This window comes from Lagopus leucura, unplaced genomic scaffold (assembly GCF_019238085.1).
Source record: "Lagopus leucura isolate 7727_CA_CO unplaced genomic scaffold, USGS_WTPT01 Super-Scaffold_100002, whole genome shotgun sequence".
In the NCBI taxonomy this organism is placed as follows: domain Eukaryota; kingdom Metazoa; phylum Chordata; class Aves; order Galliformes; family Phasianidae; genus Lagopus; species Lagopus leucura.
In genome coordinates, this window is record NW_024962263.1 from 14,833,033 (window position 1) to 14,905,121 (window position 72,089).

Consider the following 72,089-nt stretch of genomic DNA (forward strand, 5'->3'; position numbering starts at 1 on the left):
TACCCCATGGCATTCTTAGCTGTATCAAAATCTATCCCTCAGCCATCCAAAACAGTAACAGAACATATGGGAAAACAGGGAAAGCTAAAGGGTAGAAAGATTTTCCCTTCCATTGGTTTTCTTCCCTCTTAACTGTTTCTTCTCCCTTAAAAATTTGTTTGCAAAACTGTATTGTATTATACTTGGGTGAGAAATTTCACCAGTAAAAATATCTACTGAACAAGTTAGAAATACATGACAACAAAACAGAGTTTAAGAAACAAGAAGAAAGAAACAAAAACCGACCCTATGGCCCTTAACTCAATTCTTGCAACCAGAATCTGAAGCAATTATACTATCATGATAGTAATATTGTCATTAGTAGTGAGAAAACTGTTTTAAGTATCAGCAAACATACACTACACATGTATGAGTGCAAGAGCCTTAAGAAATTAATGATATTAGTGACCTAATCTGCAACTCAATTAAAAAGTACTCTCTCACTAGCAAAGGGATACTCACATTCAATATAGTCAGTATTTAGATACAAACATTAAGCATTCAAACTTAATGGAAAAGAAAAAATGTTTCTATCACAGATGGTGTAATCCAAATGCAAGGAATGTAGGACATGGCAAGTGCGCTGTTCATGTCTTGCACCCAAGAATATCAACACCTCCCTAAAAAGCATACATGTATTCTTATGAGGCCTTCAGACAATAAGATTGAGAGGAAAGCATGAAGAAGGAAAAAGTAGTAGAATAAAATGCCATCTCGTAATTGCTAGTAATGTACAGAATACATTCAAATATGGAAGGAATTAGAAAAGCAGTATGCCCCTAGAATTTTATAAGACATCACTGAAAGTTTATTGCATATTTTTTCTATTAATAATTGTTAACGTGTTCATTCCTCTTATATTATTATTGCACAGACAGAAAAAGAGGGGAAAAGAAAAAGACCGTAGAAGAAAGTCACAGACTTTAAAAGTATAAGAGGAAAATAATCTGACAGACTATGATCACAGCAGGAAAAAAAAAAAAAAAGCAAAAACAAAAAAGTAAAAAAAAATAGATGTATGAAATCTAGCTCTGGTTACAGTTAAGGGCTATAACTCTACTGAGAGCACCTGAGCAGCCTGTCCTCCAAAGTCTGTGAAGCAGTCTACACAGATCTTCAGAGACTTCAGCATTAGGAAATTTCCCTGGGAGGATTGGTACCTCTCAGCACATGAAGGCCCCTTGAAGGAAAATGTAGGGTTTGAAAAAAGACAGAGGAAGATGTTTGAATACATTGCTTTATAGGCAAGGAACATCCAGAGCCTCCTGATAGATCTACATACATAAACTTTTCACAGAAGCATCAAGAGAAAAAATTTTAAACTGTTACTCGTTTGAGGAAAACTTATCTGAGGCTCATTTTGAAGACTTTTCAAAGTATCTCACTCCAGTAGATTTCACAATACAGACATGTAAGCTTTGTCTTTTCTATCCTCCTAGCAGTCACTTATTTGAAAAGACACTTAGGTGAGTTTCTCTCCTCCCCAGTCCTTTCTGACTGTTCCAATTCTCAAAAACATTCTGACTCTAGTCATTCCAGTGAACTTATAAAAGCATCATGGAGAAGAGTGCTATGTTGTCAGATTGAGCTTGATGCCTTAAATAGGAAGGAAAATAACTCAGTCTCTCAGATGGATGGCATTGCTCCTCCCAGATCTGATCACCTCATGGGTTGTGGGAGACAGTGCTAAGTTAAAATGGTTAATAATACAGAATTTTCTCTGAAACATAAGCAGTCTCAGGCAAACTCCACTTCCTGATGATCTCAATAAACTTTCCTGACAAACCTGGAAAGCCACTAGGACACATGCCCCTTTCTATTTAAGATATCAAGATATTAGGCATTCAACCATAGACATTTTTAACAAGCACTGAGGACTTGTGCTGCATTCATAGTCAGATTCTGTAAGCCAGGATTAATAATGTGACATATCTTTAGGAATAGTTAAGTTTATATTTGAGTATTCCTCTTCATAGAATTCTTATGACCCCCTAATTACTCACTTGAATGGATATTAATAATTTCTGTATTGCCACATTCCTATATAGTACTGTGTTCGAACTTGTTAAGAAGTACTACGTTAGCTCTTGATGCAGGACTGTACAATTACTCCAGCTCTTAGGAAGAAGAATTTGACTAAAAAGGATCTAGAGGCTGTAGTGCATTACAGATCAAATATTTGGAAATTCTAGGATTAAAATGATAAGTAATTAACTTGTGATCCAGGAACAAAAAAGAAATACATGTAAAAAAAATGTGGCTTACTTGCATCCTCCCATGTTGTTGAAGAAGAAACAGTAAGGAATATGTGCAGAGACTCTTGTCTCCTATGTGTCCTATGCCCACATTAATACTGCTTTGCACCAGAAACATTGTATGTATTGCAATGTGTGGATGTACTGCCTCAGATCTCTGTTGCTTGAAGATTTCTACCCACAAATGCTCATCAGCCTTTGGTTGAGAACTGGCTGACTGGCAGAGCACAGAGGGTCGTTGTTGGTGGTGCAGAGTCCGGTTGGAGGCCTGTAACTAGCGGTGTTCCTCAGGGGTCTGTGCTGGGTCCAGTCTTGTTCAACATCTTCATCAATGACCTTGATGAGGGGATAATGGCCACCCTCACCAAGTTTGCCGATGATACGAAGTTGGGAGGATTGGCTGACACGCCTGAAGGCTGTGTTGCCATTCAGCAAGACCTGGATAGGCTGGAGAGCTGGACAGAAAAAAACCGGATGAGGTTTAACAAAAGCAAGTGTAGAGTCTTGCATCTGGGGAGGAATAATTCCATGCACCAGTACAGGTTGGGGGATGACCTGCTGGAGGGGAGCTCTGCGGAAAGGGACCTGGGTGTACTGGTGGATGACAGGTTGGCCATGAGCCAGCAGTGTGCCCTTGTGGCCAAAAAGGCCAATGGCTTACTGGGGTGCATTAAAAAGAGCGTGGCCAGCAGGTCAAAGGAGGTGATCCTCCCCCTCTACTCTGCCCTGGTAAGACCTCATCTGGAGTACTGCATCCAGTTCTGGGCTCCCCAGTACAAAAAAGACAGGGATCTCTTGGAAAGAGTCCAGCGGAGGGCCACGAAGATGGTGAAGGGCCTGGAGCATCTCCCCTATGAGGAAAGGCTGAGTGAACTGGGTCTGTTCAGCCTTGAGAAAAGGAGACTGAGAGGGGACCTGATCCAGGTCTGTAAATATCTAAGGTGTGGGGGGCAGAATGGCGAGGCCGGACTCTTTTCAGTGGTAAGTGGAGACAGGACAAGGGGAAATGGCCAGAAACTGGACCATAGGAAGTTCCGCACAAACATGCGCAAGAACTTCTTTACAGTGAGGGTGACGGTGCACTGGAACAGGCTGCCCAGGGAGGTGGTGGAGTCTCCTTCTCTGGAGATGTTCAAGACCTGCCTGGATGCCTACCTGTGCTACCTGGTGTAGGGAACCTGCTTTGGCAGGGGGGTTGGACTCGATGATCTCAGGAGGTCCCTTCCAACCCCTACAATTCTGTGATTCTGTGTGATTCAAACTTTGTTAGAAACATTTGTGAGCTTGCCTTGGACAAGTCCTGAAGCACAGTAACAACAGCCCTCAAGACATTGCAGCAGTTCACTTTTAGCAAACTCAGCCTAGATGCTGCTGCTTTCTTTTAACTTTTTCTTCTCTGCAACACCTGAAGCTTTGCTATTTTCTTCATTCTTCCAGACTCTATTGTAAAGCTGCAGGATTGCAGCTTATCACCACGACTCTTTTTGACGAACCTGTCAAGCTCTGCGAAAGTCGAAGGAGCCTCTTCTTCTCCCTCGCACTCCTCCCACCAATCTGGATTCCCTTGACTCAACTATTCCTCCTTTAATGGAAAAACAGTTCTCCAAGAACAAATAGGTACAAGCCATCATACCACAATGTACGAAATACTGCAAATATTATCTATATCAGAGTTGAATCTTCAGGATCCCAAAGGAATATTGCCCATGAAATTTTAGTGACAGACTATCAAAAGAGTAAAAGGGAAAGAAGTAATAAGTGCCAAGTGGAAAGAGAGGGAGAAGGAGCAGTCTAATATCTTGCCTTATCCCCAGAGGTTGATGATGACTGTGAAAGAAGAGGACAGATGAATGACAGTAGTGTACTAAAAACCTGCTGGTCTCTCTCTGAGAACTATTTGCTTAGACACTGCTTCACTCTGGCAATTCTCACTTCTAATTAGCCAATGTTTCCAGCCCTCCTTATCTTTTCATTGCACTGGTTAGTAAGTGATTTTGGTCTTTTTCCTGGTTCTCACACTCAAAAGATGCCCCCATAAATCCGCTTCTCAGTCCTCATTCAAATTTCTCCATGAAAGCTTTTCTAATGTAAAGCTTATGAAAACACTAGCAATGACTAAACAGGTGGTGGCTGCGGCTCTCAATGGTTATGTGGACAAATACTCTCTTTATACTTCCTTATGTTTCTTCCTCTCTTTGTCTGGGCATTAGTTTAAAAGATCAGAAACTTTCTTGGCAAGCACAATCAAAACTTGTCCAAAGACAATTTGCACATTGCCTAGCACAGTGGGCCTACAATCTCCAGACAAGAAAGGCAAGGCATTTCATCAAGGCAAACAGCTATCATCCTCAGTACAACTGTATGCCAAAGCCTCTTTAGCCTCTCTTACTCAGGCTACACTAGGTGGATATATTCAGATATATTCTGGTTAACCTTCGCATGTCATCACTCTACCCTTTTTAAGCTACATCTTTGTAGTAATGTAGTGATTTTGTTTGTTTTTGTTTGCTTTTTTAATTGAAACAATTTAAAAAATTTTTTGATTGGTAGACCTGAATTGCTTACTAGTTGGCATACTATAATTAAGAGAAAAGATTTCTCCTCCCTTCCCAGACTGTGCTCTTTCTCCGGTTAGGTACTAAGTGAATACACCTCATAACAATCTTTTTTCCAACTTGGGATTACACACTAAGATTAGAAAAGAGTAGTAAGATTTACCTCAAATATTTAGCTGGAAAGATCAACTTCTATATCTTTCTATATCTTCTATAACTTCTATATCTTTTGCAGCAGACTTCTAATTGGCACTGTTTGATGGGCTCGTTGTCAGCTGAGGAACCAGGTCCTATTGTTTTATTTTGCTTTTCTTCCACAGTGGCATTAGCTGCATAGAACAAGGAGGGTGTTTAAACAAAATTTCAGCCCTGCAGACTTAAGTAGATTTTTCTTTGTTTAACTTAAACAAAAGACTTGTTCTGACTCTCACCCTTTTAAACTCTTTAGTGAATTTGAGGACATAGCAATTCCAAGCAATAAAGATTAATATATATATATATATATATATGTAAATGAAAACAATATCACAACATTAGATCTTTAAGTATTAAGTTAAAGTAATTAGTCTTCAACTCATAGTGACTATAATATCACCACGCAGCACTGCTACAATGGTTTAATTAAACCAAATACTCAGTAGATTTGAAGTCTTAATAAAGATGAAAAGGATCAAGGCCACGAAGTTTTTGAAATTCAAAGAAAAGAATAAAACAGAAGTGGACATTTGTTCAATTCTCAACAATGGTGCAAAAGAATTAAGTGACTGATTTTCTGCACCAGTAAATTGTGAATCATGAGTAGCTACTTTTTAAGAGATGAATGCAATTTATGACTTTACCTTGCTTCCACAAAAGGGATTCACCACACATGCTACCATATGATGAAATTTTTAATTAAAACATAACAAACCCAAAATCACCAATAGTAGCAGTAGAAGTGAAAGAAAAAATTTACAACTCTTGCTTCAGTTATTTCCTTGCTTCTTATGGTGCACTGTGTTGCCAACACTTTCCAGTTTTGCAAACCTCACTATTCTTACACTGGCTTTGCTGAGAAGAAATAAAAAAGCAAATCCTTAAAATAAACATTTCATCTCAATCTGGCTAGGGCATAAAGTAACTTGAGACTTCTTCTGTTAAGACAAGGGAAAACACTGGAAACAATGTCAAGCAAGTTGGAACTGGAAGTTTACTTTAAGTATATTGATCAAAAGAGTTATAGGAGCTAGAGGACACAGCCTATTACATTTTATAGTCTGTTTTGTTTGTTTGTTCTTTTAATAGCAACTGGATAAAAATCCCACTCACAAGCTCCCATATGTTCAGCTAGAAGAGAAAGATATGCATATATATCTTATTCTGAAAATGAGACTTCTGTTCTTCACATAATTTTTACCTTACCCAATTGTTTTGAGACCTTCCAGTCTACTGTGATATTTCTGTCACAGTCATACAGAACTGTATCTATGACCACAGAAAATAATATTCACAAGCATTTAAATGCCAAAAACTATAAATGTGACCTGATGTTAATTCCCAGACTACACACACTGAGAATTCTCTCCATGTGGTCAAGATTTTTCTATACTAACATCAGCTATTTGCAGCTTTTACTGGTACAATATAAGAAAACCTAACATTGTCCTGAAAAATTGTAGTAATAAAATTAAAATTCTGTTCTAAAACCTTAATTCTTATCAAATGGTCCGTTTCTATATACCGCAAATGCTAACATATATCACAATCATAATCATTCAATATACTTATCATTTTTACTCTTAAATAAACATGTATTCTTTATATTATTTAAATCAATAGTTGACTTCATGCATCATCACACTAAATATGACTATCGTTACCATAGAACCATAGAATAGTTTGGGTTGGAAGGGATTTTTAAGATCATCTAGTTCCAACTCCCTGCTATAGGCAGGGACATCTCCCGGTAGACTAGGTTGCTCAAAGCCCCATCCAGCCTAGGGAATATCTATCATTTCTTCACAAACCTTTATTACATTTGGAGGGAGATTCTATATCTTCAAGGTATTATAACAAAATGAGTTTCTATGCAGGTGTGAATCCCTATTCAGGTAGAATTAAGCTTTATTTCTAGAAAATATACAAGTGAATTGTATATTTTCTACATTCTTGTATGGGCCAGTAAGAAAAAAATTACAAAAGTTGAAATAGAAATGTCAGAAAATATCTGAATGAATTTCTCTGTGGAAAGGGGCACAAAAATAACTACACAGATTTCTTAAAGAGTGCAGTTCATCTCTTTACCAGCTAGACTTCACATCGAGTAATGTTTTTTGTGGGGGTTTTGATATGCTTTTTAAAAAAAAATATGTATATATACTTCGTCACATTTATGAACCCAGCTCAAAAAGCATTTCTTTACTATGCATCAATCTAAAGAATGACTTCTTGTTTGTAAACAAGATTTTAAAAACTCACTGTCTAACCTACACATGAGTTGGTCTTAGCCACTGAGATGTTACTCTTGAGGAAAATCTCTGGATGCTTTGGTTGCTCTAAGACCATGCATAGTAATAAGACTTGAGCTAACGACATTCATAGCTACACATTGTGCCATAAAAGGAATGCTCAGTGCAAAAAATGAACAGTGCAGATGCTCTGTGTTCCTCTTGTTGCCTAGGAAACTTTTTTTCAGTATGCTGTCTTTTTTTCCATCACAGAGGTTCATTCTTCACTTTTCTAGAACTTTTTACCTTTAGTCTATCTCTCCTTAATAGTTGTTTTAGAAGGGGGACAGCCTGAGGAATAGTGCATGTTATTACAACTTATTCAGAAAATACATTCGCGTCTATACTCTTTGTAGTACTCAGTAAAACAGTACTCATTACAATTGGTTGCTTCCCATATAGTTCAACGAATACTTGAATAATTCTGTCTTCCCAAAATCACAAGAATTATAAGTAAATAGGTATAGCAAAATTTCTTTTTGTTTTACATCAAATTCAAGGTGATCATTTGCATAACAGCGATAAGCAGCTGGGTACAATTCATAATTTTTAAGTAGTAAAAGAAGTCAGTACTGTGTAGAGAACAGTTCTGCATGCTGATGAATACTTCTTCAAAAGAATTATCACTTAGTTGGATGGCAAAGGCAATATATCAATTATCAAAAATATCTGTAATCTAATCTGCTGCTTTGCATTATTTAACACTTTTTGACACAATATATATCTTAAATCCCTTTTTTATTCTGTGTCCATTAATCAGCTGATGTAGAACACAAGTGCCAATAGTGTAGCAAAACACTGCTGAGATTAAGATTTAAATGAAAATCAGTGTTCCAGTTGGGTTAAAAATTAACCTCTCTGACTTGCTAAAAGATAAGACTGAAAATGCAGTCTATAGTGCTATTTCATTTAAAAAAAAAACAACAACAACAAACAAACAAAAATGTTTCTTTTTATTTTAAAGCTCATTTCAGAGAAAATAGTAATGGATTAAAAAAAAAGAAACAAATAAACAAATAAAGGGGAAAAAGTGCATGAAAAATGGTTTCAGTTTTACTGAAATTAGAACATCTCTAGGTAAAGCATCACTTGCATTAGCACTACCAAACAAACTACTCCTGCTGAAACTAACTTTGCATGCACAATTAATTATTCAGGCCTCGTTTTTTCTTTTTCAGAATCTTGTTTGGGTGCTAAATTGAAGAGCTTATTTGTCTGTCCTGGTTAACATATGGGGAATCATTATAAATCTGCACATTATATTATTAACCAAATACCTTATAAACCTCCATGACTGTCACTCTCATTTTGACATGTCTTACATGACACTTTTTCTTCCTCTTGAGTGTGGAAATATAAAGTCTTTTGTTAGATAAGAACTTTGTTTTCTATGGATGAAAATCTAGCAGTAAATCTAAGGTGCAGATGGCCCATCATGAAATTCTGCTGAAGTTTTCTCTGCAATACCTTTGGATGTAGAAGACATCAGTTAAAGAGTCTCTGGTTTACTTTGTATGATAAAATAGTGCTAAAGTTCTCTACAATTCCATTTGAGGCTTCTTCTGCTATCCTGTCCCCATATATTTTAAGTAAAAAAATAATAATCATATTCTCATCAGATTAAGATGTCATTTATCTTCAATTGAAGCAGCACTGGGACAATATTTACTGGCACAAATTGGAGTGTACGCTTATTTAGGAATACCCATTACTATCAAATATGATGAATCAGCTCATTTGCACTAATTTTAATACTGCTAAAATTCTCTCTCTTCTCATTTTCTTTTGATCACTTTGTGTCCAGGGACAAACAGCAATAGGAAATATATTCTACAAATGCATACTGCAAGCTGAAAAAGTTTAGACCCACTGGAGAGAATGCTAACATTAAACAGCTTTCTGTAAGGGTATATCATCAAGCTGTATCATGTTACCTCTAAGAGCAGTCTGTGGGATAAAGTCCAGTTTATTATACATGTGGATGAGGAAAATGCTATCAGACAATAGAAAACTTGCATGCTTTGTTACTTTTTATTCAGATGTAAAAATCTGATTTTAAAATCTTTATTTATTTATTTTTAAAATTTGAATTCTAGGCCTGCCTAAGGCATAACTTTGAAGCTACGCGAAATGTATAGAGAACTGCAGACATGCACAGGACAAAATTACCTCTGATCCCCAAACATAGCCTATCTCTTAATGCTGACAGCATCCCTCCGCTACAGTATTCCCTCCTTCCTCTATGTGAGCTGAGACTGAGGTAAACTGCCCTGAGCAGTAGCATTTCCAGATGGAATACAACTGTATCACCATGCTTAAGTCTGTGTTCACACCAGTCTGTGAGGGCTCCCAGTCTACTTGTTCTCTTTGCCCTCTCTCCCATCATTACTGAGAAGCTTCTATATTCAAATCTGACCGTAAATTGCAACACCAATGAAAATGCAAAGCACATGAAAGTAATTTGCAAATGAAGAGGAATCAATAAGACAAATGGCAAGGTTTGCTTTCATTCAGATATGCTTGCTAAATTTCACATTCCCATCCTGTTCACTTATACGCATTTTTCCTTTTTCAAGTCATCCATAAAAGACATTATTAGTAATATTAGAAAGGACAATCTCCATGCTTAGTCCTGATTCCTAAAGTTCTGTGTTTTCTACCCCATTTCTAACAAGTGAATATATTTTTAATTTCATTTGCTTAAAAATACATACATACATACATACATACATAAATACAGGAGGGGGAGAGGGGATTAAGAATGAATGGATATTTTAATTAGTCCAGTACATTCTGGAGCCTAAACAAAATGCACGTGGAGAATACTAGAGTTGTTAGTACCATTTTTTTAAATAAGTGAATAATGCTAAAGTTAATGCTAGAGAATTCAAGTTCTGGAAATATGAGAATTCTAATTTAACATGCCAAGATGAAGAATCTACTTCCTATTATTTCTTTATTAGAAAGACTCAGGTTATAATCTGCCAGGATCCTGAGGTGAGTATTCTCTGCAGAGTACTTTATAACAGGACTGAGCTTTCACCTTTGAAGAGATAGATTCCTATCAAAAACTACTGATGTCCATGACTCCTTACTTGCCCCAATCCAACTAGCACACAGAAAAAAAAGGCACTAACTCTTCCTATTATGCTTTTGGAAAACTTGCACACTTTGGCTTAAAGAGGAGATGATTTTGGTTTGCAATAACTCATCAACTTTGTTGTGGTTATCTATATAATCCTTTCATAAATTAAACTTATGAGGGGTTGGAAATGCACCACGTTCAAAAAAATACCATTTATTGGGAAGTTTTATGTGGTAAATTCCAGGAGGAAGTTCTTTGCTCTCTAAAAGCATGCAACCATAACAGGAAGCCTTTTCCAGCCATGAAGTAAAACCTCTGGAGTTAAAGAATGTTTTCTCCAAACTTAGCTTGTGCTGTGTGTCTCACAGAGTCTCAAAAAATCATAATATTAGGAGAGATTCTGTGATTCTGTATAAGGAAACATCATAATGTGTGCATAAATTACAAAGAAAATAGATTTGGAATTCTACTGACTAGATGTAATGACTGCCAAGAAAGATGGTCAAGAAAGGGCATAGTTAATATCCTGCAAGATTAAATAAGGTACTCATGGCTTTTGACTATGATTCTTAACCATAATATTTCATTAACATATATCTGTAGTTCTGTAAGGTTTTTTTTTTTTTTTTTTTTTGGAAATGTACATAGAGGTGTATTTATTGTTGGAACAGGAAATAATCATAATTCATAATAAAATAATGATAACATGAAATGAATTAATTTTGACTTAGTTCCATAACATTTCACAAGGAATCTCAAACTATTTTCACAGTTTGAGCACACTGGTACCAATTATTATTGAAAAAGCAGGTATGTGTTGTTAAACAGTGAAATTTTTAAAGAAGTAGTGCAAAAATAATCAGCTCCAGATGGAATTATTTCTATGCCTGAGCTGTTTCCCAGAGTCTATCCTTCAGATCTGAACTTGGATTTTTGTTGAGAACTGGGAGGGTGCTTTCCTTCCTACCTCCCCAATAGCAACTTCTAATGCCCCTTAGGTGAAGGCTGAAAAGTGTGCAATTTAAGCACACAAGTACAACCAAACTCAGACAATACATAATTTGCATAATATGAAAGAACAAAAACAATGAGTTTATACAGTACCCGTATTATAGATGTCCTTTGAGTCAGGATCATTTTCATTATATTTTTATTTTCCTTTCAGTTATTTTTTCCTTTCAGTTATTTTCAGTTTGTCATCACCATAAAATGTTCCATAAAGAAGCATATTAGCTGCATGAAGTGGAAACTTTAAAACCTATGGGTACAATTCTCATTTTAATAAGTACGACTGCATTGACAATACATTGCAGAATGCTGCTTCAGCCAGCTGTACATTTTGATTAATCGTGTTCTGGAGAAGAACACAAGCAAGCTGATTTCAGCCTAAGCTTTGAAGGCAACCAGGCATTTTTGATGACAATTGCCACCCTGGAGAAGTGTGAGTATTTAGCATTCCTCTATGATTCAAATTCAATACTTTACATTGCCTGCAAAGTACTGAACCCATACACTGAAGAGATCTTGATGAATTTCAGTGTAACAAACATTATCTGTGAAATTGACAAGCATTTTTATCAGCTGAGCTCTTTCACATTCACAACAGCTTTCCTAGCATCTGCTGTAAAAACAGCAGGAATACAAAATTCCAGTAAAAATCCTGGCAAATGATGAGATATCTGCTGAAACCCTTGTGGATTTATTCAATTAAAAGCAATAGTATGAGTTTCTGATTAAGGTCTGGGAGGACCAGAGAATTCTATTTCGGATAGGAAATAAAGAGCTTTAAAAACCTTATTTGGTTCAAGACGTAGAAGATTAGCATCTTTCTCACAGCACAAATAATTCTTGCTCTTAAATGAGCACAATGTACAAAAAGCAATAGCTGTTGCTTTTTTTTATTATTATTATTTTCAGATTGGGTTACCCTGTCTGTTCAGATAATGGGAAATATTTACAAAGTTCCAGTTCTTGTCTTAAAAGATAAACTGAAAACGTAGACCAGAACTGGAACTTCTTTGCCAGAGAAACCATAGAGTATAAAAGAAACAGATTTAAAAATTCACTCCACTGTTTTAATTTTGCACAAAACTTCAAAAAGAAGAGTGTACTTTTTTCAGTCTTCTGCTATATCTCATGCTCCAGAGAATAAGCTACATATTGCTGTTTATACAGCTCAACAGAGAGTGGCCTCCCCTATATTTCATAAAGTCATTAAGAGTGGAAAAGACCTCTAAGATATCTAGTCCAACTATCAACCTACCTCCACCATACCCAGTGACCACATCCCTCAGCACCACATCTACACGGTTCTTGGAACCTCCAGGAATGGTGACTCCACCATGTCCCTGAGCAGCCTGTGCCACTACCTCACCACTCTTTCTGAGAAGAAATTATTCTTAGTATCTAACCTGAACCTCCCCTGGTGCAACCTGAGGCCATTTCCTCTAGTCCTATTACTGTTATGGGGGAGAAGAAGCTGACCCCCACCTTGCCACAACCTCCTTTTTTAGGCAGTTGTTGAGAGTGATAAGGTTTTTCCTGAGCACCCTCTTCTCCAGAATAAACCATCCCATTCCTTCAGCTGCTCCTCATCAGACTTGTGCTCCAGACCCTTTACAGCTTTGTTGCACTTCTCTGTACATGCCTCGCGTAAAGTACATTTTGAACAAAACAGAACATTTGAGTTACAACAACTCAGGAAGAGTTTGAGATTTCGTTACTGCCTAGATGTAACTTGGGTTCCCAAACTCAAGTGCTTTCTCTGTGAGTATAAATCTAAGGATGATTATTTTAGGAACAGCTTCTGATAGAGAATATATGAGGGCTGCTCCAAAAGTAATGCTTTCTACTTTACTATATTGGCCCACAGTAACAGAGGTGGATGTTTGTGGGATGGCAGTAGATGTTAAGTCCTCCCACCAGGATCCCATTACTATGTGACAGATGGCAGCAGAGAGGCAGTCTGACAGAACGGCATCTGATATGGAAGAGTATATGAAGAAAAGGCTTGTCACTGATTTTCTCATTGTGGAAAAAATTGAACATTAACTTTCTGCTTCCTGACAAAATAGTGGATGCAAGCATATTGAGACTGTGAGTAGTGAGTTTCAGCAGCAGTGACAGTAGGTCACCTCCAATAGTGCAGATTTTTACGAGAGCAGCATGCAGCACTTGTTCATTGGGGCAAAAATGCATAGCTAATCACAGAATTAGAGGGGTTAGATGGGCCCTCTGGAGATCATCTATTCCAATCCTCTTCCAAAGGAGGTTCCCTAGAATATACATAGCAAAGGAAAGAGTATCACCAGAAAAAGAAGCTCTGCAACTTTGGGCCTACCTGTTTCAGTGTCCTGTCACTCTCACAGTAAAAAAGTCCTTCCTTGTATTAGTATGGAACTGTCTATGTTCCAGTTTCTGCCCCTTATTATATTGTTGCACGCCTCCAAAAAGACTTCATCTCCATTGGCTTGACTAATTGTGGAGACTATACTGCAAAACAGTGTTTTTCAGATGAGAATTTGCTCTACTGAATAGTGTTATTGTGCTCTTTTTATTTGTTATAGCTTCCATAGAAATAAAAAGGAGACATTAATTTTTGGAACAACTTATGTATAAAGGTTTTATGCAATACAGTAAGATCAACACTGCAGTAAGGAAAATTAACATTAATCCTTTGTTAGGTATGAAAATGAAACCCATTGTATATTGTATTTTATAAATTTTGATATTCACCATATCACTTGTAGCAGAGGGAAAGTCTTTGTTACTGCTTTTTTCCATTTTAAAGAAACCAGATCATTTGTTTCTAGTGAGAACATTAGAGATCTTAAATCTCGATGACCACTGCATTTTCATTGTCATTTTTAAGTGGTCAGTAGAACTGAACTATATTTCATGAGAAAAACATAGTGAAAGGGTCCTAGCTTCTTCCACCACTACTGTTCCTTTATCTTTCACCAAAGAAAATCACCTCTGTTATGCACTACTTCCCCTATACCTGAGCATTTTCATACCTAGCTTACACTCACCTATACAGATAGAAAGATAAGCACAAACACCTCACATAGGTTGCATGGTTCTGTCTTGTTCTGAGACATATCCATGGCACAAACTGCAGCGATTCATCCTGCTAGTTCAGATACATTAAAAATGAAATGTGGGTTGAGAGTGCCTGAGAAAACAAGGCCACATAAATATAACAGAGGAAGGCAGTGAGTATTTACCCAGCTTCCAGAAACTGCTTATCACAGTCCAGCAGTCTTTTGGGAGGCTAAGACTTTCCAAACAGGTCTGTACCCAAACCCCAGAACACAGATGTATGTTTTTTGTACTATTTAAGGGGAAAAAGACAAACAAATACAAATATAACTCAGATAATACATGGAATAAGAATGACATAATACATCATAAAATGCCTTGGGTTGGAAGGGACCTCAAGGATCATCACGCTCCAACCCCCCTGCCATACACAGGGCCACCACCCTCCACACTAACTACTAGACCAGGCTGCCCAGGGCTCCATCCAATCTGGCCTTGAAGAGATGGAGCACCCACAACATCTCTGGGCAGCCTGTTCCAGCACCTCACTACTCTCACAGTAAAGAATCTCCCCCTGATATCCAACCTAAATCTTCCCTTCCTCAACTTTAAACTATTTCTTCTTGCCCTGCCATTGTCAACCTTTGTAAAGAGTTGACTCCTCTCTTCCTGTTTGCAGGCTTCCTTTAGGTATTGGAAGGCTGCAATGAGGTCACCCCACAACCTTCTCTTCTCCAGGCTGAACAAGCCCAGCTCCCTCATCCTGTCTTCATAGGGGAGGTGCTCCAGCCCTCTGACCATCATACATGCTCATATAGCAGACAGTGTGAAAGAGAGATCAATTACTAACTAGATGTAGTACTAGAAGTTCTCAAGTAGTATGTATTTTATATTATTTTCTTAAGTGTCCAGGCTAGAAAAATCTGTAACCTGACTAATAAGCAGCAGCTCCCTTTTTTAAATGCATAAATCATCAATATGTAATATTATTTATTTAAATAATTTTCATTTACATATTATTTAAATAATATGTACATTTTGGGGAGTGAAACTAGGTGCATGACAGAAAAAGATTATTATGTATGTCCATTCCCTCAATACTGGATTGCTTCATGTTTTTCTATTTTAACTGTCTTGCTGTAAATCCACTCATGACATAGGGTCAGGTTTATAGAGAAATGGAGGGGCAGAACTGAGAGGAAAGCACTCACTAACTTCCTCACCTCCACCTTACAAACTATATGTACATCTTCAGCTACACCAATGCATGCCTCTCTCTGGTCTTTACTGCTGTTTGCCTGTGAATTGCCTATGGATCCTTTGGATGAAAGTGCATAAATGTTAAAGAGTGGTGAACATGAGAAAGGAAGCACAAAGTAAGAATCTTTAAAGTAATTCCAGACAAATTTATTATGAAATCTCACCAGCTCTCAGACATTGCCTTGATAGATGTAGCTATTTTCTAAGCGAATTTGTCTTAAATTTTGGCAACATCATTTAATCATCTATCTCCCAAATTTCTATTAAAGCTCTATGGACTTTGATAAGTTTTTCTGCTTTTTTTTTCTTCCTAATAACCTAGTTGCTTTGAGTTGCAGAAGGGGAAAAGGACACGTAAAGACAAGGGGGAGTGAGAACAGAATTACAAAACATAAAAAAGCACACACTTTGTTTTGATGGATAAAATAGTTTTCTATTCAGGGTTGCTACAGCTAGTATACTAGTAAAAAAAAGGAAGTGATCTAATTAGTGCTTGTTGCCATTGGTTTCATATTGAAACTCAGCATGAGAACAAAAAAGCCACAGAAGTTTCAGAAACAAATATTTTACAGATATAGCTAGAGAAAAAGTATTTAATTCCAGATTTTTGCAATTTTCCTTTACACAATATTGGTGGGAAGAAGATAAAAACAAAAACAAACTAACAACAAAACCAGCAAGTGATAAACGAATCAACTTGTATCTTATGCTTTCCTTGTTTCATAAAACTGAAATTCTGATAGGAAAAAATAGGACATTTATTTGCATTCAAACTTAAATAACATTGCTCTAGAAACAGAATAAAAATGTTTTGCTGTCTTACTACAAATCTAAGTTATAGGCATTAAATCAAGGTTGCAGCAGAGGCTGCTTTGGATGACTGTAGGCCTTTTCTTTACCTGAAAAAAGGTATCTGTCTTGGGCATTTACTAAGTCTTGTGTTTTTTTTCCTCCATCTTCATATTCCACTAGTTCTTCTTTTGACAAAAACTTGACATTTAATACAATGTATTTACACACAGCTAATATTGGTTTACAACAAGTTTGATCTCCAGCCCCAAACTTGTCTGAGTATAGACATTAAATTATGGAATTATCATAATTTATTGCAACTCATTCTATACTGTATTATTTTTTATATTCTAATTTCATTATTTTTGCTATTAATACAGGCAACTGTCCCTTTTTCTAAACTCCAGGAAAAAAATCTAATTTTTTCTTCTTTTTTTGAAGAAAATTGTCTGAGATTGTGTAAATTTCCAAGCTTATTTTTTCCCATCTGTTTTAAACTACCAGAACCTTGGCTACTTAGACCATCCTGATTACAGAGTGAAAAGGAATACAGCACTGCAGTTGATTTCCTGGATCATTACTTCCACAGTTCTGTTATCATTGGCAGAGCTGCTCAACAAATAAAACTGATTATCACACATAAATTACACGTACTTATGAGTGTTCAACCATTAAGTTCTAAAAAAAGAGTGTTTAAGTTACACTTGTAAATGTGAAGGCTAAGATTTTCAAACGAATCCTGCCTTCTGAAGTTGGCAGTACGCTTTCATTGTCTGTAAATGGATCCATGTTACATCCCAAATTGATTAAGAATCATATACTCTCAATACAGACAAGTTGAGAAAGTTTGGGTTTTCTTTCTAAAAAATTTCCGTATATCATTGACAATATATTCGAAGAAAGTAGCAAGGTACAAATACAAGTATTTGTTTTGATCCCAAAAGAATGAGGTAATTAATTTACATCAGTGTACGTGTTGCTAATCTTCAAAATTAAGCCTTTTCTTTAGAACTAATCTTTGATTGAATCACAGAGAATGCAAGAACACCAGTTACAGTGGGATTTCAAATATTTGAATCAATGGCAGTTCTAGTCCAGTAGACTTTTGTGAAACAGTTAGCATGAAAGCTATCTGCAGAAAATAAGTTTACATTCCCTTTGTGACTTCTCTGTTCTACCTATAAATTTCAAAGGAAAGTTTATCTTTTTAATTTTATTCTCAGAAATAGGTCACAGTGACTTCTAGAAGGCTTAGCATTAAGAAATCACTTTTCCTTTAGGAGATACAAATCTTAATGAAGAGAGCCAAAAATGTCTTACTCTTTAGAATAGGTTTATTACTGATTTATCAGTTCATTATCCTCCTAATTTCCCCATTTATAAATCTGGAAAATCTGATTAACTCTTGGACTATCCTCATGTCACTGTCTACGCAATATTACATTAAATCCTCTGATGACTTACTAAGATCATTTCCCTGACTTTCCTGAACTCTACAGATATTTTACATGCCCTGAGGAGATTAAAAAAAAAAAAAGAAAAAAGAAAAAAAAAAAAGAATACTACAGTATAGATGCAAGGCAAAAGAGCCCTAAAGCTACTTGACACCACAGAGCAAATAATGTTAAAATCTTTAGAAATTCACTTTAAAAAACAAAAGTTAAGACAAGTTACTAAAGACACTCATTAGTGGGGACTAAACATCCCCACCAAGTTGGTAAATGCCTATGTAAGGTTAAGTGCTACTAGAAGATGTCAAATTTTACTTGTTTCTCTAATTTCACATCCTAATCTCTCTCCTCCAGGAGTGGAAGATGACTAGATAGTCAAAAAGAGATAAAAAATTTATTTCAAGGCCAGTATCTTTTTTTTCCCCATACTTTATACTATTCTTTGTTAAAATAAAGCTTCTTTCAAGAGAAGGCAAAGAGTAAAAATGTCTCGGTGAACTAGTATAAACACATTTTAAAAGTTTTTAATCATAAACAAGAACACACATTGCAATGTTCCCTTCACACTTCAGAATTACAGCTGGGTTTTCAGTACAGTAACTTATGCTACTACATTAGGCCTAAGCAGCCTAATATAAGAAATTAGAGTCTTCTCAATTTATTTTGTTTCACTTCAGGGATGGTAAAGTGCTTTGCCAGCTTTTCCCATTTTCACCAATCTGAATAATTAATTGTTTTAAATATCATTTACATTTTCTGATGAAAAGCAATACTTAAAATTTCATAAATAAGAAGCGTGCATAATTTGTGTTTCAATTACTGAATTTATAGTCTCTTTAAATGCTATTCAGTGCACTGCTAATGTATTTGCAGTCAATTTCTAAATAGATGGCTTTCTAATATACATTCACAGTAGAAAATTGTAGATATTTCAAGCTTTTCCTCATCCTGTAAGTACAAATAAAAATAAATTCTTCAGTGAATCAATGTACTGACCACATATATTTATATTTCAGGATTTATGACCAATCTACATTTTAAAAATGTAATTATATTCGTGCCTTCCCCTTCATCATTCTAGAGCAAATGAAAATATAAGAAATTAATCTTTCATTTGTCAAAATTACACTGTAACCACCAGACAGAGTGGAAACTGGAAACGAAAGTTAAATTTTGTTACAATTAATCTGCTAAGTTCTATAAATATGATAGAGTTCCCTTCTCTCTCTTTCTAGAGAAAGAAGATGTCTTGCATCTTTACACTCTGCCTCCGACCATTGACAGGATTACTGGAAGCAAACAAACAGCAAAATTGCAGTGACTATGCACAAGTGCATTATCCTTGCTGACCTATGAATGTTGAAAAAGCAAGTTTTTTTTATATCAAGATACTTACATTAGAAGCTTATATTGGAGCCTGCATTTGAAGTAACTACTAGAAATTGCTTAAATATTTTCCTGCTATCTCCAGTAAGTTCTGCCTGCTTGTAATTTTTTTTTCTCACAGTTTTAATAAATACCTGCTCTATGGGAACCTCAGAGAGCCATCTAATCAAAGAGATCAAGTCCATTATGACTATTTATAAAAATATTAGGCTTGATTCAGTACTTTTGGAAAAGGAATAACCTGAGTTAATTAAACCTGTCTCCATTCTTACACTGAAGAGGCTGCAATTAATAATGGCAGACGTTATTACAGCTTCTTGACCTGGCTAAGGGACACTCTCTGTCTTTTGTCATAAGAACAGTGGAACTTAATCCCTTTTCTACCATTTCCTTTCTAATTATTAAATGCTTAGACTGATGTTAGTGAGGAAATAGTGAATGTTTATTAGAAAACAGCCAGGAGCCTCCAGAGATCAGGTAGATGAACATTTATAATGAAAGTACCATCCAGTAATTTTAACTGAAGGCCTTCGGCAACTAATGCTTAATTGCTCTGGTCTGTTTGAATCTTCAGTGAACAGTGTTTCCAAGTAATTCTCTCCATTTAAAATAAATGTAATTGCTAACAAAGCCATATGCAACCTGCACAGTGAATGGTTCAGTGATTAGTGACTAGAATTTCACTTAGGCAAAGATTCATTGTGGAAGCTTAGGCTATCAAAATCATTCTGATTATTCTGCTCACTGCGAGTTTCAGGCACAGACTATGGGAATTAATTTTGCTTCTGCAAGACAAACACTTAGAGCTGTTCTTATTACTAATGTAACTTACTACTGTTGGATCAGAAATCAAATATCACGTATTTTATGTGAAATGAAATACTAGCTTCCTCTTACAGTACTTTCAAAAGAAATACTTCTTCTGTGATTGAGCTACCAAAAAAGCTAGTGGTAGAGTTTCATAGTTTTGGGAACCTTAACTTCAATCTTTTGCTGCCTGTATACATTATATAGAGAAGTTTCCCAGGTCATTACTTCCACAGTTCTGTTATCATCGGGAGAAATAAACCATCAAAAGTTTATCATTAGTTAAACATTACAGATTATAAGAGGTTCTTGTGGCCTTAACATCTTCATTTCTATATAGTTTTCAGACTGTCTATCATTGTGTAAGCCTGAGCACTGATACACCTTGCAATAATTCTACTTCCAGAGGAAACAATTGGAACAGTGTACTGTTGAGCACTGAAATACTGTTTTCTTACATAACTGAAAATTGCAAATAATCTATACTTAAATATTCATTAACATTAGGCAAAGTTAGCCACATTTCCACAAACAGTTATTAGAAACAAAGTTCCAAACCATTCTACATGCTTTGTTTTGCAGTAATGTAAATTAATCTTCAAAATAAACTGTAACTTATTATTTCTTAACCTAGGAGATAAGTAACCTATTTGTTACTGTAATTGACTTGTTTTTGAAGTTTAAAACCATTTCTTCTACATTTTAGAAAGTTCCTTAATGTCTTATAGACCTCAGTAGATTACTGTTCTCTTACCGAAGACATTGTGATTTTCTAAGTTTAAGGTTGTTTATATTTTTCTTTAATTTTTACGTATTAAAATTATCAAGGACACTGAGAAACCTTACAGTAGAAGTTGATCAATGATACGTTTTGGAATGTACAACAAGCTTAACCCAACTGGAAAATATTAACCCCTAGAAAAACAACAGTATTAAAACATGTACTTTGACTCTTCAATTTATCAAGACTTAATGAGGTAAGGAAAAAGTCTGTTTTCCATATCTGTAATACAAATGATCTATATAAAGTAATCAACTGATAATAGCGTAAATTAAGGAGGTACAGAGAGCTACCTACTCTAGCTTTTTACCCATCTGCATTACCTCGTTGCCCTTTTGTGAGATTTCTACTGAAATAGTGTAGCTGAACATAAATTTCACACAACTATTTAAAGCCAACAGACAGCAAAATGGAAAAAAACATCTCACGTTTATTTTATTTTTACTTATGACTAAATGACTGAGTTTCACATTGGTTACCTATGGCCAAATGACTACTCTGACATTTAACTTCTATAACTTCCTGTAATGAATTACGGTTATCATAGTAAGGTAAACAATTGCACATACACACTTAGGAAATTTTTGCCTCTACCACAAGTGGTACAAATACATTGCTACATATCTAATACCACTCCCACTCAGGATTACATCATTTTGTATGGACATGGAATTAGGTGGATTCATTAATAGGCAACATAATACCTTACAAGAAATGCTTAACAAAAAAACTAAGAAAAAACACACATTCACCATACAATAGAAAGTGGGCCTTGAACTAATACTGACCTGAAATAAACACTTGCACTTTACAGTGTGGTGGTATTTGGAGACAGGGCACTGTGCCTGCATTAGTGCGCAAATGTATCTACTGAGAGGGTTGCAGCTGGTTTAAAGAGCATTCGTCAGGTCACACCAAGCACTAAAAACTGTCCAGCTGCAACCTATGTTTTCCTTGTCTAAACTTGATGGCTTTAACTAATGGTTAGTACAGCAGCAAAAACAGAGTTCCCACTGCTTGTTCATTCAGCTCCTGAGCAGGTATGGGAAGCATAGCTCAGGGCTCCTTGCTCAAGCACTGCTGCCATGCATCTCTGTATTATAGGCACCTGGAAGCTACTTCACCCTTCCGCAATGACACACCTGATAAAAACCAAGCAGGAACCACAGCTTGCTAGTAATGTGCTCAGAGGTACCCTAACCAATTTCTCGGTCGGAAAAGAGTTTGAACACATTGTAAAGGAGCTCATCTCCCTTACATTTTTTAAATGTTACTGGCATTAGTTGTAACTATCAATACAATTTTTATTTGATATATTTATACTTCAACACAAAGTTACAATGTCAGATAAACACAGTTCCCTATTTGGGAGTGTTTGAATTCTGGTTAAGACAGACTGCTTGAAAAGAAGGTAAACAGATAAGAGAATCAGGCAAAGCATAGATCAGCAAATCACCTTTGCACAAAAGCCATATTCTGCAGCTTTCCCTGAATGGCTGAGCAGCTATTTGAGAAAGCAGAACACGGCTCTGCTCTATGTTGTGTGGAGATGCGGCTGGGGAATACCAGGTGCCCCACACAATAAATGGATCCAAACAGGCAGGGGAAGTACCAGCCTCATGATTTGTGCATTTAAAAATATGGTTCTGAGGGAAAACAAAGACCATTCACTAGCCTCATTACTACAAATAACTGCATAGTAGTAAAACTAAAGTCACTACCTACTTAACTCCATGGTACCTAAGATATCTAAGCACAATGGACATTTCAAATTATCACACGCAGTATTTAAGTATTTACAACACTGTGAATCTATGAACTTTACTTTCAACATTAAGAAAAAAAAAGAGTATTTCCTAGTGAAAGCATAACACTGGAGTATATTTCCGTTATGTATTTTAACTCTTAGATAAGACCATTGGCTTGCATTCCTTACAAAAATGAAGTAAAACTTCAACATTATATCATATTGCTATATTAGTCAAGCACAAAGTGAGCCTTTCCCCAGCTGCCAAGAGGTGCACACATCTCAGTTAAGGCCCACAGTTTGAGCCTGAGTTTCTCACTGAGAAGAGGTAACCAGGAACTGGCAAGAATCCAAAGGAAAGCTGAGGCCTTTGTGACCTTCACCTGCTAGTCAGCTCAACACTGAATTCAAGTGAGCCCCTATCAGCAGTGAAAATGATGTCTCCCTCCTACCTTCCACTCTATTTCACAGATTTTCCAGTTGCAATTCTACAATTTGGACTTACACATATTACACTTAGGTAAACCTTCTGAACTGGGATCAGGCTGAATAGGAGTTTTCAGTTTATTTCAGACTATATTGGGTGCCAGGTAGTGTCACACATTTCTATCTTCAAAGAGGATTATTTGCAAGACTTGTAAAGGATCCTGATGTTGCTGTTAGAAACCTTATTTACTGTAGTAGTTGCCCCTCCTTCATACTTCAAGCCATACAAAAAAAAACCTCAAATGAGACTGTAAGAGGTTCCTTTACTAACTCTAGAAATATAGAGTTCAAGTGAAATATCACTGCATTCCCTCGTTGCTCAGGGCCTAGGGATATTGTATATAGGTATACGAGATGGGATTATAAATCTTGCTGTAGAGATTAACTCTCATCTGTCATTCATTGGTTTAGAGCATTTGTCTCACTATGGATAAGATTCCACAAGTAACAAGACTTACTAGGATACACATATATTAAAAAGAAAAATGCATTAGTGCGCAGGCTAAGGTGAATGTTCACTGTTACACATAATGACACTAATGCTGCAAAATCCATATCAGTCTAGCATACATCTAAAATTCTATTACTGCATTATTGATTAATCACTTGAACTTCAAATTTAGTTGAGAACGATCTGAATGATTCAAGTACTTTGTCAATTTATTCTAGAACACCTTACCTGTCAAAATGAAGGGATTGGAAGGTGTTCTTTATTTGCACAGTGAAAATTCTTTTTTTGCTCAGTTATCCTTGAAAGTACCATGTACAGCACAGTCTTAATTGCACATATAAATAAAGTCATTGGAAGTAACAATGAATAACGTTTCAGGTACTTCAAATGTATTTGAAACATATACTTCCCTGCAGGAAACAATCACGTACTTGTTAACCTTGTTTTACTACTAATGGAGTCAAAACTTTCTAATATGCTACTAGAAGACATCAGAAACTATACCGGTTTTTACTAAGTACTTTCAAAAGATGAACATTTATATAAATGTTAATATAAAGCGTGTTATATAAAACATGAACTAACAAGTACCTCCAGACACTTTTTCTAACTTCTCTGCTAAATGTATGTCATAGACAGGTTTTCTCTACAGCCTCATTTCATATCCGGCAACTCCTTTAGTTAGGAAAACATGTATATCAGTTAAAAGAAAAATACTTAACTTTCTTACAATTAGATGAGACTGAATTAAGTTGACAGGGAGATCCTGGAAGAATTTTCAGAAGTCATAATAGAGGCTAAGATAGTAAAGTGCATGAGTGTTCACTGTCTTTGTGTGATGTAGTCACATTACATTTTTAGCAGATTTAATGATATCAGGTAGCTATCTATGTGAGCAACCAGCTTCTCAAAGAATGCATAAAATGCATTATTGTAGAAATGGGAGGCATACTCAGTTCCCTTTTAGATTACTTAGTCTTTTCTGTGTTACTCTTTGATTAGAATTCAGAATCATCAACTTAAGTATAAAAACACATTTTTAAAAATAAAAGGGAGAATGTAAAAGTGGACAATAAAACATTTTTAGTTTGGTTTATTTCTGAATCAAATTTAAGAGAATAAGATCTACTCTGTAAGAATGGCATGCCCTCTCTGTGTAGCCAAAATGGTTATTGCATATGTGTGTGTGTGTGTGTGTGTGCGCGCGCGTGTGTTCCCAACAAAAAAATTGCCAATATGGTTAAGCATTCGAAAAAATCTTGCAAAGAACAAGACCCAAATGAGAAATTGGGCCAGATGACAAATTCTCCATGATATTTACAGAAGAAATACTTAAATGTACAACATTTAGATTTAAATGCACAATCCATCCTTTGAAAAACAGCATCATTAATGAAAGTTACTCTGAACTTATTCTCATCAGCTTGTTACAGCATGGGTCGTGATAACCGAGATATGCACATCTAGCTGCAAAATTAGATGCAGTCAACAGGGCAAAGAACTTGAAATAAATTATCCAATTACATCAGTGTCAGTTATTTCTTTTTCGGCACATATTTTAAGATATCATTTATTTGAAATAAGTATTTATTTTCCAGATACATTACAGATGAACTGACATTCTCAAGGTGTTGGGGTTTTTTTTTTGTTTGTTTTTCTTGCGTTCAAACCTCAGTGTTGAAATTTTTCATACATCAGTGCATTACTAAATAAAAGAGGCTCACTTGTTGATCTTTAGCTTCGTATTGTTGGTTCCACAAGTACATACCACAGTATTACGTTTTGAATCTCAGTTCAGATCCTTCCTGTGTAGCCCTATACTCAGTGCTATAAAGAAAGTGGCGATCTAGCTTACAGTAAAAATTACAAGCATTTGTGCATCTTAAGTAACAAATATATTGTGCACGGATTTTATTGTCCCCTGTGATTTGGTTCCTATTTGACACACTTCATTTCAGTTTGCTGCCTGATTTTTTTTTTTTTTTTTTTTTTAAAGTAATTGTTCCATGTATCATAGTGGGCAAACATTTTACAATTGGCCAACCCACTTTTTTTTTTTTCCTCTAACTTACTTGTTCAGAGACTTATTGAGTTAGGCTATAAGCAACCAGAGAATTCAGATTTTTCAGTTTTCATTAATTCAACAAGAATTGCCCTCCCCTACTTACAGAATTTTTTCCAGCTTATTTGGCTTACTAGCAAATTCTGTTACGGGATTTGGAAGGTATCTGTATTGCTTTAAATTCATTTAGTAAACCCCAAGAGGGTTTCAGAGGCAAAGCTTCTTAGCAAAGGATTGCAGACTTCTTGATGAGGAAAAGTTCAGCTAAAACTCTCAATGCCTGTAGTTCAGTGTAATTCAGTTACTCAGATAAGCTAAATTTGCTTATTTGACTTAGTTTTCATCAGTTCATTTAAGCAGTAATACATACCATGCAGTGAAAACTACATGGACATATAGGAATATGTAAAGTACCTCTTGGATTGTCAAGAAAAGAAATGAACAAGCTCATTAGAGACAAAGGAGGCATACATAGAGATATATAATGCTTCAGTGTAAGAATTTGTTTTGCTGTTTAATCAATAGTTTAGCAAATAATAAGTCATTGCTGTAGGAAACAGTTTTTTTTTTTTTAAAGCAGAAAACCTAGTACACTCAAAACTTTCAAACAGACAAGACAGACATTTTTTACTACAGGGAACTAAATTAAGCAAAAAATAATTAAAATACATTGCAACAATAAGAAAACCAAAGATCAGACTGAACAGAAATATTACAAAATTCATCAGCAATATGAAACACCAATTCTTCTTTAGAAAAATAAATAGGTATGCAATTGTTTAATGAAGGGTCAATTTTTTCTTAGTTGCTACATTGTCATGCCAGATTGTCCTACAGCACCAGTTAGGTGGATGAGAACTATTATATAAATGTACTTAATGATTAAGATTTGAATGAGTTACTCAAGATTTCATAGAACATGGAATGAACTGCCAAAAAGGTATATATTTTTTTCATGTTTAAGGTCTCTCACTTATCAATTCTTGTGTACATTAGTGAAAAATCTCTTTATATCACAGGTTGCTTAATCCTATAATTTGTGACAGAGCCATTAATTAAATCATCATTTTCCAGACTGAGGCTAGCACAGTATAATGGATCTTAAAAGCTGTTTAGCCACAAACCCAAAATGCAATAGTAATAAAATTGCAATTGAAAAGTAAAAGTAAGGAAGCATTCCTCATGCTTAATTTGAAAACTGAAACAAGTAAAATCTTTCATCAAGTGGGTCAGGACAAAATAAGGAAAATCCCATGAAAATAATCAAAACTTCAGAGTGAGTTGACACTCAAAACTCCTATATATTTCTGGAGAAGGCCATTTCTTTACCTAAAGGGTTCCATTACTCTGGTATCAGATTAAGACTCAGTTTGCCTTTTGCCTCAGACAGATCACTGGTACCATTAATCTTAAAATGCAAATGTACTTCTGTGATGAAGTGGTTTTCTTTTGAACCCCAAGCTGTGTTACCCCCATGCAAAATTCACTTTACATAGCATTTTGAAAATATTTTGTCCAACTCCATTTGTTACCAGCAGTACTGTCAAAATCCCCAGAATTTTATAGGACAAACTAGGTGACAAAAATATATTTTAAAAAAGATTAGGACCAAAACTTGGAGAAGGATATGCACTTTTTAATTAAATAAAATTATTTTTTAAACATAAATTGATAAAATATACATGTAGGGGTCTATTCTTAACCCCAACAAGGGATATTTTGATAAGAAGATGTAACTGAATTTCCTTAAAATTACTGAGGGACTTAGGGACCTGCTTAAATTATCTCTCTTGTTTAATTTGCCATTTGGACATGAAGAGCTGAATATGAATCTTCATAGAATTGGGGAACTTAGTGATGGAAGAAAAAGCCCTCAAGTGATGGCTTCCCATAGGGAAACTATTCCACAGATTAATGTGTCTTTCTGTCAGAATGTTTTTCATGATATTTAGTATAAGTTTTCCTGTTCCTAATTCCATCATATTATTAATATATATCTTACTGTACAACACTAAAACCACTTCCAGCCTTCTTGACATTTACATAATTATATTCTTATGGACGGCCTTTTAAGTTAAAGCTAAGGTGTCCCTATTTCACTTCTAAAGAGTTTCCTTCATCTCAATTTTTCCAAATTATTTTTCTCTTCCTCACTAATGATAAACTATTTCCCAGTGTAGTCATTTCACCCTATTTAATTTATAAATTTTATTGCAAGAAATGGGAGGCAGTGCTTCTGTCACAGGAACTTTTAAATCAATCCTCCACTTTGTAAAGCAGATGCATGGGTTTGTGGAGGAAATCTCAACCCAGGAACCATCCCTTGTTTCCCCATTCCATTTCTTGAGATGTTGGCTGCTGACTTACAGTTATCTTCTTTGGTTGCTTGCTTAATGTTTCCTAGATGCACAATGCCAAAGAAACTCAGTGAAGTTTTTACATAAAATTGTGATTGCATTTTGATATGGAATGTAACAAAGTACCTCAGAATCCTAATCAAATCGTAAATATATCATGAAAATTAAATGCATTGCTGAAGTGCTTACTACACCAAATAAAAGAAATTATCTTTCTTTTGAATGGTGAAAAGTACATCAAAAGGTAAGACATAAGATAAAGCTGGTTTAATTAGTGTTGATGAGAAATTCCAGTCATTTATGTCACAAATATATATCAGTCAAACATGCTTATTATGAATAACTTGAGCAAATAATATAAGTTTGATGCCTTCAATTCCCATGTAATTATTTCAGATTAACTTGTTGAAATAATGGCACATTAATGCAGTCTTAGCAGAACTAACAGTCTACCCCTTACATAGCTTCCCACTGGAAATTTGAGCCTACTAATACATTTTGGAAATTTACTCTTTGAGAGAAATTATGCCAAACAAGCTTAGCAGCTTCTTGCTGATCAACATTGAGTCCTGACAGTCCATTAGGAATTGCTTTGAAGTACAGCAGGAACAGGGACACAAAGATAGATCTAGCAAAAGATAGTCACTGTGGCTTGTGTCCTCAAAAATTAACTCAAGAAGGATTCAAGTTTGCTTTGGAACACTATTGAAGACAGTACAAGGAACATCTAGAAAAGAAAGAGGCAAGCTGGGAAAACAAAGGTAAAAATCAGAAAATAGCTGACAAAAATCATACCAAATCATCAGGCATATGAAATATGCCTTGTGGATTGAAGTAATTTATTGCTGCATGCTTAAAAATTACAGGATCTATACTTATTGAGTACTTTAATTTCTAAGAGAAAGTGGAGAGAATGCATGAACACATCTAAACAAGAAAAAAATAAGTTGAAAAAATTAAATGATCTGTGAAATGCAAGTACTTGGAAGAGAGACAGAACGGTTAAAATAGCAGACATAGGAATGTGAAGTTCCTGAGACAGTGGCTACAGAGCCTTTCATAAATTTGGCATTAACACAGCTGTGTTTGTTCGTAGCCTATAGAATTGAAATCATACAAAAAAAAAACAAAAAACTAGCACAAACAAAATAAACTGTTGTGTGCTAAGTATTGCTATTGGTTGGTAATAGCCTATATCAATGGATGAGAGTAACAGCTTATCAGTAGATAACAATTAGTACAACAGAAGTTTCAAATATACCTACATGAAGTAGAATATTTGGTATAATTTTACTCTAAACTCTTCTCTAGTCTCTTTCTTTTAAACCGTTATAACGGTTGAAATTTAGAATGATTCATATGGAAAAAGGCAGCTAACTGTCAGAGTGTATGAAATATAAGTCACATCATAAAAATCTAATTACAGAAATTTATAATAAAACTTCAAATATAGTCTCAGTCTCTTATATTAAGGGCATAATTTTAAATAATTTACTTACAGTTGTTAGATTGTTCAATCATATTCTGCTTAATTCAAAATATAGGAGGTTTCATATACACATGCATGAATGTCACTTAATAAGCATTTACTAACTTACTTATCATCAGTAACAGCTGCCATTCCATATATAAATACGATTTGGATGAGGAAAGCCAAACATCACCTTGATCTGAACTTGGCTAGAGATGCTAAGAAAAAAGAAAGACTCCCACAGTTATCCATGGAATAGAACACCTCTCCTATAAGAAGAGACTGAGAGAGCTGGGGCTCCTCAGCCTGGAAAAGAGAAGGCTGTGAGGTGACCTGATAGCAGTCTTTTGGTATCTAAAGGAAGATACAGGAAAGAAGGAGACAGACTCTTTAGCAGGGTCTGTGGTTATAGAACAAGGGGAAGTGGCTTCAAGCTCAAAGAGCATAGACTTAGGTTAGAAATAGGGAAAAAGATCTCTTACACTGAGGGTGGTGAGGCACTGGAACAGGTTTCCCAATGATATGGTTGATGTTCCATCCCCCCATCCTGAGATTTTAAAGGCAAGGCTGGATAAGGCCCTGGGCAACCTGATCTAGCTGTGATGTCCCTGTTCATTGCAGCAGAGATGGAGTAGATGGACTTCAGAGAAACCTTCCAACTCCAAGGATTCTATGATTTATTTTTTTCTGAAGACATTTAATCATTAGAAATCAAATTATATTTAAACATTCTCAGTAAAGTGACCCTCTGTCCTTTCTGTGAAAGGACCTCTCTCTGCCAGAGGACAGAATGAAGAGCATGATTTTCGAATCCAATTCGGTACATATGCCTTACATACTAAATATTTTGGGTCTGGCTTATTAAGCTTAGCGTCAGTGTTGAGTATTTAAGCTTACTTTGACTGACATTAATGTAAGATCTAAAAACAAAGAAATGTTTTTGAGATCAGATTCAGAATTGATAAGCCCTACTGCCCTTAGTTCTAGCCACAAAAGCTAGTCAATCAGTTGAGATATGGGCATCACCTGAATCTAGTTATTAAGAACAAGGATATTAAAGTTATCATCAGGAACTACATAGAGACTTTCCTGCAATGTAGAATGAAATATTTCAGAAAGCACTCAGTCCTTGTAACTTTTGTCTGTAAAATTACTTTAGAAAGGTATACCACAAAATAAACAAACTTAAAAGGAAATAAAAATGAGCAATTAAATATGCAATACAGATGGTAGGAAAATTGTCTAAAGACACTATACTTACACAAAAGTTTTTACTCATCTACCCTTTTACCACTTCTTTTTACTTCTTCCTGTTCTACTTCCCAGGGGAAAAAAAGAAGTTGAAAAACAAACTACTACATCTCAGAAAAATAAATTTTAAAAATATGGACCATAACTAAAGAGGGGAAACGGTTAAGAACTTAGTCTCTGATGATTTACACACACAGTATTCACATACGAATAGGCCAAAGGGCTTAGAAGAAGCTTAGCATTTTCCATGTCTTTCACAATAAAGATGTGGAAACTTTTAAAATGAAAGTCAAAAGATCTGATAGATAGTTAAAAAATGAAAGAATTCTTATCCAGTAAGAATAAAGATATGACAGATGGGTTATCCTAATTATTTGTACTGGTATCCCTAGTGTTTGTAAGCTAGTTGACACACTGAAATTGGATAGGGATCCACTATCAGAGAAAAAGCTCAGTGATGTTAAAAATAAATGTAATAATAATAAAATAATAATAATAATAATACAGAGCACTAAGCACAACTCAATAAATTGGACAGTCTATGAACAGGATCAACAGTTCCTCAGACGTTTCGTATCTGCATTTGGTCATAATACTTAGTTAAATATCAGGTTTCATGTGTAAAGCAGACTCAGTATTGGACAAATGAAAGACTTAAATATCACACTGATATTTACGTGTATTTTCAGAAGTGAACATCTCAGCTTCAGGTATGAAAAGGTAATTTCCGCGTCAAGTAGAGATATAGGTAAACAATACATTTCTATCATACTAGGGTGAGGTAATGTAGACAACTTCAAAGATACAGTTGTACTTTTTCCAATGACCCAACAAATTTGCTGGTCTAGGTTACTGTGTTAATATGATATGCTTGGTTTTCTGAAAGATTCTGATGAGATATGTCACCAAAGCTAATGAAGCTATCAAGTTGCAAACTTCTGAAAGAATACTGGTTTAAAAGAGAGAAAGCAAAGTGTTGGAATAAATCAACAGTTTTAACAGGGAAGTTATTTACCATGGTGATATCCTTGAATATATTTCCTTTGAAGCCCAGAAAGATAAAATCTATCAGAAAACAACAGGGTAAAGAAAAGACAGATCATGAGTTACCGTTTAGAATAATAGCTTAGACAAAACATATAGCTTAGGAATCCTCTAATAAACTACTGATTGCTGAACCAATTTAATCCTTGCTTTTTACTGTTTCCTATACTGGTTTTCCTCTGCCTTTCTAACTTGCCATCCTCAAAGACAAGTTATTGGGAAAGATTTTGTACTGGAGCATTGTTGCATTTAAATTCTGAAAACTCTTTATGGGAAACAGGAACACTGAAGATCTAATATCTGAAATTTTGTATTCATACCTACTTAATGAGTGACAAGAGCTTTCCCTACTGTGTGCATTCTTAAGTTTTTTAGACATACAATTCTGGCTGGCTTCAGAAGCGTGAAGTAAGCTGGCTCAAATTACAGAAAAAGTATTTCTTAATTTCACATATATTGTGAACTATCACTGTTAACAGACATTCTATGACACATTTATTTTTTGATATCCAGAGCCTACAGAATTGCAAAGGATATTAGGTCCCAAACAAAAATAATTAAAACTCAATTTAAGGACAGACTGATCTTAACCATGAGAGAAAAACCTCACAAGTCTATGTCTTTTGATCTAGGAGGAAAACATTAAAGCATCTCATCAAAACAAGAACATTTATAGAGATCCTTTCTGCACTCAGGTTTGAACAGCAGCTAGTTATTTGCCGAACGGAGGTGGCAACAAAGAGCAACTTACAAAGAGTTTGAGCATTTATAGCCATAAAGTTATCAAGCTAGCAGCATCACACTGAACTCTGCTGAGCTCTCCATCCTCCTCTGATGGTGTGTTATAGCCACACTAATGCAAACAGCTTAATCTGTGGTGGCAGTACTAACAGCTACCTCATACGCATTAACAGTTTTTTTCACATACATTACATCAGAAACATTCATGATGCCAATCCAGTCATATTCTGTGCACTGGTTTTTGTTTCAAGACGGTGGAAAAACACCACTTCTACGCCAACCTCTGAACCCAATATCTGTAATCTGTAAGTTTGCCCAATGCAGCTTCATCATCTTCCAGCAAAACAGAAATCACAACTTTTGACACTCTGATTTTACTTACAACACCAGAAAGGAAATGCATTTCCCAGGGTAAACAGATTTATATAAATTAATAATACTGTGATTGTATCTGTTAAATCACTTTCTAAAATATTTCAATAACTTCAATAAAACCAAAATCAGCCGTGAGAGATTCTTTAGCTATTTCCAGGTCCACTGGGAGGTGTTAAGGCCATTTTCAAAAATTCTTTGTGACATATGAAGTAAACGTCTGTGCTTTCCTTTCAGTAATCTCTTGAATCCAGCTGGCATAAATGGGACTCTCTCCAAATGCATTCTAAATACACATATTAAGATTGAATTGTTCACTCTGATCTTCATATGCCCTGCCAAAGAAATAAATGTCCTCATTCTTCATCACTGAGGCTTTTGGGAGTTGTGGGTCCCAATTGATTCTCCAGTGCCTCTACTTTATGACATCATTCTCCACTAGTTTATTGGATACACCTTTAAAATTTAATTTAATTTGATTTTTCCCTCTAGGTTAAGAGAGATATAGATTTTTCTACCACCTGTTCCGTAGTTGTCTCAAATGACCAAATGTTAGGGAAAATATTCAATCTCTGAATCTTTTTATTTATTTAGGAGGTGCAAGGTATTTAATCTTCTGCAGTAGGTTGCAAAGAAGGCAGACCAGCCAAAAGGATGAACATCTCTGGGAACGGTTAATATATGAATAAGATATTTGCTGTCACCTACTACCTTTGATGACAACTTTTCCTAATGTCTTAGTTTCTTGAGCAAGTTTCCTTAACTCCAAAGCACAAAATGCATGCAAGAAACTGAGGAAAAAAAAAATAAATAAATAAATCGAGAAAATAATCACAACTTTGAAATGAAAATGGCACCGTTCTGTGAATATTACCATACTCTTTATTTCTTTCAGATAAACAAAATACTTAGAGAACATTGTTTAAAAAAAAACAAAAAACAAAAACACTTAGAACTGTTATAGATCAAAATACGTCAGTTGTATGCCCTTAAGCACATTTAAATGCTGCAGTTGAACCTCAGTCATGAAAACGAATTCTGAATTTTGTCTGATATGTCCCTTGACAACACTGACCATGCAGGGATTTTTTTTGCAAGGCAGAACTGACAGGATCTTTGAAATATCTTAATTCTGCTGCTCAGTGTGGTTGACAGTGCTTCTCTTAAAGAAAGGAAACATGTCCATGAAGTATTTTTTTCTAACCTTGATTTTAGACTGTAGTTCAAGTGTTTCTGTTTCAGTTCTGTTTCAGATATCTTAAAAACATTTATACAGAAATAGTTCAGAAGGAGTAAGATTTAAGCTTATGCTTCCACAATTTATCTGTCAGAATAGCCTGGGGAGGAGTTAGTCATAATTGCTTTGAAAAAGTGCATGATACAAGAGATTCTGGCAGCTGATTTTTTAATGATCCTTGTGCAGTTTTCAGAGCACTGTCAAACTACTTTCATCAATCACAATAGGTCCCAAAATTAGCCAGCTGGTATAAGCTGTGTAGTTCACTTTAAAAGAACTCTTATGTTAACTTCTAAGATCAGTTAAGAACTTATAAACCACTGCTTTCTCATGCACAAAATCAATGCTACAATGACCATTTTTAGCAAGATATTGGCTCAACGTGTTGTGTTCCTTACTCAAACTTCACCTCCTGTTCCCAGTCATGGAAAACTAGAGAAAAACGTGTTTCCAACGCATTTCAAAAAGACATATTTTTTTTCCTCAGATAATTAACCGGATGTATAGTTGTATAATCAATGAATATTAAGATGTTACAATTACAAAATAAACAAGAGAGCTTGGCAAAGCAGATGATAACAAAAAGAGAATAGAAAGCTTACCCCTATCCTGGGCTCACTTACAAAACTCCAGCAGAGCAGATTTCCAGAAGAGATCCTTCCCCTCTGGTAGCCAGCTCTTAAATAGGTCTAGGAGAGGTGGAGCCTGGCTCCACCCCTTCCGGCAGCGCAGCTGAATTGCCTCCACCTGTGCTCCTCTGGCTGACTCATGGCTCGCCTCAGGTGATCAATCAGAGGTTCAGGCCATGACTCAGCAGTTCCCATACATATAGTTGATTCTTTTCCTTTCCTATTTATCATTTCTGCTTAAGTTGATAGTATGTATAAAAAATACAAAATAAAAATAATAAAATAATAATAAAAATAATAAAAATAAAAAATAAAAAATAGTCGAATTCTGAGCATTAAAAGCTGGAGAATCAGACAGTAAGTTTTTCATCCAACTCCAGGCCAACCCAGAGTGAAGCAAGTGCAAATAAAAAAAATGCTTATATAATCAAACCTTAAACTAAGGTCTACAACAGAGATTATTTTCCCTAGCGATTTATTTTCCAGATATTTATTTTCAGATCTTCAGATTTAATTCATCTGATTGTAGAACTATGCTATTATAACATAGGAGAATTGGCAGTTTAGCTTAGTAATTCCTACATCTATTTCAGGGTGAAGTGGAATAACATGAAACTTTACAAGCATATTTTTATTGTGGAATTTAAATGTCCTCAAAGAAAAACTCCCCATGTCCTTCTCCCTTTATACAAGTGCTTTGAAGACGATCTACTGAAGCAACAGCCAGCAACACAGTAATCGGCATTTCTAGAGACAAAGCAACTATATTTTGCTGGTGAACAGAATTTCTGCATATTTTTTTGCACTGTGGACCACCTGATATACATCGCATCTTTGATATCTTATGAAGAATGACTTTCATACAAAAGATAACTTTACCATTTGATAATGGAATCCTTCTAAATACATTCAAGATTTCACGTACCTCGCTTATACCCAACAAACAAACTGAAGATTAAAAAATATTGCTTGAACAAGAATGAAAGAGATAGCAAATACAGCAATGTTGTATCAGAGCTAGTTATATCACAATAAGAGATTTCTCAAGAGTTTGTTGTGCTATGGTATTAACCCCACATGGTTAACATTCTCTAGAAATCTTAGATAATCTCACCACTGTGATCTGCTTACTAACTATACAGGTAGTATTTATTAATTTTTAAAAGCACAAAAAGATTTGGGAAATTTTGGATTTGTTTGATCTTTATTACTTTATTCATATCTCCAAGAAAAAGTATTTTACATGATGACCTCACTGTTAAAACAGCACGTAATTAAAAACAGATTGCCTTACAAAGCTTAGTTTATTCCCATACAGTGCCAAGATGTGCTCTCCTAGAACAGTGACATGCTGTGGAATGTTTTACAGAATACTTCCAGAGGACATGGAAGCTTTGCCTATACTAGTTTACTGTGGCAGATGGAACGTTTAAATATTTATTAGGCATTTGTTATATCCTTGCTCTGATGAAAGAAGTCTTAAGCATTTCATTAAAATAAGCTACTCACCCAAAATTGGGGAGGAAAATATAAAACAATGTCACAGAAAATGAGTAATTAATACAAGCATTAAAGAGCTAAGTTTGCATGACATCTAAAAATTAAAAATTAAAAAAAAAAAAAAAAAAAAAAAAAAAAAGAAGCAATGTAATAGCAATGGTAGTTTAAAGGGTTTTTTTTTGTTTGGTTTTTTTTTTGTTTTTTTTTTTTGCATCTGTTCTTTGCACAAGACATTTGTGATTAGATAATTGCATACCTTACAGGCAACTGTTAAGCGTTTCATGTTGATGGCATTTATGCTATATTTTTAATTTGAAGGATATACAAAAAGGATACACTGCACCATATGGCAGTATAAAGTATGAAACTTCTCAGGCTGGTTATGTCAACCTGAAATTCTACAGAATGAATGTTGATGTTTGACAGCAAGAAGAGAACACCCTTTCTTAATGTTTTTTAAATGTTCACGGTTAACAAAAGGAAGAATGAAGATAGGATATTTTCAACTAAATGAGTAGTTACTACGTCTTAGGTGGCTCTTACAAGGGTATTAGGTTACCACAGGGCAGATATAATACTCTGCAGAACAGTTGATCTTTCCCACAGCTGAGTACAGCATATAGGAAAGTCACAGCCCAGTGAAAGTAAATAGAGATAGGCCCTCAGGCTTAACACATACTTCACTGTAGAAGAAAATACTTCTACTAAAGAGAGATAGATTGGTTAGCAGGTGGCTAACCAGCATGATCCTAAACATAACCACAAACATTTCTTTCCATAATTTCCATCTCAATTGTAGCTTTAAATACCTTGGAAGTCAAACAAGATGAAGTGATTTTATATTTCACTCAATGGCTATCTGCATTTGGTCACTGTGGTGTTAGAATATGATCTAGGAATGCTATGCATCTTTCCACAGAAAATCTGAAAATTAAACTGGTAATTCTGTGGTTCCTTAGGGGCCTAATTTACAGTTTCAGTTCCAAGCTGACTTGGCAGTGACTCATCTTTCATTACCATAGCAGAAATTTATGTAGTAACAGCTGTGGAAGAACAAAAATAAAATAGAAAAGTTTGCAATGAATGTATTTGCACGCATAGGCACACAAAAGCTCATACATAAACTATTGCTGCTATCATAATGAGCACTTCAATTAGAGAAATGGTTGACATAAAACTAGACCTTCATATGTATCAATCAGCTTTGACCTTTAACTGAGGGCTGGCTAAAAATTCTGTTTGGCAGACTGCTCTGTAGTTTTGAACCGTAATTTCATTACCCCAGAATGAAACATTTATAGAAATGCTAATATACTTTGATGTATTTTTAAGCACATTATATTGTAAGCATAAGTGATTTCTTAACTTTGATATGAAACTTGTTTTTCTGGATACAAAGATAATTAAAGTAGTGTTGTCTATTGTTACACTGGCATGAGATAGAGAGTATTAAAAGCAGTTCCTCCGGCAGTAAGCATGCAACATTTTAAAGTAAAGGTTAAAAAAAGCAAAAATGAACTTGTGAGTACAAATAAAATATTAATAGAAATGGATACAGAATCCAGCTTGTGTTATTTTCTAACCTGTTGGTAAAGTAGCTTAAGTCAATTTTTTTTTTTTTTTTTTTTTTTTTTTGTCAGTATTAAAGGGCACGTTTGGATTTAAGCACTTAAGACATTGGTCAAAGGATTCATGGTCCTAGAAATTGTTGGATAATCAACCATTAGTAGTAAAATATATCTACTTATCCACTATGTTCCTTAGTAGAAGCTCAAGATTCAGTTGAAATTTATCTTGAACACACACTCGCATGTATTTTCTACAAATAAGTTATTTCAAATGTTAAAATATGGCAAGAGATCTAAAAATGTTTCCCTAATTTGCAAAGTGCTTTCTATAGCTTCTATATTTCTATAAAAGTTCCAGCATAGAGAGACCTAAATACCATATAGCAATCTAGTATTTAAAAATAATAGTAATATCATTACTATTTAAAGATACAATAAACAAAACAACGCAGAGAACAAACCACAGTTAAATGGAAATCACAACTGTTGATGTATGAAAACCAGATTTTTAAGAAACTTGATGAAAACACCTGCAAAACATTGAACATAAAACATTATTTATTGAAAACAGTATTTCAGTCTTAGAACTGAATTCTCATCTGTAAAAAAAAAAAAAAAAAAAAAAAAGAATAAAAATATTTAATGTCTATTTAAAATATATACCATAATACAGACAAAGGAAGCTGGAAATGTTAATGATTAGTTATGAACTGCATTTCAACAGCTGTTAATTTTCACAGAATTGTAGAAGCACAGAATTACTAACATTGGAAAAGGCCTCCAAGGTCATTCACTCCAACCATCCATCTATCCCCAATATTTCCCACTAAACTTTGACACTCAGTACAGTATCTAAATATTCCTTGAACACTATTTCATCTGTGTACCTCTCAGCAATGCTTTTACTTTAGTTAATTTTGCTCTTTTAGCTTTGTTATCCTTCAAGAACAGTAAACAGGGAAGATGATAATGCTGCGTGTCTCATAGCAAATGCAGCTAAAAAGTTGTAGCCGATGAACAAAATTCACTCTTATGCAAATTATACAACTTAGAAGCATCATTTCTACCATAAGTAGAATGAGTATAAACTGTTAAGTAATAGAAGGCCTTCCTAACTTAGCTTTCAATGAGAAATGAAACAGAAAAAACATACAAAACCCTCTCCGTACTCTAAATCCTCTTCTCAAAGAGGCAGAAGACAGCTATTTGGAATCTTATTTTTCTAAGGGACAAATCTTTTGACACTGACACTAAAGTAGACTTATATAGTCTATAGTCTATTTAAGTCTATTTACATATTATATTACTCATTTGAAAAAAGAACAAGCTCCATTCTCTAATATGTGCCTTACCAAAACACTATGAGCTCCTAACATGCCCAGATCTTTGTGATTTTGATGGGAATGAGGCACGAGTCTGATACAAATGTGAAAGCACTGCCATATGGCCTGTAAAAGTACATAGTGTACCTTTGACCTTCAGAGGTGAATGTGGTAACAGATACGAAATAAAAACCTGTAAGGTTTTATGCATTTGGGGGAGATCTTCATCTAATATTTTTTTTTAAAGTAAATTAATTTTATAAGTACTATAAGAAAAAGTAATACTGAATGATAAAACTGATATTGCAAAGCTAAGTAACAACACATTAGCAACAGCATGGTTTCATACCAGCACCAGATCCTTGACATACATTTGTAAGATTTGACCAAAGATATATTTGTTCCTATATGGACATTCATCTTTCTGCATGTAAATTACTCCTTTGCAACAAACATCAAAAAGTTTGTCCCACTGCTTTACTATCAAAAGCTATCAAAACTAACAGTGAAGATGTGCCTATGCACACATAGCACTTGCTGTAACCTAAAAGAAATGTTACTGAGAAAAATCTTGTTCAAACCTCTGCTATTATCTCTTTCAACAACATAATCCTATGTGTTTTTTAGCATTACATTTGGAACCATAATTCCAACAAAGTAATGCTTTCTTTTTCTGCCTCAAGCTTTGATACCACTGCTTGGTTGGACTAGCATAGTTGATATTTCTGTCCTTCCTCTTTAATCTCGTATCAGAACATCCTGGTGGTAGGATCTCCTTAGATATTCATGTCTACATTTTCAGTTCCAGCTGAATTTCATTTTATTCCTCATGGAAGTTCTGAGGAAAATCCAGAGTTCATTCTTTTTTCGCTTTACACATTACACAAGATGGTTTGATTATAACTAAACCCTTTATTTTAGCTGTATATGTATTGTCCTTTTCTGAATTTCCCTAAGGGTTGGCAGAAAATAGGATGCCCTCAGTTCTTCTAAATAATATAGCTCTCTGCACAGTCCAAAATAAGTTTTGTTTTGTTATGTCCATTTGTTATTCAACTGGGTTTCTCTTTCATTATTTCTTAAATTGTTTTGGAACAACTCATTTTGTTTACCTTTGCCTTGCAGGTAGATGTCTTTAGTCTTAGCAAAAAATTAACATAAGTTTTTAAAACAAAATCTGAACTGTTATCTAAGATTCTGAATTTCTTTTTTAAGGCATCTAATAGCCTGCCTAAAAGTTACAACGAATCAAGAATACTTCCTGAGAGCCATTTAGCCACCATAGTTCAGTCTGGCAGTAACCAGCTTTTTCAGTGGCAAAGAAAAAACGATTCATGCCTCAGTTGAGTGGGATGAACTTGGGCCTCAATTGTGAATGTCCCCTAGCAGCTTAAAAGTATTTAAATGAAGAAAAAAAAAAAAAAAAAAAAAAAGCCTGAATTTTCTAATGAAGTTCAGGGTAGGATATTAAGCTCCCCACTCCATATCTAGTTTTCACATGACCAGTAAAGAATGTTGTTTGGGTTAGTCATCTAATTTTTGTTTTGTGCATTGCTTGCTACCTTGATCAGCCAACCTAGCATAATGTAACTGCACAAACAGCTTTCTCTCATCATTAGGCAGGGTCATGGACCACAAAGCTCAAAAAACCCATCCATGTGCTATACCCAACAGTATCCTACTCAGCACCTTATGCTGTTAAAGAACACAAGGTGGTCTTGAAAGTCAGGACAGGAAAAAAGACACTAATTGTATTAGCCCTTTCACTTTGACAGGCTGTACACAGACAATTATATGTGCAGAACACCAAGGAGATCCATTAGAACTGAATCTGCTAGACTAATCCTCATTCAGAATGCCATCTCCTTAATTCACACTGAGTGCTTAATGGTCACACCTAGGTACAAATTACCTGTGTGGACCAATGCAGATTATTAAATTGCTAAACAGTGTCAATGTTGCATCACATTAAACCTTTTGGAAGCCACAGAGAAAAAAAAAAAAAGCATTAAAAATCTTAGCACCTTATTCCTAGAATAACTGCTTCTTTCAATTTATTTTACCGTGTCCAATTTCTTCACCTTTTTATCCTCTTTAAATTATGAATTTGGAATTAAAAATGATAACACAGAGGAGCTAATAGAAGTCACTTGAGAATAGCCACCACAGAATGTTCGTGGAATAAAATAAGCTTGAATCCTAATTACTTTGTAGTAAATGTGAAAAAAGTACACCAAACTAAACCTGAGGTGATTTTTAACCGTGAAATAAACCGCCTGGGTGATAAGGAAAAAAGAAAAAAACAAAAAACAGAAAACAAGGGGAGCTTCGTACTTCAGTTAAGAATTTTGGTAACTGTTCAGTGCATAATGTATTCCACCAATAATATGTTTTACAGCTGACTGTCCTCCAAAGGACAAGTTACTGGTAACAAAACATAGTAGCAATATAATTTTATCTATTTTCAGTGTTGTAACATCTGTTCTATTCTTATATGCAACTATGTTACCACCAAAAATTAAAAAAAAAATTAAAAAATTTAAAAAAAAGGATGAACTGGAACTGGCCCAGCATATTCACAGCCATGCTGCTGCAGAAACAAAACTCTTTTTAAGCTTGTTAATGACTATCCAAGGAAAAGTTGTTATGTGCAACTGTGCTCTCCTTTTCATTGTACTAACTTTTGTGAGACACCTTCTGGAAACACAGGAAACAGACAAGGATCCTTACAATGAGGCTTCAAAATAGTATACCAGTTCACTGTGGCATCAGTGATGCACAGCCTCTGTGATAGTAGGATGGCACAGCTGTTTAAACAATGGACCAATGACATGAGAAGATCCCTGCCAAAGATCAGAGAAACAAACAACTGAAAACAGCTTATGTTTATTTACTTGGTCTCATGGATCCAGTATAGTTTGCATGTTACCTAATCTTTTGATCCATAAATATGATTGAAGCAAATTGTATTGTGATTATGATAAGATGCTACAGTTAACTGGCAATGGAAGAAAAGTAGTGAAAGCTAGTATATTTGCTTCTCAGTGCCTTTCTGTGACATGGCAATACCCATCTCATTCTTCTGCCATATGGATATCCTTTTGAAATGAGCCATCATGCCTATAACAAAATCAAAGAAGACTTTTTCAAAAAAGGCTTGACAAGGGCATTTGGCACTGAGGTCATTATGTCCTTCACTCTCTACTGCTGGTGTCCTGTACAAACTATACCTTTTTCATTCACAGTCACTGGATAAAAGGATGTTAATAATTCATCTGCTCTGGAAGGGCTAATAAATACAATTCCTCTAATTGTTTCTAAAAGTATAGTGCTTTTTAGTCTGTAATTAAGGAATTTATGATACCAGGGCCATAAACAGAAAGAACATGATTCACCTTCCATCATATATTGACAACCTGCCCCAAAGGCATTGTAATGTAGAGGAAAGCTATAACTGCATTTTGGAAAAATAAAAAAAAATATATGGATAATTGTTTATCTTTAAATTGGTTATTTGAGGGGGAACAGAGAAGAGAAAGGAGAAATCTTCTATAGGCTTCAATTTTAGAAAGTTTCCCAAATTTCTGATATACATAAAAACAAAACTAAAAATATTAAAATCTAATTATGTGATAACTACTAAAGACTAAATAAACATTTCAGTGTATGCTCAGTACTCACTGTCCCATAAGTACATACCAAATACAACTTGAACTACCATACTAATTTCTTCCACCATCCAAAAAAATGTTTGTATACAATGCAGTGACTCAATTCTTTATCTCTTGCAATAGAATAAGCTTAAATGGCTTTTACAAAATATAATCAGAGTTATAAATATGTCTCTAAGCATCTATACATATCAGCTATACAGCTTAAACTATCATAGTTACAGGTAATCATTCCAACCCTTGACAATTACTAATCATTTTTCTTCAAATTAAATATTTATATATTCTTCATAATTGAAAAAGCAATTAGATCACCACTGGATTTCACCTAAGATAAAACTAAACAGGCAGTATTGCAGCAGACTAAACTCAGTTTTTCCTAATTATCTTTTGCTGATACATTCTAAGTTACTTGCCCTAGAAGCAGTTGCTGCACCTTTCCTCCTACTCTGGCCATACTGGTATAAGTATTTAAAACTCTGACATCAGAGATATTTGGCACTTCTGCAACTTCAATTTCAGCATGACACAGCTTGCAGTTTCTAGTCCTTCACCTGCATATACATATTGGTTATATATTACAAGAAACAAGAGTGTAAGGTTGTCATCATGTTTATACTGTTTGTATCTGCCATGACAAATATTTAAACTCATTACTTAACATTCAGAAAAACTGTCCACCAAAACAGTGGATTCAGAGAAGAAAATTCTTTATGGAGATAAAAGGGGTATCCTGTGGATCTATAATTCCTTAGAATAAATGGATTTTTTTCCTCAATCCTTACAAGTACCTTACCAAAACAAATTGATCAAACACATCATACATCCTTTCTCCTTCATTGTCAGTGCAGAGGCATTTTTAATTCTCCTTCATTCTCCTTCCCATCTAAGATTTCAACTGTCTGAAAGATCAGTCCATTTTAAACAGTAGTATTTGCATCTCTTCAAAATTACAATACTTTCAAACATTCCAATCTGTTTTTCAATAATAATGACCAAATATTCATATTCTTGCATGCCAGTTCCATTAGAGTACATTACAGTAATAAGCATGCTTAGCACATTCAGTTGCATTGCTTAGTGCAACTCTATTTCCACATATTTGTTAATACTTGTACCATGCTTCACAGAGGCATACATGTGACTCCAGTTGTACTGTTAAGAAGTATAACTGGCAATAGAAAAACAGAAAAGGGGAAAGAAAAAAACAAGAACTCTTTTTTAGTACTGTATTTTCAGATTGAATTTCATTAGTGAATAAGGCATGACATATATAAGAAAGTACATGAAAGTAGTTTAGCCTTCTTTGAGATGGAAAATGCTATAAAAATGACAACTATTATTCCTATTAAAAATTAATGTTATTGAAAATAGTATAAGGCTGCATGAATAAAACATCTTAAAGCCTTGTGACTCCATTTGTCAGGTTTCAAAGATTCTGATGGAACAATTAAAGCAAAAATATTTTAGAAGCTCAAAATGGCTTTATCAGGGCTAGCCTTATGCTTGGTTAAAATATTAGGTGTAGAATAGGGGAACTCTGCAAGTTGACACAATGCAGATACGACAACTGTAATTCAAATCCTGAGAGAATATGATCAAAATATCTCACCCATCATACAAACTTAGTATAAAAGTAAAGATTTCTCAAGAGCTGTTGTCAAATCCTGTTTCCTCCTTTTAGAGAATCTCCCTGCAAAGGAGCAATCTGACAAAACGACTTCCAATGTGAAAGTGTGGATGAAGAAAATCTGTCACTGAATTCCTCCACATGGAAAAAATTGCGCCCATTGATATTCATCAACAATTGATGAATGTTCATGGAAACTAAACAGTGGATGTGAACACACTGAGGTGGTGTGTGGTACATTTCAAAGCAGTGAGTAATGTGAAAGACAAACATGTTCTGGGCAATCATTCAGGCTCTTTTATGAGCACGACAGAGGCTTTTTTCCATCATCAGCAAAAAATCTCATAACTAACAGGAGCGTGTATGGGAACTATTGAATCATGGCCTGAACACCTGATTGATCACCTGAGGCAAGCACTGAGTCAGCCTCAGGAGCCGCAGGTGAAGGCAATTCGCCTATATGACTGGAAGGGATGGGGCCTGGCTCCACCTCTCCTAGACCCCATTTAAGGGCTTGCTATCACTAAGGAAGGATCTCTTTCTGGAAACTGGTCCTCTTTGAGTCTTTTTCTACAAGCCCATGACACAGGCAAGGTTTTCCATTCACTTCTGATTATTCCTTTCCAACATGATAATTTTTCCAGATAAATGTTCTCTAAAGACCAGCCTAAATTCTCTGTATACTTGGCAATTATACATCCGTATAGTCGCTTATTTGTAGCTAAGGATTTGCTCTAATGAATTTTATTGTGCTCTTTGTATCTGTTGTAGTTTCCATGGAAATAAGAGGCATTACTTTTGGAGTGACCTATGTAGATAATGTACAAATCTCAAACTCCTCAATTCATTTGAATCAACAGAAGAGATGGAAAAGTAGTATTTATTATACTTTTTTTTTTTTTTAAATATCAACTATGAGTCATTCAATAAATATACTAGCATTGTTAACAACACATGATACATCTCTCAATTTCAGTTTACAAAAAAAGCATTATTGAAGATCTTTTCTTTAGCCAGAACTACACAGTGGCAATTACAGTCATGCTCTTCCAGTCCTTCATATGGAATTCAGCCATTATTTCAGATTTACTGTAGATTATGAAAGATATCTATGGCAACTTCCTGCTAAATGCAGTAGGAAGGCTGGTCCACAGTGATCATAAGGGACTTTCAGCTCCATCTCAATCCAAGGCCCTTTACTTTTTAACCAGTAAATGCAAAAGCCAATCTTAAAACTTAGCTTTAGCCTAACCATATTGACAAATTTATAACAAGCGTAATCTGGAAGCAGGTATCAACACCAAGCCAAAAGGTCATCCAAATTACTCTTTCAGTCCAACACTATGTCTTTATAGCCATTTTCTGTGTGAACACTCTTGCCTTATTTGAGTCAATGATATCTACCAGCATCAACTTTTTTTTTTTAAATCAAAAAGGTCATGCTAGTGAGAACCTTCTGCTCCACCCCCCCTTCGACTTTCAACTGACTGATATAGGGTCCATTCATGTTTGAGTAATGATGCTCTCTAGTTGAACCATGAACTTAACCCCAGTAAGTAGTCTAATCCTGGCTGTAGATTAGAAAACTACATAATGGCAAGCAATCCTTTTAATAGACAAAGTAATTGTAACCTACAAATTGCTGAAATGGAGCCCAGCAACAGCCTCTTCTATGTTCTCTGAGCCTAAACCACAGCTCAGTTCTTAGAAATAAAAGTATAAAGCAAACAAGTTGCCTAAATTTACATCTGGGAGAAATAGATGGGCTTACATAACAAGGCTAAAATAAGTCTCTGGAAGAAGTTAAGGACTGCTGCCCTAATGGGCTGTCTTGGCTCCTTTTCCTGCTAAGAGTCAATTAATTAAAACAAACATGAAGTGAGGATGACAGTGGAAGTAACATAATAGGCTAAGGTTAAGTTTTGTTAGCATGAATCAGGTAGAACTGCCTGCTCTTAACGAGGCAAGCACCTACTTCACAGTTCAGGATTGATACAAGTTTGACACTCCATCTAACTAGAAGAATTTGTTTTTTTAAGCACCAACTTACATTTTGGTATGAAAGCTGATTCTAAATACATACTTTCATGACTTCTGTACAATTTAAGGGACTAAGAAGGAATTGATTATCAAGTTCCAATTAGGAGCAAACATCACTGATAAAAATAATACGGTAATCCATCAGTGTCCTTAGTCAACCATTTTCACCTTGATTTTATAAAAGATGCTACTGACTACAGCGCTTTCTTTTTAAGTGAAGAGGGATTTTGGCAGAAGAGCTTTTAGCCCACATGTAGCGCTGAAGATACAAATGAGAGGCTGCTGCACATTTTACACCTTGCATTGATTTTTTAGTAACATTAAAATTTGTTTAAGCATCTTCTGAATCTATTGTGACTTTTGTGCATCAGTTCATAATAATTACCCCAACAAATAAAGAAACAATATTCTCCTGTTCTCTTTGACAGAGAACAATGTATTCATTCCTATACTTCTCTGATAAGAGAGTAACAAAGCAGTATTTTCCTCTCAATGGCTAGTTCGGTCTTCCTCTGCTGGCAGATAGGCTATATTTCTGTCTTACCAGTTTCCACAGGTGATAGCTTAAAATATCTACATTTGACCTGAGGGATACAGAGTAGCTCATTCCTTTTAAACGGAACAAGAACTTCAAACTTTGAAAGTTTTTCTTCCCCAGCTAAACAGATTTTTGTTCAGGGTATTAGACCTGTCCCTTAAGGCAAAGACAAAAATCAGTCATCCAGACAACTAACCTCTTTCCTCAGGTTACTATATATCCCAAGTTTTATCTAATCTTCCCAGAGTTGTTTTGCATAACAAATATTATTTTAAAAAATATCAGGTCAAGCCTAAAGTTTTATCAGCAGTGATCATATGCCTTGAAGTGCAGAAGACTTTTTTACAGTAGCCCAATCACTTTTTCATGAACACATGTTCATTACAATTACTGCATCAATACTCAGGTCAGAATTTTTACTTTGGGATAATAGGAGAATGCCTAAGTGCTAGAAAAAGATACTCAACATCTCTAATGTGTTTTTTATTATAAGCTACAAAATAGGGATGCTCCAGTCATATCCAGGCACACTCAAGTCTCTCTTCAAAGTTTTAATTAAAATATTGAAAATATTATTTCTGTTGACAGTGCTAAATCATCTGTCTTTTAGGCCAAGAGAGCGGATAAGGGGAATGAAGGGAGATTGTTAAATATGTGCATGTGGCATTTAGGAAGACAGATAGGAACAATATCAGATCTTCTGTAAGTTTTGTCTCAAAGCCTATTCGATCTCTAAGAACTGCTTCACGTCAGCAACTGAGCACTCAGTACTGAGTGACAGAGAAACAGAAGAGTATCTATTCTTCTAAAATGCTAGACAAGTTTAAATATTACTCATTAATTAGCTCATGCCTGATTAATTATTAAAATATTAAGAGTTAACATTTTACAAAGCACTCTATTACACTGTTGTATGTGGAAAAGCATTCTATAATAACAGCGTTCAATACATGTAGATGGAACTTAACATTCTTTTAATTACTAATCTTTCTGACAGATTAAAGAATCATACCCCACATATTTGGAAAATATAGTTGTAATATGTCATATAAGTATTTTTACCTATACCTGAATAAGGCTACTTCAGATTCTTTAATCAAAATATGTCTGATAGTTCAGTCGAATTAGTTGTTGAAACTATGTACTACTTCTCTTTACTCCTATAATATTCAAACAACATTATGTTTTTGGTTATTTCACTATCAACCCAAAGTAATCTCATTAACTATAAAGCATTCATCTTATACCACTGTATATGAAGGAAGCTTTTGTTAAGTATGTGCAACTATGATGTAATAAATAGATACAAGATATATAATAAACTATTTCTTCTAATCATAAAACTTTTAACAACCACTTAAACTCCCTCAAGATTCTGGTGCCTTCCCAAAGCCTTTTCTTTAATTAGATTGGCTGCAGTGGAGCTCTAGATTTTTAGATTGCTAATTCAATGAGTATGAACTATTAGGAATTTCTTAGAGGGAAAAACAAACAAAGCACGCACCAAATTTGAGAACTTATATTGCCTCTATCAGAAATTAACACATCAAAGGTGATCCACTGCAATCACACCCCATCTATTTTAAGTAGAAAAAAAAGCTGACAGTAATGATAGGATGCAATTTCTACTTTCTTCTTGAAAGTATGATAACTGTCTTTTAAACCACCAGAACAAGCATTAGTGAAAAATACAACTGCAATTATTACCTATTATCTCAGATGATGAATTTGTTGACACCTTACATCTTGCCAAGCATCATCTGCAAAACTGCCCAAAAGGCTTGATACAGTAAAGTGTTTTTGATAGAAAAAAAAGTAATCAACAGTGAAATGCAGTTGAGTTGGCAACTTAGGGCACATGAAAATGTGACAAGTCCATAAGTTCTCCATACTGACTGGAAAAGCTACCAGTGTTATTCTTGCTAACTGCTGACAAAATATCTCCAATCTTTCCATGTGTTTAGGGAGGCAGCATTGTGTTAGATCCTCTCCATGTGATCTATCAGAACTCCAGTGACATGGTCTTGACAATGATATCATACAGCTAATGCAGAAATATACGTTTTCGTAGCAGTTTCCTTGAAAAAAAAAAAAAAAAAAAAAAAATCTATGATTTGGTAGCTTGTTCTTAAGAACAGAAAAGCAGTCATTACAGAAATCCACACATTCCATTGAAAAGCTCAGCACATAAAGAAAACAAGACTTAGTTTTAGTGCGAGAAGTTGCATAACTTCTAAGAACTATGTTGGCTTTAAAACAAGCCTATTAAAATCTACTTTTAAGCTTACATATATTCACAATGTTACCAGCAACTAACCTCAAAAGTTCAGTTTTCATTGACATGAGAAGTTCTAATTTACGAAGCCACATCAGCACAAAGTCCAGAAGTCTGTTTATATATGATTTCCAGTAAAGCAGAAATATATTGAAGAACTTTGTAGATGGTTGATTTTTCAACCATTTTTTATTTTTCCAATACTGAAAATAATGCATGGAAATCCATTTACTGTACAACTTAGCTCATAAAAATAAAATCAGCTTGCCTCATTTTAGCAATTACAAGTGTGAGATAGGAAAAAAAAAAATGTAAAACAGTAAATAATGTATCTGTATTTTTATACACCTGAGATTAAGCTAACATACCACAAGATGGCAGATGAAAGCAACAGAAGTGGCAATCTGCAGGACAGCATAAATTTGTGGGTTACTATGAACAACTGGCTTTGAAAATAATTTTAACTTCATATTACAGAAAAAAAACAAAAACTTTAAGAAGCTGTATTACAAAAACAAATGGATTATCTGTTCATGTTCTTAGAGACAGTTTACCTTCTCAAACTACAGCCACACACATTCAACATTTAGACAACAAACATTTACATATAAATAAAATTGTTCTTTGAAATCATTAATCATCTCCTCATTTGTCCTCCCACTTGTAAGTCCAGGAAAGTGAGCAGTGACCTCTCTGTCACCAACACCATGATGTACTGGATGCATGTCATGGAATTCTGCAGTTCAGTTTCTTGATGAAAATTTCTAACTCTGCCTCTTCCATGCAAGTATTCTCAAACATTCTAGGTTATTATACTAATTCAGTGCACTGCTGAATTTTTTTCCCCCCTCTACATTCTTAAACATACAAGAATCCAAGCATAATATCCTGTAGTTTCCACTAGCATGTAAAAAAAAAAAAAAAAAAAAGAAAAATGAGAAACAAAAATTTTCAGTTACTGATTTAATAAGTGCCTGATATCAATTCACTTCATCTGGGTTACCATTCAAAGCTCTGAAATCGTATATCCCTGGTAGGTGTTTTAAAATTATTTCACACAGGAGCACAGAGAAAAGTCCACGCAGTAAAAGCCAATTTGTAAACCTCCCTGGTCTGCTTACCTATTCTGGATTAAACAATTCTTCACAGTCTCTTTTGTGGTGATCATCCTAAGTAACTTTAAAAAAAAAAAAAAAAAAAAAGCAAAAAAAAAGCCAATGCATCTGAACCATGTCTGAATCCACCATTCCTCCTTAGTCTTCTTTTTTTTCCTGACACTTGATACCTGCATGAATATCTTACTGAAACTGCATTTTCCAGATCTTTGAAGTTATGCAAAAAAGAAACCTTGTGTTACATCTAGGTCATTCAATCTGTGCATCCAAGACAGCCCAAATGGCCTACCTTACTTAATAGGCAGCACCCAGAATATATTTCCTCCTGTTTTGCAATTCATGCCTGTAATTTCTGACAGAAAATAAATTGGACTGAAACATGAGTGAGAAAGGTGAACATTGATGAATCATATCTATGAAAATCTTATCACACGACTGATAAGTCATATTCATTCATCCTCTGACCTTTTGACAACCGTATACAATGTTTTTTTTTTTTTTCCTCCCTGTAGAAAATGTGCATTGAGCATCTTAATGATTCTTTCTGTATTTTCTTATATCAGTTACAGAATACCCTGAGTTGGAAAGAGCCCACAAGGATTATTAAATCCAGCTCCCAACAGGTTCTAGCCCTCCACACCCTTCATCATATTTATAGCCCTTCTGTGGATTTTCTCTAATAATTTTATGCTCCTTTTGTACTGTGACACCCAAACCCACACACAGTGCTCAAAGGGTGGCCACAGAGCAGGACAACCCCAACCCCACCTGGCTGGCAGTGGTGGGCCTGATGCACTCCAGGGTATGTTTTGTCATTTTGGCTTCCAGGGCACACTGCACGCTCACATTCAATTTGCTTTCAGACAGAACCTTCAGATCCCTTTCCACAGGGCTGCTGCTCTCCTGGCACTCATCCCCCAGTCTTAACACATATTTAGGGCTGCCCTTGCCCAGGTGGCAGAATCCAGAGCTTCCTCCTGAATTTCATCCAAGGCCTCTCCACCCTCCAGCCAGTTAACAGCTTCTCTCGATTTAGTGCTGTCCACAAACTTATTAAGCATACCTTTAAGATCTTCAAGTCTTGCATCCAAGTCATTAATGAAAATATAAAAGAGAACTGGCCCTAAAATGGAGAACCCCACTAGTGACTGATCACCAGCCTAAAGCAAATCCACTTTCTAGAATTACTTGAGCCTGACTTATCAGACTGAAAACCTTTTTGTCTTGCATTTGATATTTGCTAACAAATATTTGTAAAGAAGTTTCTGAAATTTAAACAGCTGAAAAATTCCATTAAGTCATTACAAATTTGCATTAATAGCAATAGAAGTTATACAACACTTATTGCTTCAGGGGCCAGGAGTTCTGTATGGATACCTCTGTGTTGTGTTATAGACAACTCTATAAAGATGGATACAAATAGCATTATAACAAAGGTGATGTTAAGGCGATGAGTAATCTTACAAGCTTAAAGAACAGAACCAGCCCAGTTGTCTTAGCTATAAGGCACATGTGGGATAGCTGATAAGGTGTGCAACCCAAAGACAAATATCTGGAAAGGAATCTACCTGCATTTGAATTACTTTAGAAATAGAGGTAGGCAGCTGAGTCTAGTTCAATCATAACAGAATACACACAGGCCATTTTTTTCAGTCAAATCAGTGCTATGGGAAAATGAACGCATGCAGAACAGGTAATAACAAATAAAGGTATAAACATGAACTGAGTGGGCGACATTGACAACATTTACAAGAATGCAGGCAGGCAACTGAAATGAGGTTAAGCACAACAGAGTAACTGCCACTAAGCTATTTCTGGCAGTATGAAAATTACTGCCAGAAATAAATATATGCCATTGAAAATACCCAAATTCAGCAATAAGCATAACCTGATCGGATAATCAATCACCAATATGCACAGGCTTAGTATGAAGAAGTATTACCTCTCAAGATATCCGGGATGGTTTTCTTACTGGGCCTCATCTGCAAGGTAACTCAATAGTCAGAAAGCAATGAAATCCTCAGGTACAGAACCACAGCACTGAGACTGACTTGCTGGTATCCAGTATACAATTTTAGTTTCATAACCTAGTGTTAGAGCTCAAGCAAAAAGATGTACTACCTTAACAATATTTGGAAATTAGGACAGGCTTGCATTCAACAGCAAGGGGAGGTTGAAACTGAAATTTGTGCTTTTTTTTTTTTTTTTTTTTTAAATCTCTAAAAATCCATCATTGGTGTTCTCATAGAGAAGAAAACTGGTAAACACTGTGGTTTTTCTTTACCAGCATTGTTTCAGAAACTACTTTTTCACCTAATATTTCCAAAAGATGCTATATTTTATCCTTTCTATTAGATGATTAAAAAAAAAAACACAACAAGAATCATAGTTTTCATAGCATTCAAAAGGCAAAAACACAATTATACTAAAGCAAAGCCAAATGATATAGCAGAAAAAGAATGTGATAAATTATTGTCAACTGAACAGCAGAAGCAATAGGGAAAAAAATGGATCAAATCTATAATAATGCACTATTGTTTTGTTTCCTCTAATATTTACATCAATAACTTCATATTGCATGAAGATTCATTTACTACACTTCTACATTCATTAATATGTAGAAGTTGTGGAGCTTTTTACATGCCAACATCTAGAATAGAAGGGAAGCAGCTGATCACGTCACTGTTCCAACTCAGTTCAAAGTTTAAGCGAACAATACTGTTTCCTAATGGAAAAAAGTCCTGTAAATAAAAGTTTCCCTTAATTTTCCATAATATTCCCAAAGTGTTAAAACAATTAAATATAAATGAAGGCATAAGAAAAAGCACTGTACTCTCAAAAGATTTCGTAGTAGATATACAGAATGTACCAGTACTCTAACAGATATTACAGAGATTCTTAACAATTTATCTTAGCAATAGAATACAAAGGCATCACTCACAAGACACTAACTTATCTATAATTGCACAATATATTGCACAGCACATGAATACTGCAAATGCTGATTGATACAGGTACTTTTGGGATGGGAAGAAAACAACTTACACATGAATGAAAAAAGTAAAAGTAGGAACAGATTGGAGAGAAATAGTTGCAAAAGGCATAAAACAAAACAAAAAGGAGGAGCAATAGAAAGCTTCCTCCCTCCCCCTTCCCCCTATCTATGCATTGCCAGAAAATCTTCACTTAGATTTAGAAGTAGATATCAAAATTATCAGTCTTCAGAAAACTTCTTTCCCCTATCAGTTTTCTGCATAGACAAAGTTTAAATAAAAATAATATACCCACAAAAGTTTTCTGAATACATGAAATATAGCAAATAATCTTGTTTTACTCATGTAATACTAATGGGTTTATGAAAAAATCTATAATTATTCCCACAGAGTTTTAGAAGAAGAAAAATTTACTATTTGCAGTACCTCAATGACAACAACAATGACAACAACAGACACAATTGTCATTTGAATCCAAATTCTCATTTGGATTCATATTGTTAGTGTTGAATAGCATTTCTCAAACTGTAACATTCTATCATCCTGTACGTAGGACCATTTGCCACACACTGAGTGAAATTCCTGATCAAGTGAAGACATGCACATTGCTGAATGCAGCAGATGACTTACAGACAGCAGATGCAAGTGTGGAAATTATGACCTGAATGAGCTAGCAACCTAATTAGTAAAATTCTAGTTGGCTCAAAGCATACTGATAAATTGCAGAATCATTAAGATTGAAAACCACCACCAACATAATTCAGCTCAACTATCAACTCATCACTACCATTCCCACTAAGTTATGTTACTCAGCTCTACATCTAATGGCTTCTGCTCTACCAGAGGATCAGCAACAAATCCCACAGAAATCCATCCTGGGAGGACTCAATTAGGCAGATGATATCTACTTACAGGACAAGGCGTACACAACTGCCACTCAGAGAGACCTCAACAAACTGGAGAAGCAGCCAACAGGAGGAATGATTCAAAGACAAAACTGTCCAGACAAGAATCACTAGAGCAAGGACACAGGCTAGGTAGGGCCTAGCTAACTAGGAAAAACTCTGTCCTTAATTGCTTGATCCAAATCAGGACAGCCATTCCTTGGCAATTGCAGTCTGTGTGCAATGCTCAAGACTAGGACCACTTAGCAGAGTGAGGTAGCCTGGCTGATGGTCTCTATTAGAGAAATAGACTGATAGCAGAAGTGCTAACAGGTAAGCTAAAGTTGAACCCATACAGTATGCTACAGTTATAATTACAAAATAGACCCGTGAAAAAGATAATACTGCCTCCCAGAATGTAACCACTCAAATTCTTCCAGTAGCACATGGCAAAAGAAAGTCACGACAGTATCTTCTAGTAGGATACAAACACTATGAAGCAATAGCATATTAAAAAAAAATCGTTTGCGTATACCTTCAGAAGACTGATAGCAACCCAAGAGGAGTACAATTTCCATCCAGAAAGGTGCTGCTCCCTTGGCTACTAACCATTAAATGAGGGTGTGGGTGAGAAGGGGTGGATCACAGCTCTGCCTGGCAATTCCACTGCAAGGAGGATAGGGAACATTCACAGCCACTGCTATAAAACCTGATGTTTCCAACTATGTGATCCTATTAATAATTGATTAGGAAAACTGCTTTTTTCCAAGTGGGCCCAGTAAACTGCCAGGTATTTGAGTGCAATCAGACTTCCAACTGAGGAAGAAATTTTGTATTAGGAAGCCAATAACATAAGCAATTATACAGCCAGATTTATGGAATGCTACAACACAGTCAGAAGGTGTGCACCATATTAGGGGGACAGGGGAAACTGAGGCAATGTGCAGCCAGGGCCCTATCCCACGGTACCCGAGCAAAGTGCAACCAGACGTAGTTGCAAGGTTCAATCAAGGACAGCTTATAGTGACGAGGCAGGCTTGAAATCAAGGTGGAAATCCATCTGCCAGTCCAAAGGCAAGGGTCACCAGCACTATAGTCAAGCACAGACAGAAGTGTATCTGAGCTAGAGACTAAACCCACAGCACGGTGAGTGGGTTTTAAGTGGCTTCAAGCCTATGCATGTGGGTAGATTGAGGCCTCAGGTGTGGCTGATAAGGCCTATTACTCTTCTCTCAGCATGATAAAGAGAAAAAAACATGTCAAGTGTTTACTTTCTTTTCTTCCTCAATACCCAAATCAGTAATCAAGTTTTTGTTGATTGGCAACAGATTAAATTAAGAAAAATTCCCGGAATGTTTTGCACTCTCATAAGAAATGGAATACTCACCTGCTAATGATGGTCTAATGAAATGCGGCTTGTTCAGCCTGGGAAAATATAGCATCAGTGAGATGCAACAGAAGTCTATCTAGGCTTACTGGTTCTTCAGAAGACGGAACCACAGCTTCCACAGATATGTATGGTGAAAGGCCTACAAGCAATCTGAATCAGAAGAAGTTTAGCCTGAATATAAAAAACAAAACTATTTATCATTTTGAAGGTGGTCAATCCTAAGAGTAGGCTACTTGCAGAGGCTGTACAGACTCCATCTTTGGAAATTTTTAAGACTAGACTGGAAATAGTCCAATGCAAACTGGAATGAATAGGAGGCTAGATGACTTCTAAGGTTCTTCCAGCCTGATTTTCCTTCTAATCCCATTATTATAGTAAGTAAAACACAAGATGCATATTTATTTATTTATTTTTATTGAAGAAGACCAAAAGCTAATTATAAGGAATCAAGATTCAGCCATTCCTTACATTTTTTGCTGAAAATATAATATACCAAATGGATTAAAGCCTAACTTTATTCAGCCAGTGGTGCATTGACAGATCTTTACTACTGAATTTTTTTCCTGCCTACAACATTAATCTTATATTAATAACTGTCAGATTCTAATTGCGAGGTCATCTATAAGATCATATGGTATATATTATTCTTCCTTCCCCTCCACAAAGGATCATCTAGCATCATATTCATCAAATTTTTACCCATCATTACTTAGAGAAAAAAAATTCCAGTAATAGATATTTTGTAATCTCCCACAGTAGTGTCAACCTATCTCTGTCAATGTCATTAGAAAATTCTCCTTATGGCTTTTATGAATCTTCTATGGTACTGCTAATTTCACTATCATATGTACCTGGATATGGATTACTGTTTCTACTCTCCCCTGCCCCTTTCCCCTTCTGCTTGCTAGCAGCAGTTCCAAATACATCCAGAAACTGTCTCCCCATCCCTAACCCTGCTCTCTCTTCCACCCTTATGCTTAGGTTTCTCTATCTGTCCCTGATTATCTCAAAATTTTAGTGATGAAATATTCTCTAGACATCTGATTATTCTCTTTCCTGTTCCTGCTTTCCTCGGTGATTTCCCTTACAGTGCTTTCCTGAAAACACAGCATCTTAAAAAAAACAGGATATTCCAGCTGAGGCTTGACCCTCACTTAATAGTGTGAAAGAACTATTTCACAAAATTTGCAGGCTTGCAGAATATGCTTAAAGATTTTTTAATAGATCCACTCACAACGCACATGCATGTATAGTGCAGAACATCCTCTAACTATGCCATATGTCAAGTAAATGCCTTTAAAAACATTTCAAAAGAGAGACCTATGCTTATTCAAGTTTATTTCCAGTCCAAATTAATATAATTTAAATATATATGTACATACATAATTTGCTATACTTCTAAAGGAGAACATGACAATGTGCTAACAAACATACTATCATTATTCCATCAAGCAAATGCTTTCTTCTTACAAACAAAAAACCTCAACAATTTTTCATCTGATTTCTGAGAAGCTTCCATGTCAGCAAAGCATGAAAAATTTCGTTATACCCATAAACAGATTTTTCACATCACAATCAATTAAACATGTTCAGCTACAACCTTTATATCAGCTTAACTACAGAAGCTCTTATGGTTCAGATTTATTTCCAAATTACACCTTCACAATCTTTCTTGCCTTTTAATGCTGTACTGTGTTGTCTGTCTTTCTTAAGTTTCAAAAATATTATTTCCTCCTCTCTTTCCGAATTCTTTCTTTTGACACTATGTTCTTCTCTCCATTTGATACATTACCACTATTGTTTTGACACCTGTCAGACGTACTGTACCACCTGAAACAATTCAGTGTTTTTGTGCTTCTGCAGAAGTAATTTAACTACAGGGCAATGGATGAAAATTTAAGACAGTGTGTGACCCATCAGATCCAAAAACACTGTTGTTTAAACATTGCACATACCTTAAAATGTTAAGTGACTTTATATGTCAGAAATTATTGACTTCGGAGAAATAGTGTGCCCAATACATGCACCAAAGCTTCCTTCTTTAGCTATTGTCTCAAATGCAACTTCTACACAACATACTCTTTTGTTTTTCCTTTTTTAAACTTTGCTTTAATTAAAATGAAGAATAAGAAAAAAGAAATAAAGTAGCTCATTCTTCTGCACCATTACCCACAAGACACCCTGATAAAAAAAGAAAAACAAACAAACAAACAAACAAAAAAACCCACAATCAACTAAATGTTACATGAGAACAATCTTTCACATTATTATTGATTTTAAAATGTGGAGAAATCTATTAGATAAGCCTAATTATTGCTCTGGCAAGCGTTAATGCAACTAGATGAAAGGATGCAGAACAAAGATCACTCTTCATTTTAAAGCCCAATTTAGCTAAAACTCATAGAAATATACAATCACTGTACATGCATACATATAAATACACCAATAAATAAATAAGGAAAAAAACATCCCCATAATATCAGCATGTTTGAGCAAGGTCAGTCAAGCACTGCTAAGTCGTGGTAGAACAGCAAGCATGCTCTGTTTGTAATCAATAGCACAACTGGGTGCTAATGATGTAATCAGTCTTTCACAGATTATATTCATTCAAAGTCAATGATTCCAAACCATTAGCCCTAAAGGAACATTCTCTGTCCTGAACATTTTTTGCAGATCACTGTGCATCAAAACTTATTGAAAACACTGTGTTGTGAGGCTCTGATGTACTATTGGTCTCAGCTTGAAATTGTGCCAGATCCCCATAGTCCAGAGTCAGAGCAGAATAAAGCAAATCTGAATATTACAGAATTTATTTTTCAGTAATCATGTTGTTGATAAATATTGCAGCATCTTTATTTTGTTCAGGTGTTCCTTTCTTGATCAGTTATTATCATTAATATTCATTAAAAGTGCATACGTTCTTTTATTCATTGGTCCCACCTTATTTAAGCGAGTAATTAGTCGGTATTACAGTAGTTTTGATCCCTCAGCACTCAGAAAGGACAGAACATAAAAATGAATCAGATTTTCTATTCAGACTTTTTTGTGTCACTCCTCATGGTTGAAGAAACTGCACTGCTCTACTGAGAGTTCCCTTTCCCATTTTAGTCACTACACTTATTTTCTAACAGATTGCCCTAGTGAGGTGCTCACAGGCACTGTGGAGGCTATTCAAACACAGTAAAAACAAAAAGCTCAAATGCTTTGGTAGAAGCATTTGACAGTATCTCCTGCAATAACACATTATTGTAAATGAATAGGCTTACTACCTCAATGAATGTCATTTTCACTATCCTACCTACCACGAGTGCTGCCAATTCTAGTGACTTTGTCAGGTGTTTCGTTGTGTGCTGCCACAAGTGCCACATTCTGGAGCAAAAGGATGGTGAAAAAAGAAAAAGTGTAATCTAAGTAACTCCAAAAGTTCAAAAAATGGTAAGGGGGAGAGAGAAAGAAAGGGAAGGAGGAAGGAAGGAGAGAAGGGAGGAAATAATTAAAGAAAGAAGGGAACAATAAAGGAAAAGAAGGAGAAGACTAACGAAGCATTCTCCAAAACACATGACTTTAAATGGCAAGAGCAGGAAAAGAGAAAAATATATTCACTACTTCATGAATAAAGTTAATATAAATTACATTTCTGTTTTTAAATATATCATTTCTCATACTGTTCTTAGTCAATTTATTTTTTAATGGAAATAGGAAGGGAATTAATTTCAGGGAACCTGTTTTTAAAAGGGTACATTTTTGCAATTTTTTTTTTTTTTTTTCCAGATACATTTGTAAGCATAGGAAAATTTTAAAGCAGGACTTATACCCTCAGTACTGATTTACATATGTTTAGGTAACTGCAAACTCCAAATGAGTTTTTAAAAATTTTCTTTAGTTCACTCTTAACTAAATGCATCTCAGAAAAGAGATGGTAAGATTGTCTAAAATTACAGCTTCATTTCGTATAAATGCATGAGCTGAGCAATAGATTTTACATCTATAATTTAAACCAAAGTCTCTAGCCCCTAAGAGTATGTCATTTGTTGTATACACATTAAAAACTAATTAGAACAGTCTTTATAGGTATGTGAGATTTTCCACATCGTTAGCTTGGAAAGTAAAATACATACTGTGGGAATTTTTTTTTTAATAGTCTCTAGCAAACACCACTGCACCACCTTCACTGTGGCTGATTCAACAGCATGCAATTGATTTCAAAATGTATTACGTTCTTTTAAAATGTTTTCCCCAGTCATGCAATATTCATCTTCAATTTGCAGTTAATCAGTATATGTTTTAAAACATTGCTTTCAATGAATACAACACAACAAATAAAAGAGGTTTTTCTCTCTCTTACTTGTCTAGCACCTCCATCTTATTGTACCTCCTCACTCTTTTTTATAAGTAAATAAACTATTTTGCTCCACATATTCTCTTCCTTTTTAGTATTCCAATTATCCTTGAATCATTCCCTGTACAGTACTAAATTGTTCTATTATCTTATCAATAATATATAATTTCTTCCATTCCCTCATTCTCTCTGCTCTCTTCTTCCCTTCTCTGCATACTCCTGCATAGTAACTGCTGGCCTCCATACTGAAAAGAAGATGAAGCCACTTAAAATACTGTAATCTTGATATAAAAAAATCATAAAATCGTAGAATGGTTTGAGTTGGAAGAGACTTTTAAGATCATCCAGTTCCAATTCCCTGCTATAGGTAGGGATACCTCCCTCTAGACCACATTGCCCAAATTCCCATCCAGCCTGGCCTTGAATGCTTTCAGGGTGGGACCATCCACAAGTTCTCTGAGCAGTCCAGCCTGTATCTGTTCTTGGGATTGCCTCAGTCCAAGTGAAGCTCCTTGCATATCCTCAGAAACAAATGTGAGGTAGGTGTACATAGCAAATGATACACACAAAAAGGCCAAATTATTATTAAAAGTAAGAAATTAAGTGCTTAAATATCCCAACAGCAGTAGACAACAAATAACAAAATGTATCTCAAAATATATGGGAGGTATTTCTGCAAATCTGGAATATTCCCCCCCCCAAAAAAAAAAGAAAGAAAAAAACAAGGAACAAAATTACCATTAAGCATAATTAGAGACTGATGTTTTATTGAATCTTTATTGGGCCACATTTCTTTAGAAAGCCTGCATTTTGTAAAGATTTTAATGCCAAATGTTTCTCCCATCCTTGTTTAAAAGAAAGACTTAAAGGCATCTACAAAGCAACACTTCTGAGGCATGTAATCTAATTATTAGATGGCATGCTTGATGGCTTAAACATCTGAATTTTCTGGTTTCATATTAAGTAGAAGAAGCTTAGGCCTATACTGAAGTACTTCTCTAAATTAGGACTTTTTTTTTGTCCAGATAATCAGCAAATGATAATAGTATTGGGTAAAACATGAAATATTATAATGTTCCTGTGATTACAGGCACAGAACAAGAAATTAGCTCAAAGTCTTTAATGTAATTTATTTCTCAGAATTATTTTAGGAAGATTAGTTCTCTCTTACAAGTTCTCATTACTTATCTACTCTACTTTTTAAAAAAATCTGATTTTAAAAGGTGAAATTATATTTTATTCATTACAGAGCTACCAGTTTTAATTTTTAAACATTAACACTATTGCTAAGTAGTTTCTATAAGATAAACTTCCAACTTTCTGATTAGCCATTTTGGACTACGTTTCCACAATCCACTGCATAACTGCATGATAAGTACTTGGCCTGTGTTCACCCAAATCAGTGTGATCTAGGATTTCATTAATACTGCAATACCGAATGTAGAAGTTATGTTATACCTGTTCTATAATTTATTAAAATAAATATATACACCTCTACTTCTTCTGAGGCAAAGAGTTTGGCTGTGCTAGTATTTTGTGCCTTTTTTACTGACCCAAGATCTATCATCTAAATAAACTGACACAGTGCTTTGAGCCATTTTCTTATTATCCTGAAAACAGCTTTTAAAGAACAATTTCTTCTTCAGCTTTTTTTGAGACATACTGCAGTCTTTTTGTCTTCCTACCTGGTCCCCTTCAGAGAGGGGAACACATCAGTACTTCTAGCTGCACCTCTGCCCAGCCATCCTGGTTTCTATGAATGCAGATAGCAGGATTAGTATTTCTTGGAACATGATAGAAAGCATCAATAACTTCGGATTTGTTAGACTACTAAGAAGTAATTCACATCTTTATTTTCTTTCTTCAACATCTAAAATAAGGTAATTCCTTAATGATGTTTCTTGGTTTGCATAGGAAAAAGAAAAGCAAAACAAAAACACAGAAACCACTTAAGTATTTATACAGAAATTTAACCAGCTAAGAAAACTATGGCTAATTTCTACAGCAGCAAACATATTTTTCCCTCACAAGTACACTTTGGAAGAATGTGCAAAAGGCACCCCTGCTATTTGTACTTAAATATGGAAATAAATTCTTCAGGTCAAGAATTCTTTCTGGTTAAGGGAACTAGTACTTCATATCAGGCTAGCTGCTTGCACAGAAAACATGAGTAAATGTGGCAAAGTCATAATTTAGTAAACAAGATTCCAGTTTATGCTTTAGTCACATGAGATTTCCTGTCACGCATGCAGTGCAGATAAATGCACTCTAGGTTGCCTTCAGGAGTAATGAAGAAAATTGCCTGAAAGTATATAGTAAATCTAAAGAGAATCGGGAAAACATCTGCTATCTCCTATCTGGTAGAACAATATTATTTCTTCCTCAGCTTCCGAAAAGAGGAAAATCTGTCAGAAACAAACAAAAATGTGACAGTACAATTACACTCAGAATGAACACACTAAATATTACCTCTCCTTGTGACAGAAATTTGTTTCATTTTTTTTTCCTCCATCCGTAAAGCGTAGCTCTCTAACTTTAGAGTGTTTGAAAGACATGATGCACAGAAGGAAAATATACAGAACAGTCTAGTTTCCCAAGTAGCTCTTCCATGTTCTAGTTCAAGTTAAAGAAAAAAGAAAAAAAGAAAGGCAGAATTTACCTGGATAATGAATGGCTCTTTAGATCTGGTATCCAAAGTATGACATTTTTGGTACTCTTTCTTTGAATATGAAAAGATGAGCTTCCTTTCATCTGAAATGACTCTGAAATCCAAATCATGATACAGTGAGAAATCTGGTTCACTTTAGAGTCAAAGAAATATCAAAACATCAGAATAACATGCCTTTACCGAAATAAAGAAAAAGTGTACAGTAATTATCACTCAATTCCAGTATTTTCCTGCAACTTTTTACCACACATTGCCACTCCATGGAATGCAGAACTAATTAAAGCCAAGAGAGATTTGGATCCATATTCATATGTGTGTAGTATTCCCAGGTTCTTACTTTACTTAACCTGTGAGTCCCAGGCCCTATTTTGAGTAGTTCCATGATGATGAATTTTTAGTTGGTATTCTGTCAGATTAGCAGTGGTAGCACTAATTTCTTTCCTCCTCTTCTTTCCAACTCATATTTTTAGAAAGCCTGCAGGAATTCAGTTAATTGAGACTACTTTTCCTTCATCAAATCCATTTAAAATTAGCCCAACAAATTCAACATATATAGAAGGATTTAATTTTGGTTTTATGATTATATCATTTTTCTAAGCCTAATTTTCTTAAGAAATAGTGTAAAGAATATTTTCTTCCACAGATGGTCTTGCATGTTCTGCAATTGCCTAAACAGTTCATTGTCTCAGCTTTTCTGTGAGTATGCCACTATTCATCATAAAATCAGGCTCAGGAGTTTGAATTGAGGAGGCTGAGAGTTCATTTCAGTTTCACATTTAAAGATTAATTAAATGTAGTCTCTAAATCTTCAGAAAAGGAAGATGAAGATAGTCTTCTGCATGTTTAAAGACTCCACTGAGGGCAGACAAGTACAGATTTATTCCCTGCTTTACTAGACTAATTCCTGAAGGATAATTACTAATATTACATCCACCACTGTGTGCAGTGACAACCTACCTTTAGAAGAGCTACTTGAGCATTTCTTTTCCTAAAGAGAAAGCAGTAAGTTTTAAAATTAGCACCATACTAACTCAAGTGTCTGATTCAAACACTGAGAAAGTCACACAGCAGAAAGCTCAGTAGTGTGACGGCATGACATATTTTCATTGGCAGAAACTGAGAGGAAGGCAGCCTGCTGGCAGAAGAGAAAAGAGGAAATTTGTCCTAAGAGGCAGATGGGAACCAGAGTAACAAAGTAGCAAGGGGAGCAATGCGGGACTAATAAACGTCTAGTTTCAGGGGGGAAAAAAAATGGTGTGGAGGAAATGCTGTGATCAATTTTCTTCAATAGGAATGCTAAGGTAATTAGGCAGCACAATATCGATGCAGTTTTCTTAAAATGTATATTTGTGTGTGATACACACATATGTATGTAAATATAAATATATAAGTAGGTTGCTTCAGAAGTAATGCCTCCTACTTATTTTCATGGAAACTACAAAGGATACAAGGAACACAACAACACTATTTGATAGAATAATACACAATTCTGCTTTTCAGCACAATTACCACAATTTTCACCAGTGGTTAACAAAAGCCTTCATGCCAGTCATAAAAATCTGCACGGCTGTACAGAATGTGGCTTGTTTTTGATGCCTCTGTTGCAGCTGCTGAAATACAGCACTTACTGCCTCACTGTGCTCTCATTCATGATTTGGTCTCCACAGATTTTCAACAAGTGCCAATGAATGTCAATGGGTGCCATTTTTTCCTCACAGAAGAATTCAGTTACACACCTTTGCTTCATCCACACTTCCATGTCAGACATCATTTGGTCAGACTACCCCTCTGCTTCCATGTGTCACACGATAACGTAATGGAATACTGGGGGAAGGTTCACCTTCTATTGCCATACCACCAACATCCACCTCTGATGTTGTGAATCAACATAATAAAATAAGAGGCAATACTTTTGGAACAGCCTTCATGTATAGATAGATAGAATATGAAATAAACCCACAGAGGAAATTATCTCTCTAATTTGTTTTAAAAACTGTTTTAGGAGAACACCTGTTTCCTTTAGTACAGACCATCACATAGCTCTTTCCTGCTGTGTGGTCAGAAACAGTATTCCTAACTCAGTAAGCCTTAGAACAGCTTTCCAGAAGCTAGCCAAATTAATGCAATGATCACAAAAGGCATCTCAAAATCAACAGCTGCTGCTTCTTTTACACAGTGCTTTGTCAACCAGTCTTGTGTATTCTGGTATCTTCTAAATTAGGAGAATTCCAGTCCTATCCAGTTACATAACAGTGAAAGATGCGAAATAATTTTTCAGTGATAGCAACAGAAATAAAAAATCAGTCTCCATAGAAATATTTTATAATATAATCCACTCAACATACACACATCTTTTTAGTGTGCAATGGATGTTCAAAAAAAAAAACAACCAAACGTGATCTCTGAGTTGATCATTAGATGTGATGAAATCACATACATATAATATTTCAAACTTGACCAAATACTAATAGCTGGGCTCATATTTCTCTAAATACTACATTTCAATATAGGTTGCAAAAATGTTTCTGTGCCAGTAGCAGATCTACATCTGAACTATCTAAGCTTACGAATCATGATCATTTTTGGAGACCACAGAGAAGGTCTACATGGGTCAGACGTAGAAAAATCTATATCCACAAAGTAGTGAAATCCTAGCTACCCAGTGAACTTAAAGCAGAATCTTCGTCCACAAAGACTCAGATGAATGACTTCCACACACTCTGGAAAGGAAAAATATTTTCAGAATATAATGCACTTCACAAATGCATTGTCTTTTTGCTGCACAAGTACTTGCACTTTCTAACTTTTGGTTTGATAGAGGGTATTTTTTTATATACCCTGCTTCTCCCCCCCCACCCCCCACACACCTTTTTTTCTATTGCATTAGTCCTTCCAGAATAGGTCTTAGAGTAATCAGGAAAATAAAATGTTTATTTTGACAATAGTAATGCAATTATTTTAATGACATGGTTATTTTCTTTCTGAAAATTACATGAAAATTGTATTGGAGGAATCATAAAAAGGACATTCTTGCATCTGCCAAGTACCATGTAATTACAAAATAATTGCTTACTTCTGTATTCTGCAAACTAGTTTACCAAGATTTCCCCATCCCTCTTTTTCTTTTAATTAAAAGGCTTACAATAAAGTGGCCATATTTGCAGATCTATTGAAAACAGTTGGGCTTGCCTGTACACAGTCTGAAAGCAACAGTCACTACTAGCATTTCGTATCTGTAAAACTCCTTATTGCTACAAGAATCTTTAAGTCCTTGCTAGATATGCATAAACTAATATATCATCACTGACTTTCAGCCACATCTAAGTAGGCTGGCATTAGCTGATCCATTGAAAAAGATACATATTTTGAGACACAATGGAATTATGTTCCAAGGACTGTGGGACAACACAGTGACTGTTCCTATTAAGCACTTTGGGACCTTCAGAATCTTCAAAGGAATTTGGTTTTCAAGGTCTGGCAATAAACTGCACTGTATGAATTCCTGAATTCAGTGGTGGTGGCAGTTCACAATTTTAGCAGCGCTGAGACATTCTGAGGACTTAGAATAGCCTTTGAGATGTTGAAACAATTGAAGCACAGATTAATAGAGTAGGGGTGAAAAACGTGCTGATCTCTATGTCAGTTTGAATGGATCAATCTGTCAGACTTCAGAGACAAGGAGAAATCTTCAGTCACGCTGGGTTTATATGACATATAGTAAATGACACTTTGTGTGCAAAAGTCTAACAGCACTGAGATGAGAATTTCCAGATCCAGTAATAAAATATGCTAAATCCAGAGGGAGAGTGGACTACTTTCTATAGTCATATTTGGGGGAATTCAAGTGTTTTTAATAGCAACAAGACCTAGTAATCATAGAGAACTTTCAAAAACAGAAGATTATTTTAAATGCCTAACTATTAGTATCTGCACTGAAAATCTTGGAATTACCTTGCAAGTATTAACACTCATGTCTCTGCTTAGTCCACTCAAAAATATGTTCATTACTTACAGAATAAGGTAAGTAACAGTTACAGAAGTTGTAATTAAACCTATTTCAGCACAGAAAAGAAGTTCTAAGGCATCTTGAAATGTCCTCCAGAGTTATATTTATATTACATCATCAGCGCTGCCCTCAACTGTAAAGTTTCAACACCCAAAATATACTTTTATTGGTAAATCTTATTCTACACTTTTCACATCTGTTCACTGAACAATCATCTTCAAGGTATTCAACATCAGGATTTACTTTCAAGCTTTCAGGATTAGTTTAATCATATCCAAAGCACAACAAAGGAAGACCCTGGTCCTTCCTAGTGTTCAGAGCTACTTTTCTGCTCTACCTTCACCCCTCAGACCTCATCGTATGCTTCTACTATTCTGTGCTCAGTAAAGGAATTTAATTCATTAAGATTACCGAAAGTTAAGTATGTAAAAAAAAACAACACAAAAAACATGCAAACAACAACAGCAACAAAAAACAGGGGACCAGAGCGAATTAAATGAGTTAAATACTCTAAATATTCAGTGCTTGATAAGTTTTTGATCTAATCAAAAAGAAAGGATCATTAGCATAGGACACAAAAATGAAGAACCAAAATAATATAGAAGAAAATGCCTATATTTTCCTAGCAATCTATATTGCTAAGAAGCAATTGGCTTCTTAGAATCATAGAATAACTTAGATTGGAAGTGATCTTAATGACCATGTAGTTTCAATTCCCTGCTATGGGCAGGGCTGGCACCCGTGAGATCAGGCTGCTTACAGATCAGTTCCATCCAACGTGACCATGAACATTTCCAGGGATGGGCATCCACATCTTCTCTGGGCAGCATATATCAGCACCTCAACACCCTCCAGGTAAAAATTTTCTTTGTAACATCTAACGTAAATCTCTTTTATTTTAAAGCTATTCCCCCTTGTTCTCTCACTATCAGATCACGTAACAAGTTGATCCTCCTCCTGCTTGTAAGCTTCCTTCAAGTACTGGATAGCTGCAATGAGGTCTCCCAGAGCCTTTTCTTCTCCAAGCTAAACAAGTCAAACTCCCTCAGCCTATCTCTATATTAGAGGTACTCCAGGTCTTTGATAATCTTCATAGCCCTCAACTGTGACCCACACCATGGCCCACCTGAGGAGGTACCACAGGATCAGCCCAGTCTACAGGTTGCCTGCACTGTGCCAATTCCTGGGCTGAGTGATGTACACAGCCCTTCCTGGTTCCAGAAGCCTCATTTCTATCCAATATCATAGAGGAAATCTCCTGTGTCCACCTTTAGGAAGAGCTTTGTTCTCCTGTCATAAATTCATATAGCACAGCTCAAACAAAGAGATCCTCTCTGTAGTCAGGACCTGTTCTGTGCAGCAGCCTGGGAAAGTTCATTCAAGTTCCATCCCATGCTGCATGAATTCCAGATGTTCAACATCTGAAAGATTTATATGTAAGATTGATCATAGAATCATAGCATTAGAATCACTGGAGATTGGAGTAGACCTCTAAGATCAAGCAGTCCAGCCATCCACCAGTATTGCCCACTAAACTGTGTCTCTAAGTACGATATCTATCCTTTCCTTAAACACCTCCAGAGACAGTGACTCCTCCACTTCCCTGGGCAGACACTTCCAACGACTAACCACTCTTCCTGGAATGAAATTCTTCCTAATATCCAACACAAGCCTCCCCTGGTGCAACATGAGGCCATTCCCTAGTCCTATTACTAGTTGGGTGGGAGAAGTGGCCAACTGCCACCTTGCCACAACCTCCTTTCAGGTGATTGTAGAGAGTGATAAGGTCTCCCCTGAGCCTTCTCCAGACTAACTAATTCCAATTGCCTCAGCTGCTCCTCATAAGACTTGTGCTTCAGACTCCTCACCAACCCTATTGCCCTTCTCTGAACACTCTCCAGGGCCTCAATGTCTTTCTTGTAGTGAGGAGCCCAAAACTGGACACAGTACTGAGGTGTGGCCTCACCAATGCTGAATACAGAGGGATGATTACCTCCCTAGTCCTGCTTACTATACTATTTCTGACACAAGTCGCTGGCCTTTTTGGCTACCTGGGCACACTGACTCATTTTTAGCCAAGTGTTGAACAGCATCTCCAGATCCTTTTCCTCCATGCAGATTTCTAGCAACTCTGCCCCAAGCTTGTAGCCATGCCTGGGCTTGTTGAGACTGAAATGCATGACCCGACTCTTGGCCTTGATATTGTAGGGCCTTCCTACCCTCCCTATCAGTATTATTTTCTTCTGTCTAATTAATCTCATTAATCTGTTGTTTGGCCTCTCATATTAAGATCCAGGAGGAGCCCTGCATCAGCTCTCACTCAATGCTCCTTCATGCAGAATAGACACTCATCTATCGTTTCACAGTTTCAAACCAATATACACAAACTACTTCAAAAATAGTTTCAAAGTGATGCACAGAAATGAGGAAGGCAGACTTCAGCTTTATACAAATGAAGGAATTGACTCTTCTAAAAAGAGTCCAATATAAATAGAAGAAAAACAGCCAATGACAACTTCATATCTGTTTTTTTTATCTCTATCATACAAGAAAATCTGTGGAAATACTGTAAACTCTGTATTGTACCTACTTATCAGTTATAGACCATCACATACAGTCAAAAATTGCTATGATAGTGACAGCTTGATGTCTGAGAATTGTCTTGCTATGAAACACTTCAGCATGATTTTTGAGACAGTAAAAACACATTCTGAAAAATTATGATTTTCAATGTTTTGTCAGCATAGAAAATATACTTAAATGGCCAGCCTAATTCCCAGAAGCACAAAATGTGAGCATTTTTCTGGTTTATAAACTTCATAAATTAGCTTACATCTAGTAACGTCATTTATTGTCTGATTTAACTGTTAGAAGCATTTAAGAAAGTAGTGCACAAAAAAAGCTGCAAAGTACAAAAGGTTTAGCTTAATTACTCTCACAGTTTTTTACAGGTCCTCTGCAACAATGTTTTTTTTTTTTTTTTTTTTTGTTTTTTTTGTTTTTTTTTTTTTTTATATCAGTATTTATCAAAAAGAGACTGCAAATCTGTGTGATGGAAAATTTTGATGACCGAAAAAAATCACATCAGTTTTAAGTATCAAATGCAAAAACTGATTGTTATCAATATCCTTCATGCTAATGCTTACTTTTTATCTATTACCAACAACTACTCACTTTCTATATCAAACTGTTAGTCATTATCACCTAGAATATAAATTAGTTGTGAGAATGAAGAGCTGTTACGATGTAGTTAGCAATGGTGGTTACTGTCTATGGTGTTCTCAGTTGCATAAGTGATCATATTTGAGAGGTAATGATCAAGAAAAGTCAGAACTGAAGCAGTCTTTTCTATTTCCTTCTCCAGTATTTCCTGTAAGTTGAGACTGTTTCAGATAGTTTGGAATAGTGATAGCTAAGCATATAGAAATTGAGGTGGGAATGAAAGGTGACAGAACAGAACAGAAGAATAACAAGTACTATTATTTTCTTTTCAAAGTGTTTTTACAGCAATTCTAAGTTGACTTCCCTTTGTATTAGGTCACTGTGAAATACTGATGAAGAAAAATGAAATAGTGCTTTTGCTCCCTCCCCTGTTCAGTTAGTAGAGAGAAAATAAATTCTAAGAAATGTATGAAAAGTTAATACACAGGCATATTAAATATGGCTTTAGTTTGTTGGTTTTTTTTTTAAATCACATAATTTTCCTGAATGAGATGTGAATTTATCTAAAAAATTCAGTTTTGCTACTTCCAAGCAATTGTTTTCATTTCTCCAGAGCACAAAAAAAAAAAAAAAAAAAAAAAAAAAAAAAAAAAACCAAAGCAACAAAAGCAACACGGTAACAAATTGTTCCTCAAAGCTGCACAAGTTTAGTCCCATAAAGACATGTCTGACATATGTAAAGACATCTCTTGTAAAAGTTTTTTTTTTAATATATTCTCTTAAGAAGAATGTCTAAGGGCGGATTGTCACATTTGTTACAGAGACTGGTGAAAACTCGTACAGCAGACTTGCATTTTTTGTACAGAAATCAAAAGAGGATTAAAGAAAGCAAGACAAGAAACAAACTCCCTGGCAGGTAAGTTTTTAGATTTCAGGCAGACACCATGAAGGACATGCTGCAGAATTAGTTGTCTCCAGGAATGCTGAATGCCCAGGTATGACAAATACTTTCTCCTCCAAGTCATTTCACAAATCCAAGCAATTGAAAAACTGGCCAGCAAGCCTGTGGACAAAAATCAAGCTCCATCTATGGAGCAGAAAGTTTCAAACTGTTTGATGACAATTATGAGATGGCTACATCTGGCAAGAAGATGCATCCCTGATGTATTGGAGAACAGCAACTAAATCGAATGCAGAACAACTCCAAAGATGCTAAGTAGGATTTCATAAGAAACGAAGGTTTTAATTAAGTTCTACCTAAGCTCTTTCTCTTACTGGAGTTGTGAATATGACTTCGGTTTATCAAGATCTTTCCTCAGTTTAAGATGAGTTGTATAATTCAGTTTAATAATCACACTCCCCCTACAGATACTACAAATATTATAATTTATTAATTCAGTAATTACTACTGGCAAAACACCGATAAAACACTACAAGCAGTGCATCTGAGATATCTCTAATTTTTATTATTTCTAGATTTGTACAGTATAGAAATCTATATTAATAAAATTTTGAAGAGAGTTGAAGTCTATACTTAAATAAATAAATAATTTTTTTTCGAAGTTAATGTCTGGTTTCATGTTCTTGAGAAAATTAAAGCAAGAAACGTTGACCACTGAAGTTAATGCAGTAATTAGATACCTGGAATTAAGCATGTACATTTCTAGAGGCCAGACTGAGATCTTAACTGAATTAGGCTTTTAATGCAGGTATTAGCTCCTACTAATATACGTACAGAATAAGAAACTTCTCTTGAGATTTTTTCCCCCTTTTTCCTCAATACTATTTTTTTTTTCTAGTGTGTGGGATATTCCAGTGATTTTTTTATTTATTTTTTTTTATATTCTGATCTTAAAGATAAATATACCACTAAAGTTAGCAAATTCTAAGAGCGAAAGACTTCTTTTGCGTTTTTTGTTAAGAACAGGTGCATATTTTTGTCACTGTTTGTCTCCTGATAACATCCACTAGAAATTAAGAAGGAATCCAATTAAGGAAATCTAAACTTGACAGAAAGTAATGATCTCAAACCTTCACTTACAGGAAAACATGTAATCTTTCCTTTAACTTTCAAGTATTTCATTTCTTTACTCCATTAGCATCAGTCCATCAGTCCTATCTGAATTTTAGTTCAGTCAATTAGCCTTCATCATTAATCCAATCTGTGATTTAATTAGATGAAACCAACTGTTTAGACTGAAC

General features: G+C 35.3%; 1 long non-coding RNA gene across 1 annotated transcript; it reads right to left on the reverse strand.

The window, feature by feature from the left end:
* Window positions 1-49,109: 49,109 nt before the first annotated feature.
* Window positions 49,110-54,893, reverse strand: LOC122178582. Its single transcript, XR_006178388.1, has 3 exons — window positions 54,858-54,893; window positions 52,388-52,427; window positions 49,110-49,133 (listed from the first exon to the last, which is right to left on the reverse strand). It is a non-coding gene; the product is annotated as an uncharacterized LOC122178582 (long non-coding RNA).
* Window positions 54,894-72,089: the final 17,196 nt, after the last annotated feature.